Source organism: Lasioglossum baleicum, chromosome 13 (genome assembly GCF_051020765.1).
Source record: "Lasioglossum baleicum chromosome 13, iyLasBale1, whole genome shotgun sequence".
Classification (NCBI taxonomy): Eukaryota; Metazoa; Arthropoda; class Insecta; order Hymenoptera; family Halictidae; genus Lasioglossum; species Lasioglossum baleicum.
In genome coordinates, this window is record NC_134941.1 from 15857572 (window position 1) to 15908841 (window position 51270).

General features: G+C 43.7%; 6 protein-coding genes and 3 long non-coding RNA genes across 19 annotated transcripts; 6 read left to right on the plus strand and 3 right to left on the minus strand.

Moving 5' to 3' along the window:
- The first annotated feature begins 15523 nt into the window (after positions 1–15523).
- Positions 15524–18726, plus strand: LOC143215409 (dopaminechrome tautomerase). The gene has a single exon (XM_076437523.1). The coding sequence runs from the start codon at positions 15524–15526 to the stop codon at positions 16826–16828; it is 1305 nt and encodes a 434-aa protein (XP_076293638.1). The 3' UTR covers positions 16829–18726.
- LOC143215411 (uncharacterized) lies at positions 18422–23103 on the minus strand. Of its 3 annotated transcripts, XR_013010373.1 has the most exons (4): positions 20837–23103; positions 20455–20703; positions 20265–20385; positions 18422–20140 (listed from the first exon to the last, which is right to left on the minus strand). It is a non-coding gene; the product is annotated as an uncharacterized LOC143215411 (long non-coding RNA). The 3 variants fall into 3 exon arrangements; XR_013010374.1 differs by lacking the exon at positions 20455–20703 and having other exon boundaries at positions 20900–23103; XR_013010372.1 differs by having other exon boundaries at positions 18422–20385.
- Positions 18422–23103, minus strand: LOC143215412 (uncharacterized). 2 transcript variants are annotated; one of them, XR_013010375.1, is made up of 3 exons: positions 22698–23103; positions 22143–22324; positions 18422–21801 (listed from the first exon to the last, which is right to left on the minus strand). It is a non-coding gene; the product is annotated as an uncharacterized LOC143215412 (long non-coding RNA). The 2 variants fall into 2 exon arrangements; XR_013010376.1 differs by having other exon boundaries at positions 18422–21127; positions 21683–21801; positions 22143–23103.
- A 448-nt stretch (positions 23104–23551) lies between these two features.
- Not (ubiquitin carboxyl-terminal hydrolase nonstop) lies at positions 23552–29600 on the plus strand. Its single transcript, XM_076437521.1, has 6 exons — positions 23552–23687; positions 25370–25502; positions 25688–25903; positions 25988–26402; positions 27103–27696; positions 27806–29600. Exons 1-6 carry the CDS (start codon positions 23568–23570, stop codon positions 27861–27863), a joined length of 1536 nt encoding a protein of 511 aa, XP_076293636.1. The 5' UTR covers positions 23552–23567; the 3' UTR covers positions 27864–29600.
- A 448-nt stretch (positions 29601–30048) lies between these two features.
- LOC143215408 (hexosaminidase D) lies at positions 30049–34383 on the plus strand. The gene is made up of 9 exons (XM_076437522.1): positions 30049–30263; positions 30357–30411; positions 31511–31726; positions 31819–32167; positions 32249–32323; positions 32401–32596; positions 32660–32935; positions 33018–33104; positions 33193–34383. Exons 1-9 carry the CDS (start codon positions 30235–30237, stop codon positions 33365–33367), a joined length of 1458 nt encoding a protein of 485 aa, XP_076293637.1. The 5' UTR covers positions 30049–30234; the 3' UTR covers positions 33368–34383.
- A 150-nt stretch (positions 34384–34533) lies between these two features.
- On the plus strand, positions 34534–37073 carry LOC143215405 (uncharacterized). 5 transcript variants are annotated; one of them, XM_076437516.1, is made up of 7 exons: positions 34534–34857; positions 34939–35372; positions 35465–35660; positions 35721–35954; positions 36049–36264; positions 36352–36540; positions 36935–37073. In XM_076437516.1, exons 1-7 carry the CDS (start codon positions 34570–34572, stop codon positions 37055–37057), a joined length of 1680 nt encoding a protein of 559 aa, XP_076293631.1. In that variant the 5' UTR covers positions 34534–34569; the 3' UTR covers positions 37058–37073. The 5 variants fall into 5 exon arrangements, with proteins under 5 accessions (XP_076293631.1, XP_076293633.1, XP_076293634.1 ...); XM_076437518.1 differs by lacking the exon at positions 36935–37073 and adding an exon at positions 36625–36828; XM_076437520.1 differs by having other exon boundaries at positions 34725–34865.
- A 13-nt stretch (positions 37074–37086) lies between these two features.
- Positions 37087–38825, plus strand: LOC143215410 (putative dimethyladenosine transferase). The gene is made up of 5 exons (XM_076437524.1): positions 37087–37217; positions 37321–37690; positions 37805–38150; positions 38232–38338; positions 38415–38825. Exons 1-5 carry the CDS (start codon positions 37157–37159, stop codon positions 38455–38457), a joined length of 927 nt encoding a protein of 308 aa, XP_076293639.1. The 5' UTR covers positions 37087–37156; the 3' UTR covers positions 38458–38825.
- Positions 38388–43503, minus strand: LOC143215404 (uncharacterized). 3 transcript variants are annotated; one of them, XM_076437514.1, is made up of 7 exons: positions 43335–43503; positions 42113–42573; positions 41784–42029; positions 41439–41710; positions 41178–41339; positions 40830–41055; positions 38388–40741 (listed from the first exon to the last, which is right to left on the minus strand). In XM_076437514.1, exons 2-7 carry the CDS (start codon positions 42508–42510, stop codon positions 39637–39639), a joined length of 2409 nt encoding a protein of 802 aa, XP_076293629.1. In that variant the 5' UTR covers positions 42511–42573; positions 43335–43503; the 3' UTR covers positions 38388–39636. The 3 variants fall into 3 exon arrangements, with proteins under 3 accessions (XP_076293629.1, XP_076293628.1, XP_076293630.1); XM_076437513.1 differs by having other exon boundaries at positions 42113–42556; positions 43335–43491; XM_076437515.1 differs by lacking the exon at positions 43335–43503 and adding an exon at positions 43084–43306 and having other exon boundaries at positions 42113–42556.
- Positions 42711–44504, plus strand: LOC143215414 (uncharacterized). Of its 2 annotated transcripts, XR_013010378.1 has the most exons (3): positions 42711–43235; positions 43307–43527; positions 43688–44504. It is a non-coding gene; the product is annotated as an uncharacterized LOC143215414 (long non-coding RNA). The 2 variants fall into 2 exon arrangements; XR_013010377.1 differs by lacking the exon at positions 42711–43235 and having other exon boundaries at positions 43397–43527; positions 43593–44504.
- Positions 44505–51270: the final 6766 nt, after the last annotated feature.

Sequence of the window (51270 nt, forward strand, 5' to 3'; positions counted from 1 at the left end):
TTTAATTAATCCTGCTTTTAGAAATCGATCCGTGGTGGTCTGAAATTTAAAGTTTAGTCAAAAATATTGAACAGTGAGCGAAACCGGATGCAGAACAGCTAAACGCAATTTCGAGGTTAAAAATAAGCTCGAGTTAATACGCATATACTTCCTCTAAACTCACGATTTTGCGATCTACAGCGTATCGCTTCGGTGGTAATCACTTAAAATTTTAAATAGATGCAGGCTTTCGTAACGCGCGCTCTTCAAACGGAACGATCAAGTTGGTGATAATGGAAAACGAAAGTTCCTTTGCAGGTATCTGCGGTTTGTTCAACGTAAAAGCAAAGACAGCCTGCTGGATGAATTTCTCGAGAGCAATTAACCGATAAGTCGATCGGTTGCTCGTTCCGCACCTGTGTCCGCAAAAACGGTTGCTGAGATCGATGGAACGCATGATTGTCGGCGCTGAATCGGTACGATTAAAATGGATGGGATAGCGTAACGAATCATAAAGCGGGTATGAGTCGTGCCATTACCGCGCTCAACGCAGATACGTCGCTTTTGTCTTCAAGGTCCCGTGCGGCTACCCTGGTCTTCAGACCTTCCGTCGAGCCACAGATCCTAGAAACGATTCCAGCCGAGAACGCGTTCAAGAATTGCGTAAACGTTTGTTGTTTCCTTATACGTATGTACGAGCTTCTCCGATAAAAGCAGTTTCTCTCTCTCTCTCTCTCTCTCTCTCTCTCGTACAAGTACAAAGTGTTCTTTTTATATTGTAGACAGGATCGTCGGAGGATTTAATATTCATACGCGGTTTTTGTGTCGAGGACTTTGCGCGAAAACCCTCGTATACTCGTCTTCGTCGAGCGAACGGACAAAGTTACATAATTAATGAACTGTGGGACCCCTGTGCGCCTGCAGCTGACCCCGATTGCCTAAAACATGGCACAGAGTACAAAAGTTGCATGGAGTTTAATGAGATTTTGATCTGTGCGTTGATAGTGGCAGTTGAGTGGGGTGATTCTCACCTTTGGAACCTGATTTGTTCAGATTAATGTGTTCTTGCTCCATTAGGTGTGTGCAACGGACGACAGGATATTGAATTGAATTTGAATATTTGAAACTTGGTTGGAAACTGTACACAATAGTAGTGGAAATTGAAAAAACGGGGACACTCTCGATCAAGGTTTCCCGAACGCGGAAGGAATGATAAAAGCTCCGAGTCCTTCTGACTTGGATTAAACAGCGAGGAAACCTCCAGGTGGAAATCGACGATTGTTCTTGTTCTCCGTCGAATAGAATCTGTCGTTGAATTGTCGCGATAGAGAAAGCCCCCCAGAAAAAAAGAAAAAAGAAAAAAAACAGAACGGCATGGCATAGGGCATAGGGGTCGTGAATGGAGGGACGACTCGACCCGTAATCGCACGGAATAGAAAGGCCATGGGGTTTATACAGGGTTACCATGGCATAGTAGACAGGCCTATGGGGTGAGTAAATCATGAAGGGAGATGCCGTTGGTCGTTATGGTAACCGTCGTCGTCGTCGATCTAGGATTTCATCTGGCCGGCGTCAACGCTGACTAGAATAGGTGGTGGTGACCCACTGCTCCCGAGAAATTTCAGTTCTAAGCTCTGCGAGTATTTCAAATGTATTTCGATCTTCTGTTCCCGTTCGCGCGTGAATGTCGCCCAATGCTGATTACCCGTGTTTTTTTTTATCTAACATTTAAACACGCTCCCGAAGACATAGAAGAAACGTGTTATCCTGTTTGCGCGGATCATCGCATGCGGAAGCTAGCGTGTTCATTTAATCCTCGCTTGTCTGTCCTTTGCAGGTTCTCACGATCCTTGAAAGTGCAACGCGAATAATTATTTCAGTCTCTGATCTGCTAACCATCTTCGAAGAAGGTCTTGTAATTTTTATCATTTATCTTTCTTATTGTTGGATAGATTTTTGAACCGTTCGGTTTCGCTTCGAAAATAACTCGAATTCGGTGAATCTCTTCCGAGTTGCAGACAACGTTTTTTATTCAAAAGCGGAAGAGCTTTCGATTCCAACAGGCAGGGCCGCAGGTTTCCCAGGGGGATAAATAAAACAGATAGGAAAATTGTAGTTAGTCGAGAACGCGGTGGCAACTTCTAACAATAAACTAGCCAGCGCAGCGCAGCGATAATACAGGCACGTCCGTAAACGTTTAGCGTGTTAGCTCTCCGATTGGATCATTAGTACCGCTTCGGAGCCCAAAGTGACAGAGGATTCGAGGCTTCGAGCAGATTTTCACGCTCCGCCGGGGAACGCATTCTGTCTAATCAAATTGCACGACGTTTCACGGAACAGCAGCGTGTTCGTACGTGAAAAATATTCAGTGAACGCCCTGGCTTCTGAACCGAACCATCACCATCACCACCACCACGTTTCCTACGTACCCTTTTCCATTATACAGGGTGTCCCAAAATTCGTGAAAATCCCGAAAGGGGGTGGTTCCTGAGACCATTTCAAGCGACATTTTCCTTTGAAAAAATGTTATCCGCGGCTTTGTTTAGGAGTTATTAACGAAATACACGGACCAATCAGAGCTCGACCTAGACGCGAGTTGGCACAGTAGTTATGGCGCGCCAACTGTCTATTGGCCGACTGTGCCAACTCGCGTCTAGGTCGCGCTCTGATTGGTCCGTGTTTTTCGTTAATAACTCCTAAACAAAGCCGCGGATAACATTTTTTCAAAGGAAAATGTTGCTTGAAATGGTCTCAGGAACCACCCCCTTTCGGGATTTTCACGAATTTTGGGACACCCTGTATATCGATAACTGTGTGTAACCGGATTAAGTATCGTCCGGATTTCGACTGTCGCCGCTACGAAATCGAATAACGTTTTAATCTACCGTTCATCGATTCGGGCACCTCCCCGCGAGGAACTTTGCGGATCAAGTTCCGACATGGAAGCTGATGGAACCGTGTGATCGATGGGAGACGCGCTGCGCTGTAGTGTAGTATGTATCGTGCAATTATATCGAATCGCGTGTTAGAATCGGGACTCGTTACCTAGGTTATATGGCACGATAAATTAATGATACTTTCTCTGTTCTATGTACGAATCGTATAATATCGCAGACGTTTCTAATAAAGTCGATGTTATCGTTCTTAATAATGCAATTAATGCAATTTTGCACGTTGCACACAATCCGCAGTCTAGTCTCATTGCGTTTGCTAAGAGGTACAGAGGTCTGAAAAGGACGGAGGCACTTGAAATGTTTGCGGCTGTTTGATAATGGCTTTCGTTGAGGGAACAGAAATGTTTTGTGGAATACTGTAGCGGTGCCGCGAGGCATTTCTGCGCCTAGCTGTGCGTAATTGAGTGCGAAACGGACTCGATCGGCAAGCAGAAACGCGCGGTTCTAGCCGGAGGCATCGCATCGCGGCGCGGCTTTTGTCCCAGTTTCGCTGCGTTTTTCCCTTTTCTTCTCGTTTCGGTGCGGTGCGATGCGATGCGGCCATTATGGCACGCGGCGGCGGCGGCGGCACGAAAACGCCAATCGGTTATCGAGTGCCGCTAGAACTCCTTATCACGTGATGTTCCGTGCGCCAGGGTCGTGCAAACTCTCAAACACTACACTATACATGTATACCTGGCGCGGCGTTTTCGCCAACAGCGATTCTCCCTTTCTATGACTGGCGCGACGAAGCGACCTGAATTCGATTCCACGGGGTGCCTGGGATGCTCAACAAATTGTATCCCGGATAAACCTCGCACCTGAGGATCACATATAAGCTAACATTTCAAAGGGTAAGCTGCCTTTCAACATCTTTTTTACATTTTTCTACGCAAAAACTTGATTGATTTTTAAGTTTCTCCATCTAACATAAACTTCCCTATTGTATACTGTCCAACAAATTTTAACTTTTCCTTGCGCGTCTCGATTCCTTGAAACAGTGTGAACTTTTAATACCTCTATAACTTGACGAATTGTAAAAGAAAAAAAATTATTTCGCTAACTTGTACGTACACAGTGTATACTATACGTACAGTGTCTGTACTCGCACACATTATATCAGAGCTTATTTCGAGTTCGTCAATGGCCATGGATAATTGTATACACTTCCATAAAACCGCCGAAGATAGCGTGTTATCTCTCTCGTTATACTAATTATGGTAATTTTATCGTATGCTTGTTATCGGGAAAATTCCACGATGCTTACGTGGCCACGTGAGTCTTCGAAAATGGCGCCTGTATTCTCGCGGCAGCCTCTGAGGAAAGTAGAAGCAACATTAAATATACGATATTGTAATTACTTGAATTTTTCAAGAGAACTGTCAATATTATGGAAGTGGCTTTGCGTTTGTAACAAGGCGAGCTTGTTTGGCCTGTTGGTCGCGGAGGAGAACGGGTACGCGAGGACGTGGTTGACACAATTAAAAGAGTCTAGGATAAATATTTGACCGTGCGAATTTTCATTCCCCGGATGAGGTTCCTCGAGACAGATCTAGGGCTCTCGTAGATCGCGTGGCTCGCGTGATCCGCGGATTGTTTAGCGTCCGGTTCTGCTTTTATTACTTGAAACCCTGGTGCACCGCCGCCGGGCTCGCAGCGGCAACCCTCGCCTCGGCTCATCCCTTTGTACGTTGCGGTTCTCCTGGCGCGCGGTTTAATGAAATTACCAAGCACAGAGAGTAACGTTGACGCAGACACGAACCGGCCGTTCTCGCCTTGAGACGCGTTCAGGAAGTTCAGCGGCTCGATAAGCTGGAAGCGCAATTCCCTCGGGCCCGGTAAAAATCCCGGACGAAACTCACTGACCAATCTCATTTTCACGGTAACGGGATGCTTCGAAATCAAAGGTAATCTGGCGTGGCCGGGGTCAGGGCCGGGACCGGGCTGCGGAACTTCCAGATAGCCGGGGACTTTCCAAACCATCGCCACTTGTCGAATTTACCGGCGATACTGCTGCTCATCGAAATACAATTACAGTAGTGCTCGGTTGAAGGGTCTATCTTGCGCGCAGTCTACTATTAGTACAGGCCTCTTCCAACATCTCACAACCTGATGATGGATTCCTTGAGGTCTTCCTTGAGCGCCTACGCAGATTTACATCAATTGATATAGTTTAGCGCTCCACGCTTTTATTTATAGTGACTAATGCCTAAAAAAATTATTTTCTCTATTTAATTCATTTTAATATAAGCGTGGTTTTTAAAAAGTTTTTCTTTATATACGTATTGATAATAACAGTTTGATATATTCAGGGCATCCTGGCAATTAGTTTTTCGAATGTTTCTAATTTGATATTTTTATTTTTCCATGCTTCTTGTAGAAATTGCTAAGAACGAAAGATGTCCCTTTAGAAAAGTGCATTTCGAACATTGTCTTGCACTGGGTGTATAGTAGTGTATAGTAGTGTATAATAGTGTATAGTAGTGTATAGTGTATAGTGTGTAGTGTGTAGTGTGTAGTGTATAGTATAAACTATACGTACAAGAGCATCATGGGCATAAGAAAATGCTGAAATCTAGCGTTATTTATATGAATAAAATTTAGCGTTATGTTGGATTTTTATAAAAATCAGCAAGTCGATAAAAATCGGCAAACTTTTGGCCGGTAGTGTGTACGATGTAATCATCATATTTCAAATGCAACTGTGATTGCCTTCTGATCTGTAGTCGCTTGAACAATGTCGGATTATCCGAATCTTTCGAGTCGTCTAATTTTAAATCGATCGTTTTGGCCGGTAGGTGGGGCTTGAACGAAAGAGGAACAGGCCGTAAACTTCTCTGTCACGTCTCTCGATTAGGATCCGTGTAAATTAAGAAGAATCGTGACCGACGTTATTCTTTGACCGTGATAGTTCTGTCTGCGAGTTAGGGCACGCGATTCACCGCTCACCGCTACTACAATATCCATTAGCAGCGGATGCTTTTGGGATGATAAGCTGGCCGATGCAATTCGGGCTCATCCTATCGGCAAATGACGCTCGTTTCTTTCCTTGGCGGTGTTCTTGCGGGAGTGTTATCGTTCGTTTTGACCGGCTTCCTCCTTTCGTTTCTAATCCGCGAACCGCCCAGCCCTCTCTTCCTGCTTCGACGCGCGACGGTTCTATTTCCATCGACTGTGCCGGAGAGCAACGTGAATTTTAGTAGGCCACTGGGAAACGGCGAACCGAGACGCGACCCTCGACGTTCCACACACGGCGAATTCGCGCATTTATGCTCGTTAAATCAGGCTGTCTTATCCTCCACACGAGCCACATCCCATTTCTCCTGTTTATGGCTCGGCTCGGCCGGAACTCGCTCCAACACGCGCGCTGGAGCCGCTAGCCGCGGAAAATTATTCCGTTGACCTTCGACGCTGAATTCTATCGTTCGCCCAGTCGTGACAAGCGTACCGACGACGACGCGACGAGGAAAATTCGAACACCTGTTAAGGACACTCTGATGTTATCTAGAGCAAAGTCGCAGCCTTTTCCCTTGCGCCTGTCACCTGAATTTTAATCGTCGCACTCGATGAAAAGAAACGCTGTGTGAGAAAACAAGTACTTTGCCCGATTATTTTATTTAGAAACATACAGATTCATTTTATTCTGTTCCGTTGATCGTACCCATTGACGTACCCAAACAAACATTCCATAGCATTATGTAATTAGGTTAAAACTCTTTTTCTAAATAAAGAATGCGCTTCTTGCCGGTGATCGACACGATCCGAAAATAGTTTCCAGTTTAGCATACCGCCCGCCGGAAACTTAAGAGTCGAGGCTGGGAACGATTCGATGGAAATACCGTGTCAGGTCTAGCCATTAACTGATTGTTCCGAGTATTTTACTTCTTTTTCTTGGAGCTTGTTGCCTGCGCGAAGAAGCAATACCATGAGCTATTCTCTAGGACTGAAATCGAGTCAATCTTTTCCTTTTGCAAAAGCATTTTATATACTGACCAACTTGTAAATTAAAATGAGTCGCGTTGTTGAGATTTTTCCGATATCGGTTGATTATTCCAAGTTTCGCGACAAGTGTGCCTGCACGCCGCACAATCGATTGGCGTGCAGGTGTGCAAAATCAAACAGCAGAATTTGATCGTGTTTCAACGCGGTGTAGCCGATGGCGAATTGCCGGAATTCGAGCGGAGAGCTCTACCGAAACGCGACGAAAGTTTCCGTCGACGCGCGACGGACCAAAGAACAAATTGATAATTCGAGCGACACGCCCCTCCAGTTTTAACTGGGAAACTTGGTGGGCACGATTTACGAGCACACTTTCACGATACACCGAACGGATGGATCGATCGGATTCCGGGGCCATCGAACTTTCGTGCTTTAATACTTACGAGAAGCGAGAAAGTCGGAAGCGGGCTGGGTCGAGCGGATGTCGAGGAATCGACCGAACGGATGAACCGTAGGAGTAGCACTAGAGAAAGAAACGTCCGATATAAATGGACTCGCTGTCGAATTCTAACAGCAGGTTACACCGCACCGCCGCCCGCCCCGACAGATTCGAATAATTCCTGGCCCGATGTCACGAGCCGGCAATATTTATCTCCATCGTGCTCGATCGCCTGTAATTCTTCTTGCGAACCCGCGAGCCTAACTGCCATCCTGCATCCTGCTAGGACATTTGCGGTTTTACGCGACCCTGCCACCCTTCGTTTCACCAGCGCAGCGCGGCTTTATTTTCAACCTGTTCCCATTATTCAACTCCTAAGCTGACCCTGCCGCCGAACAACTGCCGCACGATTCTGTTTCTCCGATTTTCTTCAATCGTTTTTGATATTTTCATAAAGCAACTGCGAATTTATCGATCGTGAAAAATGTTTGCAGTAATCGTAAGCACACTCGTCGAGAACACTCGTTCAAGTATAAAACTTGAAAGATAAAAGTTCGTACAAGCGCAGAGTAAGCGTTCTCGAGGAAGCGTTCAATCATTTCCAGACGTGAAGGAAATTATTTGACAATCTTCATTATAGTCATCTTGATCGTTCGAAATGTTAAAATGTGCTCCGATGCTTTGTCATGCTACCTAAATGTATGTGTACGTATACAATTTTCACGTGTCACAGAACAGTACCATCCCGGACGTGTTAAAAAATTGACAAACAGAACTGTAAATGGCACATGTACCATAATGTACATACTAATCAAAGAACATGGTCAACGCTGAGATTACCAAGCACTAAAAGCTGATGATTTGCATTGCCTTGCGAGAACAACAACAACACTGCATTCACCACGGTTCGTGATCAATAATATACATATTCTACGACATCGTCTCCCATCTCCAGCGATTTCCAACTGCAAACTAAATGTCTGAAAACAATCGATCCAACTGTTGGTTCTACCGTTTAATATATTTGAATGATCCATTTCCAAGAAAGTTAAGACCGCGCTAAAAGTGGGACTTGGTCAATTTACGAATTAATCGAACTAACAAATAATGCTGTGTATAAACAGTTTTAACCCCTTGTCCTACGATTTATTTGTAGCTGGTATAATTTTCTAAAAAAGGGGAAACTTTATATGTATGTGTCCATTGTCCATTGTATGCTCATACATGCATATACGAGTATTCTCGAATAACTGTATACACTTAGCCTCTGTTCAGAGAAGGGGTTTAAATCTTTCAGAAAAGCAAACTGGAAAGCGCGTTTCGAGTGGAATCGAAAGCTTCGTCGAGCATAGTTTAAGAAGGCTACATCCCATTACGATTCGAGTTACGATTCGTCGCGTCGCGTCGCGTCGCGTCTTCATCGCGTTGCGAGAAGATGAGTAAAACGGATGTGAGCAACGAGTAAGTGGAATCGGCGAATTGCTCATTGTCCGTCGTGGTTCAATGGCGGAACCGAATGGCCCTCGAACCGAATTACCGCATCGCGAAATCCAAGGGAAAAATTGCGCCGTGACATAGAAATTACGCCGTGCTTCTCTTTTTATACAATTTATTCTGTACAGCCGCGCGCGGTATGTTTGTTCGCGGAGGATGTGGAACTGCGTCGACGTAAAAGCACGACAAGGCCGCCCGATCGTTTTAAAGCCTACGGACGCGCTCGACGCAATATTTATTCATGACTCTGGATACCCGCCGCCGGTTAATTAGTCAAGTCCATTTGCAATGTTGCGCAACGATTCCAAGTTATTAATATACATTGTTCGCGGTTATTTTCCAGGATATATCGGACATGACAGAAGTGTGATTGCCTTCGCATATGTAATTAATTCCCTTTTACCTCATTGTCAGCTAATTAAACTTTGTTACTCATTTTATAGACGGTTCGTCTTTCTACACGGCCTCGTCATCTCTGCTGATCATTTGCACATTATGAAGCTTTAAATTCAGAGAACTTTGTATAAATTGTTTTCTACATCTGTCAAACGCCATTTCTACGAGTTGTGTTCTGCGCTTTCGGGAGATGAATTCTGTGTGCAGTGATTAAAAGTTAATGAACGCGATTAGTATACCGCGCGCATTTTCCATGTTTATGGTTACGTTAATTTTGATTACACTTTCGAGTTACGCGTATTGGCTTAGGATTGGCTTTGGGAAACGAAGGGAATTGTCCCTTCTGGCTGGACAATTTAATGTGTACCAGAAGGATCTCTCCTGTTAAATATCTGCGGTTTAGTTACGCAACAATGTTTGTATGTAGTCGGACCTCTGAGGAGGTTGAAATCGCGAGTTCTTCTACGACCGACTGTATAGAACAACGATTTGTAATGTTTGCACGTGCCTGCAGGAATCCGTTGATGCACCTGCGCGTTGCCGCGAGGCAAACCGCGAGATCGTGACGGTTTCGCGAAGGATCCGTGTATGAAATTCACGGACGTATCCATTAGAGGACGTGGGTGTCACGGTGAAATCTCGAAAGGAGGATTTCTGCGACTGTGGTTTTCTGGATTTCTCGGAGGTTACGCCTGGTTACGCCGCGCCGCGCCGCGGAGGCACAATATTTGCCCTAACAAGTAGCAAGCCGTAGACTGACAATGAGAGAGGAACCTGTGAAACGACGAATCACGTCGTCGTTCTAGTATTCTACGGAAATCTTGAACAATTTTCGAGTTTCGTCGAGAAACCACCGAGTATAGACAAAGGTCTCCAACAGGACATAATAATACATAATATGTAATACCAAACTGAATGATTAGATTAATTATTTACTAGAATCATTGATCAAATTTCACAGCAATCTTGCGCAAGCTGTTCCGATTTCCAAACATTGCAACTAGTCGCGAAGCATATTGATTTTTGCAAACGACGCAGTAGCCGAAGCCGAAGCGATAACCCTTTAATTTTGTTTGCGATGCACATTGGAAGCAATACAGTCGTCGCAAGCACTCGTAAACGTTTCGTTAGCTTAGCAAATACACGTCGTGCATAATATCGATGCCAATAACGTCGTTCCGTTGCGCATAGAGGAACCGTACCGTTGCACCCGGATAAAACACAATGTAGTCGTACGGCTGCTTAATTAACAGCCTAGAACTTGGCCTAGCAGCTAGAGAGAGAGAGAGAGAGAGAGAGAGAGAGAGAGAGAGAGAGAGAGAGAGAGAGAGAGAGAGAGAGAGAGAGAGAGAGAGAGAGAGAGAGAGAGAGAGAGAGAGAGAGAGAGAGAGAGAGGAAGGGTGTCAATTAACCCAGCATTCTTGCACGTCTATCTTCGAAAATGGCGCAGCATCTAGCAGGGTAACTGCGAGCAATTCACGCCGGTAATATTAATCAGTCGTGTGATTAGCATAAATCTGTAATTCCGGCCCTAGCGTTGGTTCAGTTCTATGCATGGCAACGCTGGCTGGCCGCTCCTTAAAAAAACCGAATAACATTGGCCAGCATTAAAACGTTGTATCTCATAAATCCGCTTAGATTCCGACAATAAACGTTCGATCAGTTCCCCCCGATCGACGTGCACTCGTAAACAAGTCATTTCTTATTTATTAGATGCCTCTTAACAGTGTTCACAGAGAACTGATCGAGCGTGAATTTCCGCGTCGCGTCGGATAGTCGAACGCTTCTTGCATCGCCTTGACTCGCAAACTTGCGTTCAAGATTTGCGGAGTTGTCGTTCGAGAATCTCCTTCTCAAAGAGTTTCAAGAACACACAGTGGAAATGTCCGAGTGCAGTCATGCTTGTAATGTTTTAGTCTTTTCAGCGATCTAAATATCTTAAAAGGGCAACACGATGCGACGCGCGACGATGATCCAGAACAGAAAAGCTTGGTCGAGCGACTCGCGAATCGAGAGACCGGTATACGTAGCATAAATGTTGACTCACGATCACGTGTGTGACCTGTAACGTAATGTTATAACAGTAATAAAATACGTGTGCAACATCGCGCGGTGTCTGTATGATAGGTGACGGTGATTTCGTCGACATCACGGTCATCCAGATGCCTTACGAGTGTGTCCGGTCGGATCATTCTTATTCATCATTGTTTTCATCCATTATCGTCGTTTGTGCCGGTGATTCGCGTCGCTGGCAGTCCCGTCGCGTTCCTATAATTATGTAATATAAATATTTAAATATACATACCATTCCTGTGCTCGGGATTAATTAAAGAGGATTTAATCGCAGTGACGGTGTCGCATCGGTGAATCGTAGTATGTAGTTAATGTAGTACGTCTACCAACACCGAGCGTATGAAATTTTTCGAATCGCTCCACCGCGTGCTATGCACGCAGTACACTCCGACTCATAAGTGGTCTTAGGACACATCTGGTTTTCAGCAAAACTCGCACAGAAGCAAACGTTTTTCCCCAGATTCGATAGGTCTGAGGAATGGATGCTTCCTCGTCGACTGTTTGATCAGCGATTTTGAGCTGTGTACATATACGCAGACTTATTTACGGGACGGTCATCTAACGCAAAGCAAATAAACGTCCGCGAAAACTGGGCTAGTCCACGCTGGTATTATTGGTCGCCTCGTTATTTCAGCGACACCGTCACGCCCGACGGTTTTTATCAATTTATCGCCACCCTGATCTATCGAGCGAGACCCGAGACCGTTTTTTCGAATACTGGTACGCAATTACACCGCCTACTACATACTCCAACTACATCGCTCATGCTTCGATAGTGGACTGATAGAAATCACACCACTTTGAAAACCGCAATGCTTTTTGGCTGAAAAACTCCGTTGCGCTCGCTAACTTTCCTCGGATCTCCTACCCCCCACAATTTATTGTTGGACGCATTTATTTACTGAATATTTCAAGAAATAACTATCACGCGTGTCATGATTAGACTGCGAGGGTACATGCGAAATAACGATTATTTTTACGCATCCAGTACACAGAAAAACACGTAATAACACTCACTATTTACGTGCAACAGGATGATATTGTGCAACGAGAGATAACCATAATTTATGTTCATTACGTCAAGCAATGTTTCTTATTATCGTTATCAGCGAGTATATTGCAATAAATTAGAATATGTACAGAAACATTTCAGAACAAAGTGTATTGTATAGCATATTGTATAACTAACAGACATTTTTGTTTCGCATGAAACATTAAAACTGCGCATGATTCAAGATAAATGATATACTGTTTACTGTTTTTACATTCCATCAAAATCTTTGGGCTTCTCGTGGGATTCTGGCAGCGTCTTTATTCATTAGGATATAGCGATCGAGGAGCAAATTATTACGAGCGAGTCCGTCGAGCGAGAGAAGGTTGATGCACCTCGAGCGAGTGCCCACGGATTCTCTCTGCTCGGTGAATTTTTATAGATATTTGAACAATTTGAACCATTGCCAGGAAACGTTATTGTACTCGTTTCACGTGCGCATTCGAAGGTACGCACAGAGTCGATCAAATTCGACTCCCGGTCCCGGCTCCAGTGCCCGTCGAACAACCTGGTTGACTGCTGATTCGACTATTTTTGCGACAAAATCATGACGTACCCATTTATTTTAAACTGAAACACGTGACCGACCTTCGCGATATGCCACTAAATGACGAAGCAGCGGATAGCTCACCGTGTTTAGCTTACGTATTTTGATAAATAGCATACAGGATAGAAGCAAAACGTCGAAAGACAAGAAAGGCATTGTTCACGATGAGTTGCGCAAAAGCCGAGGAAGGTTCCACGGACTAACGCGAATTTTTCGTATAATTCTGTTGTGAAGGATATCGGTTGCAGGCACGATCCTGTGCATTCATTGATCCATTTCACTTGGTCGAGATCAATGGACCATGGGGCAAGAAAACCGATCAGCGTGTGGTTACTCGGGGCGGCGCGGCGCGGCGTCACGGCATCGGCGAAACATGGAAACGGGTAAACAGTAGTTCCGAAAGATCGTTTCGCTTGATCTAGACGATACGTCGTCTGCAGATCTTCCAAAAATCACTTTACATTCGACTGCATGACGTAAAGGATATTTCAGGAGCCCTTTGATATAGAAATCAAGAGCTGCTGGAAAAAGTTTTTGGAAAACTGTTTGTTTAGACTGCGGATCTTTATGCAAACTAAAACATTTCTACATCAATTGCAAGAAACAGGGGCCACCTAGACATTATTTTCTTCTTCTAAATATCTTATATACAGTTGAACCAAATGCCAAATACACTGATCGATGTCCTTAAATCTTTTTAATATGTTCACTGCTTTAAATTGTACGTACCTATTTTTCTCTCACGAATGCATAAAATCCGCAGTCTAGCGACAACTAGTAGAAATATCCCAGCGTTCGGCAAGTAGTTGACTTTTATTTCCCTTTTGTTCAGGTTCCGTGGAACGAAATTGTCTCGAAATTGTCTCGAAATTGGCTCGGAATTGTCCAGTGATTAGATTAATATTCCTCGTGGAATACAACGATTTTTTCCCGGTACGCGGTCATTGTTAGTCTAAAGTCTAAACAAAAGACGTTGGTGATTGATAGAGGAGGCGGTTGGACACCGGGGAACGGATAAAAGATATCTTGTAAGGCCGGATCCGTTTGAAAAGAGAACGTTGAAAGGGGTGAGGTGGTTACGGCTTAGAAAACAGAGCTCGGTTGTTGGTCCTTCAAATTTATCTTCCCCTCGTTGCGCGTCGCAGCGAGAAAGATGAGGCCCGAAAAATCGATTCAATGGCTGTTTCGTCGTCGTCGTATGTATTCCGTTGCGCGCGATTGCGATTGCGATTGCCACTGCCACGTCTGCCCGAGCTTGTCCTCTTTCTGCACGAACAGAGGCCGTGTCTAAAGTCATGCTGCTCATCCTTTGAGCGTTACCATTTACCATTCGCATTAGGCTCAATTCACGCTTCGAAGGCTGTTTCGCAACCGAGTTTGCCGCCGAGTTACCGGCCGATCGTCATTGACTCGTCCATCGCGCGCGGTACTTCTCGATGATCCTCCACCCGCTCCTCTCCTGATTTGTGATTTCACGCATGTACGTACACTACTGTGTGTACACTACCGTGCAAAAGAACAAAAGAAAGAAGCACCCGGTACAATTACATACATTGTATAAGGTATAATGGCAAACAATATCTTTATGTAGAAATTGTATTGTACAATGCTTGATTTATTGCATTTAATTAGATATTACTCGTATATGTACAATGTATAATCTGCAATAGCGCATGGCGCATAATATTAATATAATATGTATAGGTATTCTGAAAACTATTCGATTAAACAGCGGAATCCTTTTTCAAAAGTTATTGTGTTCTTAAATAGCCGGGTGCTTCTTCCTTCTGCACAGAGTAGTGTAATCCTAGAAATGTTACATTTCTGATTAAATTCTAGTAACAGATGCCAGATACCAGGGAGCGTCTGTAGAGCCGCGGAAAAATACCGGTGACGCGAAGAAACGCGAGGAATCTATCGAGACATTCGAGACTATACATATGTATAGATAACGATGAATCGTGGTGTCGCGCGCGATCGGTGATTCAGCGAAGAATGTTAATTCGCGCATTTCCACATGTATCAGCATCTAGGCTATACTATGAATCCACGTTTCGCGTGTGTATCATTCAGGGGCTAGAGAGAGGGGCGGAAGGGTGGAGGGGTTGTGTTGGGTGTTCCCTGTTGCACGTTCTATCCGCACGCCGCACGCAAGCCTGCGCACATACTTGTGCAGTGTGCAAAGATCGTGCACGTGCACGGGGAGATCGGTCGTGTGTAAATAGGCGGGCGATTCTGGTGGGGGTACAACGCCTCTCCGACTCTCCAAGCGCCAAGCAACGAAGCGACGCTCCGCCGGGCTCCGCGTCTTCGTCAGTCAAATTGCGATCGTCTCCGTGCAGCGATGGTCCGCTGTTAAAGAACGTCGCGAGTATCGAAGCCGAGGCCGCACGCTGCGCGTTGCGTACACAGACTACACAGAGATTAGTTTACTCTCGGGGAACAGTGTTGGAGAACGCATTTTGGCACGCATCAATATTCCGTGTGAAACACCCGGGACCAGAATAAACGCACTCGCGGAGAAGACCGTCTTCCGCGGATCCTCGGCTCGACGATAGTTGGTTGTCGCGTTGCTGTTCCGGATATCAGCTTTCAACCGGATAAACAAGACGCGGCGCGGCGGTTTGGTTTCTTTTCTAACTTTGAACAGAGTAGACCAGCAGCCAACTAGAATGAAGAGCTTGACCTTCCTCCTGACGATGATGGTCCTGGTCACCGTGACCGTGTGTCACGAGCCGTTCCAGGTGATCTTCCAGTGGAACACCATCGACGTGGTGTGGCCGACCGAGGAAGAAAAACAATACGCGAAAGATCACGGCGAGTACGTACCCGCCAACAACTTCATAGCAGGTATCAAGTTCTGGAACGGTAAGATGTACCTGACTATCCCTCGGTGGAAGGACGGAGTGCCGGTAACTCTCGGTGTTACATCCGCAACACCTGTCAACAGGGTAACGGCGCCAGCTCTGGAAGCGTTCCCGAGTTGGGAGATGCAGAAGGTCGGGGATTGCAGTGCCCTCCAGTTCGTGCAGAGCATGGAGATCGATCCGATCGGTCGTATGTGGGTGATCGACTCGGGACGAATGTCTCCGCTGTCGGTGGAGACCAAGACCACCTGTCCTCCTCGCCTGCTGATTCTCGACCTAGAAAAGAAAGGAGAGATCTTGAAGACGTACGAATTCCCTCAGCACGTGGCTCGCGCGGGAAACGCTTATTTGAACGACATCGTGATCGACAACGAAGACGGCGGCATGGCGTACATCTCGGACAGCGATCGGGACGATCCAGGCATAATCGTGTACTCGCTCCAGAACAACACTTCGTGGAAGGTCAGACACGACTCGATGAAGGCGAAGCCCGAGGCGGTCAGGTTCATGATTGCGAAAACGCTGATCAACATGCCGATGCCGGTGGACGGGATCGCGTTGTCCCCTGCCAGTGTGCCGAACAGACAGCTTTATTACTCGCCGTTGTCCTCTTTTCATCTGTACTCGATGCCGACATCCGTGCTCAAGAACAACATGACCAACATCGACGAGTACGTGAAGGAGTTGGGACGAAAGAACTCGCAGTCGGACGGCATGATCATGTCTTCCACCGGAGTGCTGTACTTTGGATTGTTGGCCGATGATGCCGTGGCGATGTGGGATACCAAGATGTCGAACTCGTTCACCACTGGACAAAGAGTAATCTCCAGGGATCACGAGAGGATGCAGTGGCCAGATACGTTCGCGTTCGATGATTCCGGCAGTTTCTACTGCGTGACCAACGGCCTGCAGAACATCCTGAACAACCGCGTCAACATCACCGCACCAAACTACAGGGTCGTCCGGTCGAAAACCGGGCTGAAGAGCTATCAGTATCTAGAGGACGGCAGCATGCCGGAGCAACCGGAGATACCCACTTCGGCCGCTAACAGGATTAGCTTCGGCGTGGCGATGGGATTAGCCATTCTGTTAGCCGTCGCCGTTCAGTAACGTCTTTCTTCGTATTGTCGTCGTTTCGCCTCTTCCTAGACAGAGTAGACTGTTATCACACACACGGGTATACCAAAGACGCTTGACCAATCCTCCATAGTCTGACAACGCGCGCCGATAAATATAATCCAGTGCTCCTCCGCCCTCCGATGACTCTATTCGTCCGGACCCTTCGCTTCGGTCCACGAATGACACACGCGCGTCAACTTATGGTTGTTTGGTGGATGGATCTGTATGTGTATGCATGTTGTACAAATGCTCAACGAGCGCCAGTTGGTCCCACGTGCCGCGGTGGTTCCGCGGCACGGCGCGCGGCGCGGCGGCCGAGCGTGACTCGCTCGCATGTGCACTAACTGTAATGTGTGGCGTCTTCGAATTACACGGTGGATCAAATAAGTATTAACGCGTACGAAAGACCGTAATCGAGTCAAAACTTGCTCGCATTGTCCAGTGTCTCCGTTGAACAAATGTTTCACCGTTTCCGGCTTCGCTGTTGTTCATCTTACTGTATATGATACTTGTGCACTTGCTTGTGCACTCGTAGTTAATACAGCAAAGTAGGAAACCGGTTAATGTAGTTTTAATATTACTTTGAGTATCGCGCCTCCCAGAAATGGGAGACAGGATTATTCGTTCAAAATTGAAAATGGATTTTTACGCTAATGTATTTGGTGTATCGCATTATCTTTGGATCTGCAAAATGCAGAAAGGTGGAAAAAACGCTTACTTATATCTGCACTGCACATCCCCAAAGATTGGGGATTTATGCCTTGTCAATGCCTGTTTGATCCATATAGTAGACGAATCCGTTCAAGCCTTGGTTAGTCGTCCTCGTCCTCGTCGCGAACGTTGTTTGCGAGGTTGTTTCGCCTGTAGTTTTTGGAACACCTGTGCCTGCAATTTCACGGTTTGTAGGATTCTTGGCTTTCCATCTGTCCTGTCAAGAGTGTGTTTGTGTGTGTGTGTGATAGAGTGAGAGACAGAGAGAGAGTGAGGAGAGAGAGAGAGAGAGAGAGAGAGAGAGAGAGAGAGAGAGAGAGGATATATTTATATATATATTTCGATAGTTATAGTTGCACAGGTGTGATACGATCGTATGTATACCCGTGTAGATCACGAACAGCACGTGTACAAGATCGAAGGCTCTAGTCTAGAGTACGTCTTGGACAGCGGGAACTGCGCAAACAAGACTACTTGTTACCATAATCTTTGAAGCTAATTGACCGTGTACCGGTCGCAGACTGGAAGAAACTGTCTCACGAACTGTAATCAAATTGAACGCGTCTCCCGTAAACGTTCCTTTTTATCATGGAACAACAGAAACACGCCCAGGATCGCCACGAGACTCTATCAGGAAACGCGTCTCTCAATGTCATTCTGTGATTGCCATCCTGGATTCCCGGACAAAAATTATCTCGAAGAGTTCATCGGTACAATTGCCGCTTACGATTTTTATCGCGGGAAACGGTAAAGCATCCGTCTCCCCGGGCAGCTAGTATAGTCCGTCTTTCGAACGGAACGAAATTTTCAATTGTTTCCGAAAAGTACCCAAGTTATTTAGCTGCACATCTACGCGCGTTCATAGCCCAAATCGTTTCAACTGTGAAATACACTTTTTCTGAATGTTCCCGCCCCGACAAATTGTATAGTACAATTGCCATTCATGGCAAAAATGAATAATTTCGTAAAATAAAAAGATGTTCTTCCCATGTTTCGCAATGAATGCAAACGATTATTGATTTTTGCAGTTTAACCAAGTATAATTACATTGTATATTGTACGTCGCGTAAAGCATTAATTACTGTACTATGGCGTTTTTATGCAATATGTTTTTATGTAAATGTATCATTTCACTGAATATTAATAAATCGAACGCAACGTTGTTCACATTCCACTCATTCAGCCAGCTTGACTACAATTGCATGAAATCCGCAGTCGAGTTTCCCAGTTCAATTTCGTTGATTATTGATTATGATTCAGAACTGTCTAGGATAATTGAACGTGTCTGCGAAAGCCTCGTGACCAAATGGGTCTGTAAGCGCGCGAAGCTTTCTCCCGAAAATACGGCCCAGAACAATACCAAAGAGTCTCGAATCGATTGGTTTCACAATTGGAAAGCGTGTCCCGCAAAAGAACCACCCGTGTTTCCGCAAGTTTCTGTGACTTTTTCTTCGTTATAATGAGAAAGGAAATCGCGATTTGTCGAACCTCTGACTGACAATGAGTGAGAGAGGAACGGCTACCCGGAGTCCGCCTGGGCCAAGCAGCCTCGCCCTCTGCGAACAAGAGAATAATTAATTCGACGATCCATCGCGATCCGCGTGAAAAGGAAACTTCCACTCTACTATGTATTAATATAATAAATCTATCAGTATTCCAGCCTAGTCTCCATTTAATCAGGCGACCAAATTGAATCGACACGCGTGCCCGCAGGAACAATCACGCTTTCAGTGCCGCGCCGAAACTTTCGCCGCGACACCGACGCATTCGCGCTTAATTGACCTCGAATTAACACCGCCCATGGGCGGTATTAAATCTGCCGGCCGACGTTAACGCATTCCCGAGCATTTACGACCGGGGACGTCAATCGGCGTCCCTCGTTTCTCGAACATCATTAACGCATTTGCAATATCTTCCTGTTGCCGCATCATAACGGACAGTGTTTTTGAAATTTAATTGAATAACTTCGTTTTCATAGTCACCCACACAGATTACTGTGACGACAACAATATGTAGACTAACTTCGCAATGTTTCGCAATATTATCTGACAATGAAAGAGCAACGCGTTTCGAACCATACGGGTAACAATGAGCAGAAGAATAATAAACGCGTTCCAAAAGAATGATACGCTAATTATGCAAATGGGTTAATATTATCACACACACACACACGATCGTGCGCGTTTCTGCGCGATTGCGAGCGAGAATTCGCCGGACGGAGATGGAAGAACGATCGACGATCAATGGAGCACGTTATTCTCATCGCCTCTCTCCGCTTGGAACGGTCAACACTGTGAACACTGACTGAGCACGGATGCACGAGTGTACGTATAATTAGTGTGTACACCACACATGTAACACGTACGAATAGCTTTAACGCATATGGCCTTATTTGCGACGATGAATTGAACCCGTATACCGGGAGCCGGGAGGTCGGTCGGAAAACGCGAGTTATGAGTCATTTGTCTAGGCCGGCTCGGTGAACGCAACTTTCCGCCATTTCGCGGCGTTTGTTTGTTGCGATTATTGTTGTTCCCTTTCTCGCAGCGGATCGACCTAGAATGTTCGCCTGGTTAACCGCTTCGGTGATGTCTGCAAAAATCCCCGTCAAGCTTGTCTTTTGTCGAACAGTTGCGAATTTTTGCGGATGAAACGGCCCCAGAAAATAAGAAAGCCATAGTCTCGTCAACACCGTAGAGTCGGAAAGTGAAAGTACCTTGCACTTCGCCGGGAGGCATTACAGCTTTGCATATCAATTCGGTGATTTTCTCGAAGCCCGAAGACACTTGACCATGGAACCGCGGAGATTACACAATGGCGTAAGTAGCCGGAAACAGCTGAAAGAAATGGAGAAAAAGGGTAGCCAAGCGAGCAGCGTGTCTCGAGAGATAAATGAGCGTTCATACGAGCGTTCGTCGGACGTGTCTCGAATCCGTGTCTCCAGGTGCATTTATTAATTGTTGGAAAAACGTGGACACGTCCATTATCGGCGCCGCGCCGCGCCGCGTCGCGTCGTTCAGAAAAGGGGAACTCGAAAGACGAGAGACGCGGGGCCGCGGGGAAGAGCCATCGCCGGCAATCGGCAATCTCGCTTTCAGCCTCTTCCCACAATTGTCTCCTCTTTCAGCCTCGCAGCGTCCCAGTTTTGCGGCGAACTGAGGTGCACGCACAGATCATTACGCGGCGCAAAACGGAGCTGGGGCCTAGCCCTGAACCGCGCGCGAGTCAACGAACGGCCAGGGAGAGGCTTGGCGGATTACAAAACTTGGCTGAGAAAACACCGTGCACCTGAGATCCCATCGGCGCGGCGGCGGCGCGGTGTACATCGAATCTACGCTTATGTTAGAGTACCAATACCCAGGGCCGGTACAGAGTCCCGCACTTTCGGAGAGTTGGGTCGAGTCATTTTTCCAAGTATGTAGGTAGGTATATCTTCCATTCGAGAGAAGGCCCCGCTTCATTACTTTGCACAAGTCCCTGCCAGTATCACCGGTCCAACACCGCATCTCGACTTTTCGATCACCGACATAGCCCTTCACCGATCATCTTGACCTTGTTCCGTTCTCGATCTGTCTTGCTCTGTTCGAGAAAAGAAGACCAGGATCAGAATGGAAAATATTGATTCCCGGACCAACGATCGTTTTTGTTTCAAAAAAAGAGGAAACCCAGAAAGGGTAGAAAATGGCGAAGCACAGCCTTCGCGTCAATCGCATCTGCATAAAAATAATGTCAGCCGCCTATGAAAAGAATATTAAACGTGTTTGTTTGACTCATAGGCAAAGTTCGGTGTTCAAGGAGATTTCTATATTCACTCGTCAAGTTCGAGCAGACTGTGGTCGATCGACCACAGTTTGTCTGGAATTAGTATTATACTTCTGGCTAGGATTGAATTAGTGCAACCATACCGGGACAGTTGACGAATGTCAATAGAACCCTGAATTAATACGAAGAGACTTCGGAATGGAAAGAGAAAATAAAGATCGCATTAATCCGGGGTATCGAACCGATCCGAGGCTTACATCGCGCGCGGTTACTTTTCTTTTTGTCGGGCTAATAATTCTAAGCATGTGTGCGCCAATTACATGCTCGGCCAATGTCGGTTTATGTTTATTGTATTGTGCAATATAACGATACCTGCAGCCTGCAAGTCTGTCGACCGCACCGGGAAAATTAATATATTTTCTATAGCCGTAAACATCGCGGCGCGGCGGGGTGTCGCATGTCGTCGCGCGTCATAAATAAGGATCATTTCACTGGGGGAAAACATGAATATTGTAATTGGCCTGAAAAATTGTTACATTCCAATTGAAAAGCGTATCTTTGAATTGTACTTGATTCTTCAAAAATAATTACGTGATTGTTACACCACCGTTTTTCGTACAAGACACCTGTGTAGTATGTATATGTATACATATATGTATAGTTTAGGGATACGCGTAAGGGTAGGATACAGGTTAGATGTATCAAATCGAGGCATCGAAGCTCTGTGTCGTTAACAATTGATTAAATCGTGTATTAGAGAGTAATATAACCATCGCGTAGTATTTCTGTAAATCGTGTCTTATTAATTATAAACAGATAGATGTTAGCAGACCTTGGATTTTCTCCTTTCATCGTCACGTCGCAGGCTCTTAATTGTCTCCGCGTTGCATAACTGCATGTTCTCACCTCGTTAGATATCTGCTCGGTGCATCTTCGCCACATATCTTATGAATAGAATTACATACCACTGTTTCTTCATCGGTTAATTGATGGAACTCGTGGCGGATCTCAGCTCTAGTTGTTAAAAAAGAAAGCGGTCGTAAATCAAAATTCTGTACAGGACAAAGACATTTTTTAAAATTATAATCCAAAACTAATCATCGACTAATCATCGAATGTATCATTTTCGTTAACGAACATACTCAACACAGTGACAGTGACTCCAAATGAGTAAAACTACATTTACATTTCAAATTCAGAAGGTTCTCGGACATTCTCGGAGATGGCGCCACAAGTAATAGAAAATTGCACTCCATCGGTACAGAACACGCTATAAATATTATCATCAAATGTTACATTCTCCGATTGCAGATTGACTAGCGACACCGACGAGATCTAGCGAGTCGCTAGTAGAATCATCGACAGATAGCATCTGATTCAAATTTACTGTTTAATATAAAAAATAGTGACGAGAGCATTATTCTCTTTATTTTCCCTTCCGGTGCGTAAATTCCAAACGATAACGTTCACACAGTGGTTCACACACAGCAGCCGTAAGTTTCGAAGAAATCCACTTCGGGGCGCATGCGTGTCAGCGATTCCCAAACAGCGCCATAGTTTCGACTCTGCAGTAAACTCGTGTGGCGGGGGGCAAAGAGTGGCTGGCTCGAACCGCTCGGCTCGAACCGGCGGCGCCTGCAGTGACCGACCGGCTGGTGTCCGCGAGCACCCGGGTAATATCTGAAAAACGTGGACACGAGCGATCGTACGAATCGAGACGGTGTTTCCCGTCGAAGAGGTAGTCGCCAAGAAGCGTTAGTGTCCTCGGTCGAGTCCTGTGGGTGTCGAAAAAGAATATCGGTCTGGTTGTCTATCTTGCTCGCGTGTCTGTCTCTCTCTCTCTCTCTCACTCTCACTCTGTCGAACGAGGACAGATCGGATAATTCGGATATATGGCGTGATAGCGATCGACTGGCGACGACACTACGACACTGCACGGACAACCCTTGCGCTCTTTTTTTTCCAAGGTTCACGCGGTTTTCCATGTCAACGACACGCGCGCTCCTGCCAAGGCCAGCGTGCTACGCCCCGCGCAGACCAGCCTCCGTCAAGAAAACGCTCCTCCGCGTATCAGCCGTGCCGCCCGTCACCGACGAGCCGTCGTTATCCACGTCGTCGTGCCCGTCGCTATTGTCTGATTGTCGTCGACAGCCCGTCGTCGTCGGTGTCGGTCGTCGAAAAACGCCGGCGAACAGCCGTTGCGTACGTTCAGGCTGACGAGGAGTGGACAGGACAGCGTCGCTCACGCCAACCTGAGATGAGCGACCATGGCTGCATACACTTGAATAATTTCAAAGCAGCCAAGGGTATCCAGCCGTACAAAGTGATACACTCTTATTTCGTGACCAGCACGTCGACCGAGGCACGCGTAAGAAAGGTGCGACTATCTTTTTCTCGCGTGATCCGTGGTCAAGGTTTCCGTCTTTGTCTCTTTCTCACTTTCACTTGCACGCCCCGTTCTCTCTCTCTCTCTCTCTCTCTCTCTCTCTCTCTCTCTCTCTAGATCAGGGTTTCCCAAATTTCTTTGCCTGATGGAGCTTTTGAATTTTGACGGAGCACACCTTAATCGTGTAACTCGAAGGATAATTAATGTGACTAGACTGCGGATGTTTATGCAATTTTCATTTTTCGCAAACCAACTTCGCAACGCTAAACCTACCACGAGGGGCCAAATGACCCATTTTAGATATTTTATTTGATGATTATTGAAATTGTAACGGTGTTTCGTCCAGGGGAATTTATTGAATATATTAGTTTTTGACTCCAGTATATATTATAGTGAAAATCTCAAATAATATATGATAAATTTAATAGAGTTATTTTTATAATACTGTACACATCAGTCACTCTTTTGATGGTCGGTAGGTTTGATGGTGTTAAGAAAGTGGGACCAAATGAAATCTTATTTTCATTGGCAATAGCATTTGTATTTGTTAGATCCAAAATCGAAATAAAAATCATACTAAATTCTGTCAAATTTGATACTCTAGTATTTTTTTAAAATTTATACAAGTCATAAATGCATAAAGATCTGCAGTGTGCATATATGTAGTAATGATACATAATCAATAAATCTTTTCAATAAAAATTTTTTCACGGAGCACAGTTTGGGAAACCCTGCTATAGATGTACATATGTCGTTACCTGACGATCAGAGAGTTACCTCCCGACTCTCGATCGTCTCTCCTGTTTCATTCTTCTACTGCCGCGTTATCAAAATGATTTCCAAACAAACAGACTTTTCGAAGAATCGAAAATTGTTGTCGTAACATCGTGAAATCTCCGTAGTATCAGAAATCGCGAGATCGTTTTCTTTCTTTGTCGTTCTATGTACGTGGTCCTATTCGCGGGACTCGGTCACGAGCCATGCAAATTATAGAAGGAATGACAATCCCGTCCGCAAATACGTGACCGTTGTTTACTGTTGCGAATGATTTGTATTCCGATGATTAGATTTTTGCCGACAGTCTTTTCCCTAATCTTTTGTTCGTTTCCGTAATTTGTTCCTGACAAATTTCGATCGCGTGGAATCGATCGATATTCTCTCTGTGAAATGTAATAATTTTTATGCCGCGCAGTCAATGAAAACACCGTGAACGGTGTAATTTATTAGTTTGATCTGTATGTAGTCCAGGTTACCAGTCGTTACTTTGATGGACGGTCGTGGTGCGTAAAGACTAGTAAAGACGGATTTAAAAATGGCCGCAGCAGATGGTTTTACTCGGCCGATAAGAAATTCTGGCAGATTTGTTGCTCGCGTAAAGTAACGGTATCGCAGATTTACGATTCTACTGGTACTACACTACTACCGCGCGCGTTGCTTTGATGAATGTTTTATTACGCTTTACAGAGTGCATTGAAACGATGAATTTGTACCGTACCATATTTGTACCATAGTACCATATGCTCCGCGCGTATCTTCTATGGACACAAGAATATCCCATAACTTAGCTCGAACACTATATATTTAGTTTCTTATCACATGTCGATGCAACATTAATTTATTTCTGTAATTTTTGCACGAATGATATTACATAAGCAATTCCTACGATTTTTTAGGCTGTAAGCTGTTTATGTCATACATGTAAAACATACAAGGACCGTCTTCATTCTTGTCTTCACTGCATATTCTTTGGCTGCTATGTAAAAGGTCACATACAGGAACATGCCAAGACGAAAAAGCATTTTCTAGGTAATTCCGTAACACTATATCAGGTCGCGTTAACTATATATGAAACTTGACAAATAGAATGCAAATTTCAAACACGTTTGTTTAGTTTCATACTTGTGAAACGACCTAAGATAGAATACGATATGTCCCATTCGATGAATTATTTTCTTAATTCTCATATACAATAAATGTGTAATGTCACACAGCGGTGGATCTTTGTTACGGAAATATCCTGTGCTTCCAATGCGGAGATTACGTATACGATAGAGAGTTATCAGCCGTTGCCAAGGCACAGTGGAGCGAATCCGCAAAATCGCTGAGCTTTGGAGAATTTTATCGAGCATGGGAACCGACGCAAATAGAGGCAGAGTTGTTGAGGAAACATCCGCGCAGAAGGCGTGTGGTAGAAAATTCCACTATAGGTAATCAATCTCATTTCGATAAATCAAAATCCGTAAAACCAAGATACTAGTTAACCAACAACACACCTACCAATAAACTTTCAGGTCTAAGAGGACTTATAAATCTTGGAAGTACATGCTTCATGAACTGCATCGTACAGGCCCTAATCCACACACCGCTGTTAAGAGATTATTTCCTTGCTGACCGTCATCACTGCCCGCAACCCAGCCGCTGCCTAGTCTGCGAAGTGTCCCATCTTTTTCAGGAATTTTATTCTGGTAGCAAAGCACCGTTGACTCTTCACAAGCTTCTCCATTTAATATGGACACACGCCAGACATTTAGCAGGTTACGAACAGCAGGATGCCCACGAGTTCTTTATAGCCACGCTCGACGTTTTGCATAGGCATTGCGAGGCAGCGCCGATTCTAGTGAAAGATAATCCGCATCATTGTAACTGTATCATCGATCAGATCTTCACCGGCGGGCTACAGAGCGACGTGGTTTGTCAGGCATGCAAGTACGGAAAAGAAAATTCAAAGCTCGCAGGGTGTAAGAGCCTCGTAGAGACTGTGTGTATTGATCGTCGAGACTGCAGATTTTTATGGATTTACGAACAAGTTATCTCTGTGGGGGTGAAATATGAAATGATAGTAAAATACGAGAAAAATTCCCACAATCAATGCAGAACATTTTTATTTTGCGAAAAAGATCCGCAGTCTAATTAGATTATTATCAGACTGCGTAGATGTTTATGCAATGTGAAATTTTTCTGAGCGAACTATAACAGAGTAAAATCAAATAAAATCGTATTTTCACAGTGGTATAGTAGCCTTTGTTGTAGATCTGAAATAAATAAAAATCGTACTAAATTCTGTCGAATTCTGTTGTTATACATTGTATATCTGTTGTTGTTGGTATCTCTTGTGAAAATATTCAAAATGCATAAAGATCCGCAGTCTACTAATTATTACAATAATCGTCTATTGTGTGTAGAACACCGGTCACAGTCTCATCAATTGACGGCGCACACTCTAAATAACTTTTTTGCAAAGTGTGCGCCATTAATTATGAGACTGTATGAGTATATGTATCAATAGGTACACAGTTGGTAATATCTCGAGATTCGATTCGGCTTTGCACCCTGAGAAATACTAGAGAGACAGAGTTGAATTGACCACGCACAAGAGAATTGTCCGCAAATGTAATCGTTTTTCTAGCGGCGTATCGACTACCATAGATCCGTTTTGGGATATATCGTTGGATCTGGGTCCAGCAGCTAGCGCTTCGGGTTCCGATTCGGGTTCTGGTCCTCCTACCTCATTGTTGGATTGCCTGGAGAGGTTCACGCGTGCAGAACATTTGGGATCTAGCGCTAAAATAAAATGTAGCAATTGTCAGACCTACCAAGAGAGCACCAAGCAACTGACGATGAAGCAGCTTCCTATCGTGGCCAGTTTTCACTTGAAACGATTCGAACACTCTAGCATACAGGACAAGAAGATCTCCACGTTCATCTCGTTCCCGGAACAATTGGACATGACGCCATTTATGTCTCACAGAAGGAACGGTAACAACAATAGCTCGACGACGACGATGATGATGATGGATGGCCTGCCAAAGAACGGAGGAGAAGACACGGCGGCGGCGTTCAGCGATAACAGATATTCGCTGTTCGCGGTGATAAATCACGAAGGTTCTTTGGAGACTGGCCACTACACTGCCTTTATACGGCAGCAAAGAGATCAATGGTTTAAATGCGATGATCATTTAATCACGAGAGCAAGACTAAAAGACGTCTTGACTAGTGAGGGGTGAGTCCGCGCGCGCGCGCAGCACTGGCCAATCAGTCCGCACAGTCCGCAGTTATGTAGTATGTATTATTATTACCAAGGATCCAGTGAAAAAACCTTTCCTTTTCAGGTATCTTCTTTTTTATCATAAACAAATTTTGGAGTACGGTCGAAACGCCAAGGTGTAAAAAACCCATTAGATCATGTAATTAATTTATTTCAATCACGATGAATCATGGGCGGTAGACTTATTATCAAGGAAGTCCCAATTGGAGCATCCTAAGAGAGATATACAGCTAAAACCTGTTCCGGAAACTGATGACAATATCTCGGAAATTTCGTCCGGTCTACACAGAAATTTGGTTTTATCGGTCGGACGCGCGTCAACTGCATGGCGGAAAAGTATATATATATATATATATATATTTTTTTTTTAAAAAAAGAAACTAAAGCAAGGGCCTCGGAACGAAAATCGATGAAAGAAAATATGGTAGACGAGGATATGATACATATACGAAATTCGAAGTGTAAATTAACGAACGACTCTACTATTACGCTTTGGTCATGGGATTGCGGAGATAAAACTAGTAATTAATCACGCTGTTACGAAAATACAAAATAAGAAAGAGTATATAGTGTCTAGATCAATGGAATGTGTCGTTATGTTAGTCTAAATATTTGTCGTGATTGTTCGAACTTTTAATTGTGAACATTCTGAAGAATGTTAATGATGTAAGGAGATGTAATTCGTGTTCGCTGTAACTTCTCGTTTCACTATTATTTCCCCCCCCCCCCCAGCCCCCCGTTATGTTTCGCGTTCGATGAAATGTTTACGCTGGCGCACACGGCGATCGATTTCCCTGTTCTCGTGTCCTAAAAAATAACGTAAGTGTAGTTTTTAAGATTAGCTCAATTTTTTTAAACAACCGATCGCATCATTGTATATCGCTAACTGTATTATCAATTCCTGCCCTCTGACACTTGTATCAACACGAGACACACCAAGGATGGTGGATCTCGCGCACAGTCATGATTCCTTTCTCTAATCGATTATTTTTCCACCTATTTCTATAAAATTTGTAGTATGTAGTTCTACCATTAAATTACGTACAAGTGATTATCTAAAATTATTCTTTGATCTAATTCGTCGTGTCAGCCATCCTTCGGTGAATGAAATTTTGTAAAAACGAAATAACGTGTGTGTGTGTGTATATATATATATGTGTGAATATATATATATTCTTAAATATACTAGGGGTGTGCGAGATCCCGGTCGGGACGGGAATTTCTCGCTGGATCGGGACGGAATCCCGAAAGTCTCGGAATTCCCGAAAATATCTGTGATTCCCGACATTTTCAAGTTTCTGCATACTTTTCCAATAATTACAAGAATCTGAAATTGCCATTGCGTGTTCTCGAAGATTACATATCTTATACGCAATTAGCCGGGAATGTTTATGTTGGTAATATTGTAGAAAGTAATTGCGAATAACGCAATACTTTCGGGAATCCCGAATCATCTCGGGAATCTCGCATACCCCTAATATATACACACATATATATATACATATATTTAAAAAAAAGGGATAATGATGTTATCCAAAAATAGAAAAAGGCGAATTATTTCGCGTGACTGTGTATAATAAAAAATCATTGTTTAACATATTTCTTTCTGGTTGCCCGTTTCACCTTTTTTCGATTCTCAATGATTCAGAATTGGTTTTTGCACACCAGAGTCTACGCAGAGAGTGCCAACCGCGATAGCACTTCTAAGTATACTAGTCGCCATTATATTGTTATTTGTGTTTGTAATGAGTAGACTGCGGATTTTTTTTTTATATGAATTTATGAGAAAAATGGATGGATGTAATTTGAAACAGGAAAAATATTAAGACAATTTAAGGAACGTCGGATACATATGCAAGTATATATATATTAATCTGAGAGAGAAAATTGAGATTTCCAGAAGCATAAAAAATTGTATAAACAGAAATATTGTGATCGTGCAACGTGCTCGTCGATCATACTTATTGCAATTTCGCAAGCTGCACTTGTGCGCCCATTCCACTCAAGATGTATCGTTTATCGAGACATGACCATATAATAATACCTGTATGTCTGAGAATTAATAATATTACGCGTACAGTTGTAACGCGTTTTATATAAGGCTGAAGTAAAAACTACATACAGAAATAAAGTTATATTTCGTGGAGAAACAGTTTCGCCGATTGACTCGTTATTTCTTACTGTTTTTTACCGCGGTACCCTTGTTTTTTTTTATTTAATCCTTATCAGACTGGATGTGTTTACCGTAGCGAAAAATTCAAATTTGAATGAAAACCCGCGTGTTTCGGTCGAGATGTAAAATGAAAATTTAACGAAACGAAAAATTGGGAATACTGTGCTATAAATAATATATATGGGATGAAAAAATGTGTTTGAATTTCGTAAGGAGAGAACCGTGTGTGTGTACGGCGTACGGTAATTTAATACCGTACGCTTTTTATCCAACGTTGTAGTAATCATGCAGTATCTGGTAATATTAGTAATGGAGGAAAGATGGACGACTTGACGTTTGGCTTGCACAGGTAAACGTGTGCGACTGGTTGACAGAAATTCGTCGAAAATCGTTTGACCAAGGGTATGTGACGCGACACAGAAAATTGTTCTTTCTGTTCCAGGCTGGTTCATTTAGATCTGAAAGGTGCTCCACCACGAGTCTGTTATTTCGAAAAGGTCTGTTACCGTGCCGAATTGTATTGTTTGTTTACACACTGTACTCCACTGTACTCTTCACCTGACAGCCGTATATATTTACTTATCGGTGTGAATCCTAACATTCCTAACTATACATATGACATATAATAATATCTTTTCTATTGTTCGTCGTGTGTGTGTTACGACTGCGTAACGTTTTCATTTACGAAAATCAACTGTTACATTTCATGTTCTGAAAAGGAATTCGTATGTGTGTCACAGAAAATTGTCTGTGATTGCAAGGAAAATGCCGCATATCATATAATTTCACGAAAATTCGAGTTTACGCACTCGAAGCTATTTCAACTCGGACTATGAAACATTTCCGTCCGACCTAGAATAATTCCATCTTTACGAACGTATACGAATATGGAATTGATATAGTACCACATGCAATACTTACTTAAATGTTTATAGTAACTGATTATTAGTAGGCTGCGGATGTTTATGCAATTTTTGAATTTTTCTGAAAGTGGAATAAAGTACAATTTTATTTCCAGTGGTAGAGAGTAGCCTTTGCAGATCTGAGAAAAATAATACTGTGCGTTGATTGTTTTATATTCCGCCCTTCTTTGAAAATTTTCAGAAGCTATAAATGCATAACGATCTGCAGTCTATTGATTACACATACCACAGCATGTAATAATAATGTAAATAATATTTTGAACAATGGTACAGCAATTTTTAGCGGTGACTCGTCGGTGAGTCACCATTCGAGCGCTAAGGGTTAATCGAGCTTTATAGTATAGGATTTACCAGATATTTACCAGATGAAGAAACTCGTGAAAACAAATTCGAAAGGCTCCCGAAAAATAATGGAATTTAACACTTGGAAGCATTAGCGATCAAAACTTTAAATGACAATATCCAGAAAGTGAAAGCATGCGACATGTTGCGTTCTTCTTGACAACCACACACAAAATTCTAATCTTGTCTACACACACAGTTGAACTGATATTATAAACTAAAGTTACATACTCCTGACATATTGTATATTCCACATGCGTACCGTGGCTTGATGTGCTCTATAGAAGAAGAACAAGCACGGTACAATCGTTTAATACAATCGTTTCCACAGTTATTTCCACTTTTGAGGACATGGGGTGCCACCGGCATTCTCATAGAATGGGAAGACACGTTTCCATACAATCGGGAGCTGTCTCTCATAGGGAGCAATGGGTTAGGCAATTTCACCAGTGGCTACACGGCCCAGGAGGCTAGACATATCTTACAGATAGCTGGAGATTGCGGTTTAGCAATCGTTCCTTTAGTACAAACGTTTGGTCATATGGAGGTAAGTGAGTGAGTGAGTGAAATCTCGGGGTTGTAATGCTCGCGAGTAACTGAAACATTGATTACTCTAATCCAATTGGGTATCGATTGCAGTTTGTCTTGAAACACAACGAATGGAAATCGTTGAGAGAAGTGGAGCACTTTCCGAGTTCAATTTGTCCATCCAACGCGAGAACCTTGCCTTTGATTAAATCCTTGATTCGGCAGATAGTTGGCTTTCATCCGGATATCCAATATTTGCATATAGGCGCGGACGAAGTTTGGCATCTAGGTCTGTGCACGGTGTGCGCGAGACGCGCTGCCTCTAGCAAATACGGAAAGCCGTCTCTGTACCTGGAACATATTCTGGCTGTTGCGCAATACGTGCAAGAAACATATCCCTACTTGAAGATTATCATTTGGGACGATATGTTGAGATCGATAGATTTACAGGTTTTGAATGGTATCTCAGTACATAATTTTTGTACATGTTGATCGGCGTCACACTTAATTGCTTCACGAAAGTTTCTTTTATCATTTGCAGACCACTATATCGGAAAATATGTGGAGCCCATGATTTGGCACTACAATCCAAGGGATAACTTTGCGTTACCTCACGGTAAGATACTTTCTCGGATAGCTTTATGTTCAAGATCAATCAATAAACAGAGAAAAATATGAAATTGTTTGTGGTAGGAATGTGGGATAAGTATACCGCGATCTTTCCACGTATGTGGGCAGCTACAGCGTTTAAGGGTGCTACCGGATCTTCGCAGCATATTCCGATTATAAGGCATCATATAAGTAATCATGAGAAGTGGCTGGAAGAATTGAGTATACACGTGAATAAAGTTCACGAATTCCGAGGAACAGCTTTCACCGGCTGGTCGAGGTAATGTTCCATTCGCGCGCGCGATTACCTTTGTAACTGTGTTCTACCGTATTCAAATTCTAGGTACGACCACTATGCCACACTGTGCGAATTATTGCCTACAGCGATACCATCGCTAGCGTTATGCTTGAAAGTTTGGCTCCACGGTTATTCCGAACAAATCCACAATCAAGTGGCTAAAAACTTAGGATACATAGATCATCCTTTGCACGTAACTCCGCAGCCAAGGCCTGCTCCGATACCTAGTAATTTGCTCTATCCCGGATGGCAGGTTGCAGTAGGTGTAGAATGGTTTTTAAATTTTAGAGCTAAATATCATAATATCGTTGCTAGCGAACAGTAAGTAAGAATTTATAGAATTTGCAGCTCCGACCTTGTTATTTTTCTTGTTGCAAGATGTGTTACGACGACGATGTTACAGGATATCGACGTGGATGAATCCATGGCAAGTGGCAAACAATTATACAAATCCCATGCAGTTAGAGAACTTGATTCCTGTTTTCACAGAGTATGTTCGTCATGATCGAAATTATTTCTAATAATCTGTGTGTATAGGCAAACAGCAGACAATAACGCGACGATTATATCTTTTGCAGATTATTATTGGAGTTATCCTCCTTAGAAGGCTACTTTAGGTTTCAAATGGAAAGTATATTTTTTTCGACGATGGTGGACGAGTGGATAGGTACAAATATTCATCCTATGAAGGGGAAGCTGGTAGAGTTAAAACAGACTGCAGAAAATCAAATTATGTTGAATAGTCGTATCTAATAGGGTTTTAGCGGCGAATATCTCTCAGAAATCTCTGCTTGCGCATCTCAATGACCAACTCTTATCGACACAGGTAACAAAAGTAAAAGAAACACAGAAAACGATAGGCTGATATGTGATGCAACAGAAAGTACGAAAGTACGAAGAATCTAGCGAATTGTACAATTTTACCGTTATAAGTATAGTGTCGCGTAGCGGAGCGAAAAAAGAATAGATTTTTAAGAGAAGTAACGAATCGTGTTTGAACACACGGGATATTGTATATAATTTTATAAAAGAATGGACGATTATTTTAATACTTGGCTTATGGGAGTATGAAACGAATTATCGTGATAAATGTCTTCATCATCGAGCTTTGTCACATTTTGCGAGCTGTTCTGTGATACTTGGCTACGAAGGGATTATTATAATATATAATATTGGGTTGAGTCATTGATAACTGCTGTTTCTTTTCTTCAGAAATTTATTTCGACTAGCAGCTGAACCAACTGTTTGCATTTATTCGACACTCGACATACAAGTCACGTAGCTTTCTCCCAAAATAGCAAACGTCACATTCATCCGTAACTGTGTCAGAAGTTGCTTATGATTCGACCCAATAATCAAGCTCAATAACCATACTTGTTGGCTCTATTGTGCTATGCTTGCTTCGAATTATCAGCGTTTCTTACACACACACGCGCGCGCGCCCACACACACACACACACAGCATGCAAGTATTTTTTCTACTAAGAAAACCTCTTCGCAGATCCTCTGAAAATGTTATCGATCAACAAAGATTGTACGCGGTAGATAATATATTTCATGGAATCTTTTTTTATCAGCATATTTATTAACTAATCTAATAGTTGTCTTCAATCTCTATTTATCGATGTAACGTGTTAAACATCTGTACAATATAATAGAAGAAAGATCTCGAACATACATCAGATAGATATATATATATAAGAGAGAGAGAGAGAGAGAGAGAGAGAGAGAGAGAGAGAGAGAGAGAGAGAGAGAGTATAATAATAAATGATAAATTTAAATATATTTACACGTTCTTTGCCACGATTCGGGACCGTCTTGAAATTATCGTTTCGACGCCAGAAACAAAAGCGACGATTCGTTGAAAGATGTGTGATAACTTTCTAAAAATGCCGTTTTTTATTCATCTCGATCTCGATCCTTCGTCACACCAATAAACGATAGGAATAAGGACCATGCAAAAAATTGAAAAGTACAATGACCAAGAAGTCGAAAAATTGGACGAAACTTATAAGGAGATTCTGTCGCATGTTAGACCCTACATATTGCAACTGACATCTGCCGAGAGTGTGCAATTATGTAGGGACTGGCTTGAGAAATTGCACGAGACCTCGCAACGTCGTCTGAGAAACGAGTATCTCCTGGAGTTATGCAGACAACTGAGAACAGGTCGTGTCGGAGGAATTTTCAGCAGACTTCCGCCCAATGGACTACTTTTGCCACTGCCCAAGTCATATCATATGGTATCTAAGTATGCTAGTATTCTACGATTCGTTTCTTTATGTAATCATGGTAATAAAACATAATCAATCTATATAATACAGATCTGTACCGGTTCGTCTATCAGCAGTGATCTATCAAACTACGTCGTAAGACCGTTTCATAGTACTTTAAACACCTACAAAATGTCTACCAAATGTACAACAAGACAACACCAATTGAGAAGCAAACTGTTAACGAAACACCGTCAAATGGACACTAGTAGTGGTATGGGACAATGTTTGGATTCTAATAACGCACCGCCAACTGTTGTCGGTTCTTACCATCATCGAAACGCAACGAGAAAGAGTCGGTTAAAAGTTTACGAACAACGTATCGATACGCTGAATACGATTATCGGAGAACTGCAGACACAAAACGAGTATTTGAGGAAACAATTGCTGCTAGAACAACCCGAGAAGTATAGTTTTCATTCGGATAAGCATTTATACTCGAGCGTTAGCCAGTTAACATCCGATATTGCTGCTTTGAAAACCAAGTTAGTACTTACTTTGCGTGGAAATGTAATAGAAAACCGGAGAGAAAAACAGCGCTGGAATTTATGTCTTTTATGTTGTTTAATTGTTAAAGGCTGTTGGATGTACAAACGATGAGAAAGTCGCTCGAGAAGAATTGTAAAGAAGTTATGGAGGAATATCATTCTACGGTTATAGAACAGTTCAACGAGTTGAAGGATCAGTTGGACGAAGCTCGATCGAAGAACGAAGCATTGGAGATTAGCGTATCTATGATAAATGAGAAATTGGAAGATATCATCCATGGTAAGGTAAGAAGAAAAGCTATTATTTTTCGAGTAGAAAATCTGACAGATATTTTCAATTGGCAGAACGAACAAGCTGGGGAAATGGAAAATCAATTGATGGAAAAAATTAAGACATTGTACGATCAGTTTGAACAATTTACACAGCAGAGAACCAAAGAATTAGAAATGAGAGAGTCATATCTTGAGAAGAAAGACTCTGAGTTGTCTCAGAGAGATGCGGAGAAAAAGAAAGATATAGAAATGCTGAATAATAAAATTTTTGTTCTGGAAATGAAATTGGAAACAAAGATAAAAGATGTATAATCATAAACACATCATGTGTGATTGATGTGCTTTAATTAATACGTTATTGTTTGTGCATATTATACTTAAATATTGTACTTACTTATAGGGAGAAGCATCGCAAACTACATTAGCTGAGCACTATAGTAGCCTGAGGGACGAGTTTACGAATTGGAAAAGTGAGATAGAATGCGAGACGCGGCAACAATACGAGAATCTGTTTTCCAAAGTTTCCGAAACGAAGAAAGCTATTGTAAAGCTTGACAAATCTAAAGCGGAGAAAGGTAGCTATGAAAACGAGAAGAAAATGTTGAAAGTAATCCAGGTAATTTGAAAAGTACTATACTATATTCAATATTCATTTTATATATTTTATATACATTTTACGTAATCCGTGTATTGCCTTGCACAGAACAAAGACTTGGAGATAAAAAGCTTGCAAATACAATTGCAAGAACAGAAGAACGAATTCTGTATGGTTCTAAATACTAAAAAGCAAAGCGAAGTGGATAATGTTGTGACATTTTTAGAAAAGAGGTACAAAATATTATTAGCAGAGACGGAAGCATCGAAAGAATCTCAGACACAGGAATATCTTAAGGTATTCAGAACGTCGTCTCATTGCGTTCAACAACTATGTTTTACGAATTCGAACACTAATCGACAACGTTCGAAATATTTCTAGAAAATAGCAGAATTAGAAGATCAAGTACTTAATCTCAAGAAACTTTGAATTAGGCTTATATATAGTATATAGTGAGCATAAACTATATAGCTTGTAACACCTTATAAATACTATAATTATATAAATTATACAATATATCTTTATCTTTATCTATATATATATAATACAATGTCTTTCTATAAATATATGCCATATTCTAACTTATCCAACGTTCACCAATACCGATCCGTTCGATGTAGTTCCGAAATTCTTCACTGTTCAACGAGAGAGCGTAACATCTGCTTCTATTTACATAATTTCGCTTGTTCAGCTTGTTTACACTGTTGTTTACCATCATCATCACGGTGGCATTTACCTGGATTTACCTGTTACCATTGTTACCACCATGTTGCCATGTGCCATGTGGACTGTTGTTGATGTGGTTGACACGTGATCAACTGTGTGATCAACTGTGATACGTTATTTTGGCATTATTTTATTTGCGGATTTTGTACATGTTCCAAGGCAAGTTGCCGAAAACAACACAAGCAAGATGCCGAAAGTTCGAGTACAGAAAAAGTTCCGCGTGCATAAGGATGTGGCGGCGAGGCAGGGTATGAAAAATCTTTCTCGCTAGAAAATGAGGTTACATTTACAAGGTAAAAATCGTAAAAATAACTATATAAATAAAAATGATTGTATTTGTTCGCGTATTAGGTATTATGTTTAACACGGACATCGGTCAACACATTTTGAAAAATCCATTGATCATTCAAAGCATGGTTGAGAAAGCTGCTGTTAAGTCGACGGATGTTGTACTGGAAATTGGTCCTGGTACCGGTAACATGACAGTGAAATTATTAGACAAGTCCAAGAAGGTAATAGCGTGCGAATTGGACACTAGAATGGTAGCAGAGTTACAAAAACGTGTGCAAGGTACGCCGTACCAAGCTAAACTGCAGATCATGATAGGAGACGTTCTCAAGACGGCGGAACTACCCTTTTTCGATTTGTGCGTAGCCAATATACCGTACAAGATATCGTCGCCTTTGGTATTTAAACTGCTGTTGCACAGACCACTGTTCAGGTAATTTTCCAAGAAATATATACTATATACAAAATATATCGGTATGTATACAAGAAGAAATTGTTAGGTTTGATCTTGATCGGCACACATTATATATATATGTTATCTACACAGATGCGCCGTACTTATGTTTCAAAGAGAATTCGCGGAACGTTTAGTGGCTAAACCAGGAGATAAATTATACTGTCGTTTAAGCGTAAATACTCAGCTATTAGCTAGAGTGGATATGCTGATGAAAGTAGGAAAAAATAATTTTAGACCACCGCCAAAAGTCGAGTCTAATGTAGTTAGAATAGAACCTCGCAACCCACCACCCCCTATTAATTATCAGGAATGGGATGGTTTAACGCGAATCGCGTTTGTTAGAAAAAACAAAACTCTTTCCGCAGCATTTAAGCAAACTATGGTACTAACGATGCTGGAGAAAAATTATAAGCTTCATTGTAGTCTTAATAACAAGGTAATCTGGATGCTGTAGAATTGATAAGAATCATTTAGGAACTATTTAAAATGATATCTCTTTTACGATGTGTGTATATAGACGGTACCAGAAGGATTCGATATTAAGGAAATGGTGAACGATATTTTGCTAAAGGCAGAGGCCGAAAATAAACGTGCCAGAACTATGGATATAGATGATTTCATCAGGTGAGATAACATTTCTCGCGTTTACACTGGTTCATAATCTCGTGTGCTCGATTTCATAATACAATTTTTATTTTAGCCTTTTACATGTATTCAACGCAGAGGGAGTGCATTTCACGTAATTCAGAGCCTGAATCGCGCGCGCGTGCAAACGCATTCTGTAAATTAAATATTAACAAGAATCGATCATGTACGAATAATGGAGGAATAAAGAAATTTCGTTAAGAAAACAAGAAAGAGGAAATGAGGAAAGGAAGAAAAAAGCTACGATCGAAACTCGCCGTCAACACGTAGAGTGAAAAACACGTAACAGCCTTGAAAAGAGGGGAAAAGAGTCAGCATTACCCGTTACAAACCAGTTATTTTATGTTATTTACGAGATAACATGTATAATATATACTACTATACATATAACATTTCTAGGTTTACCTACTTAACAAAAAATTTGATATTTGTGTAAACATTTTAATTAAATTATTTGTTTATAAGATACACGTATATATTTACAGAACATTCTTTGGGAATTAAGATCGTAATGAACGATATACCCAAGTTTATTGTACATTGATGAAGATAATGGTGAGAGATAATCATTTGTAATCTGTCAGACAATCTTCTTGTGTGTGTAGAATATGCGCTGTTCTATAACACACTATGTATATCCAGAACCGTGACACTGTACCTGGGTACTTTTATTTAACTATTTTTACTTCTCTTTTTTAATAAAAAACCAATCTCGCGATTTATACCGAAAAAAGCATGTATAAACTGGAGAAAGAACTATATATATATCAATGTCGCGGAATTTTTATACAGATTCTTCGTGTCTTCTTTTTGAATATTATCAAACAGAAATGGAAGCCATCCTCGTATCGTAAGGCAAAGGAATGAAATTAAATACGAATGCATGTTTTGTATAATGCGGTTACTTTTCTTGTCTTCTTGTAATAGTAAGAATGTATGTTGCCTCTAAACCGCAAATAACCGGTGCACCATGCTTCACATCATTGTTTATAGTTTATGCGCGCACGACTGCTTTATTAGAAAAAGGATCAGTATAAATCTGTTCAATTCTGAGGGTCGTTCCTCTGCTTACTGGAGTTTTCAATCAACGATTAAATGCATCTTCGCGATGTCATTGATTTTGATTTGGTGTTACCCTGAGATCTTCTATGGCTCTTAACATCTCTCTCGAAAGCTTCTTTATTCTTTATTTTTGCATCTGTCTGAAGTCTCTGAATCATTCATCGAATCGGAATGTTTCAATGGGCCGCGCGAACGTGTGTGTGTGTGTGAATCTTTTAAACAGGATGTCGTCGTGTTAATCGTGATCGCTTAGACGAGCTATACGTTCTACTGTTCGACCGTTTTCTTTTCTTGCTTTTGTGCTTGTCTTTGTGTTTCGATTTTTTCTTATGCGTGTACGATTTACTTGAATAATTGCTGCACTGGCTATGGGACCGGAAACGATCGTCGTCGTCAGACTGCTTCGAACTGCTCAAATTCAGCGGTTTCGATTTCTTCGATAAAATTAATTTCTTCCTTGAAACGTCTCTGCTGTTCGAATTGCTATCATCGTCACTCGGCGGATGATCTCGTTGAGATTCTCTTCGCCTGAAACTGACGACACATTTCTCTTTCTGGGACTCGTAAGCGGATGATGAGCTGCTACTTCTTGGCATGGATTGCCAATCATCCTTATACCTAGATTCCTTCCGATGAGAATCCTTCGTGTCCGTGGTTTGTCTGGCTTTCCCTCTGGTTCTGGTCACTCTATCGGTTCTACTAGTAGTTGTCTCAAAATCGCTCGAGCTAGTAGTGTATGCCGCCCTCTTGGATCTCTTCGGTGTACGAGATTTAGCGTTGCCAGTTTCCTCGTCCGATTCGCTGCTACTGTCGCTGCTGTACGTCTCGTCGTCGTCGTTCAAATACAGACTACTTTCCTTCTTGATCAAATCTTTCCGAACACGCGGCGCGGTACCTTTCGTAGAGAATTGCGAAGATCTTGATTTCTTGTCGTCCATTGTCGCCTTGATCTCGCTCTCGTGGGAACTGGAATCACTACTGCTGCTGCTTATCCGTTTCTTTATCGTACGCGAGGTTCTCTTCACCGCCACTCGTTTCCTCGCATCGCTCTCCGCTTCGGAACTCGACAAATTTCTCGTTCGATTACGAATCCTGGTTTCGCCTGAACGATTTCGTCTCTTGGTGGTGGTCGTGCTCCTCTTTGATTTTCTCGAACGACTTTGATACTTCCTGCTCCTTCTACAAATAACGTAACCGTCGTCCGCCGAGTCGGTGTCGCTTTCCGTAGACGATGAGTGGATAGAGCCTCTTTTCTTAACGGTATGGGATGTACCGGGTTGAGTCGAATTGTCTCCGTAATAAAATGTAGACGTGGAAGACCTGGGGAAATGTGATTCGCGGATTAGTGATTCGTTGCGAACGCAGGTTTGAACGCAGGCAATTGCCTGCAGCAGTTATATAAACTTACTGTGCATTATCGTTCGATGCTTGAGTAGAAACATTTACTTCTTCAGGATCCGAAGATACTAACTCTATGATTTCCGGTGTTCTCTCGTGGCGAGGTTTCACGTAACCGATAACTTCGCAATCATCGTTATCGGACGAAGAGAAGTCTGAAGAAATGGTCAGGACGTCCGGTACATTGTTGTAACGATGAATATCCAATTGGAGCATCTGTCCTACGGTACTCGGACCTGGTCAACGAAACGCGATTTTAAACCTAGCGTTCTAATTTCCGAAAAGATTATAAATTTGAATTATTCAACCTAAAAGAACCACATAAAGTTCGCGCAGAGATTCAACAAAATCTGTGTACCAGGTACGTTAAACGTATGGGGTCCTGTGCTGGGCGCTACAGTATTCATTCTGAGGTCTATCGCTTCATCCAGAACTCGGACGTCCGAATCGTCAGAACTAATACTGTTCTGGCTACTGGATGCTGGCGAATCAATATTTGGTACGTATTCCCTCGAAAGTCCTGCAACACAATTTCGAAATATTTTACCAACCTGTTTTGGCCGGCAAATAGGCTGCGTAATAAATCGAATCAAGAATCAACAAATCACCGCCGCTGTACCTTGACGCAAATAGATCACAGACTGATCGTATCCAAGTAGATCAAAGTTAGTCCGTGCATAATTAAGTAGTTCGTGTACAAAGTGATCGGTAAACGTTCCAAAATATGGGTGCACCAGATCTCGGAACTCGGGGCTCCTAATGTCGTACTGGCTAAGGGCTCCTAATATAATTCTCATCACGTACGCGCCGTGCGCTGCATTGTTGTTGAGTAACGCTTGTAGTTCTCTGTTTAACCAAGGAATCAGTCGGTTCAACTCTCTTGGTTCTCGCCTGCGAACCAAGTACGGTTATATACCATATGTGGTAGATTGACTGTTGGCACTTGAGCGGAGCAGATACTAACCGATAGTAATCTGCGCTGCATTCGCGGAAACGGCCAAACACATCGGGCAATGCTGTAGCCCAAATTCCATGCCTATAAATGGACCTACGATAAACAGCAGAGTTTGCTCGTGTACGTAGACGCTCTCTCATGGGAACTGGCGGCGGCGGAGCTATGCTTGGCAACGACAGTTCTCTTCTCGCCACTTGTTCCCGATCGATGAGCAGCGCTTCGTGTGGATTTCGACGATGGCCTGTCATAGTTGTTCTAGAAAAGAAATTCAAACGATTTATCGCATGGAATTGCCAATTTGAAATTCACCAGAATTACACAATTTTCACTCTATATACCTATAATGAAAACGATGTCCGACGACGTCCACCGCGTGTCCAAGATCAAAATTGATATCCAACGTAGTTGCCAGCTCTCTAGGTACATGGTATTGATCGTAGTCTTCCTCCGATCTAACATTGTGTATAATGGATTTAAAGGTCTGTTTGCACAGCGGACATTCCGTTTTTATTTTGGACCATTGAAGCAGACAAGTGAAACAAAACTGGTGAAGGCAACTGTCCGTAAACGATGTGTTCACCAGCTTGCCTAAACAAATACTGCAATTCGGCGGCGGTGAAACAGCGCCGTCGCTCCGGTCGCTACTATCAGGATTCTGCTGCACGGGTGCTTCGGACTTTATAGGCTCCTCTACTACTCCTGGAGTAGAATCTTTAATCTCTAACGGACCTTCCATCGTGATTCAACGTGTTTGCCCTTCCATTTAAAAAAGAATCTCTGTCCTGAAACGCAATACACACTGTGTTCCGTCGAAACGATGCTCTCCAACAATTCGTACTTTCGGTTGATATTAAACAAATTTCTGATTACAATAATTCTTAATGATGCATATGCGAAATAGTATGTTATTCGCTGAAATTTATACGAACACGATATTTCCGAGAATAGTGTACACGACTTTTTGCGCAAGAATGCGAAATATGGAAATTTCGCGTTGATAATGCGAAATAATAGTAAAGGAACGCGAGCTATTCGGTGTCTGTGTGTCAAGTAGCTCTGCATCACGGTAAAATCTTCAACGAGAGATCGAGATAAATCGTAATATGTACGTGGAGTAGAGCGCGATTAATCAACTAAATTCTCTGAATGGCACTATTCGAAAAAAGGGCATCCGCAGAACGCGACTCAAAATAGTGACGAACTCGTACACGGAGAACGAAATAGAAACGATGCTATTTACGTTTTCGTCGGGATCGATCTGTCACAAATATGTGACGAATAACACAGTTACTTTGACGAGAAGACAAACCTTTACTGCGCGCGTGATACCGTCTCGAACGAGGAGAAAACCGAGTTTTATGTTCCACGGTTTCTTTTCGTCGCGAAATCGAGAGAAAAAAAAGAATAAGATACGTCACGTAGACTGTGTACAGAAGGCGTCGTAAAGCTGTTTGATAATCGGTATGTTTCCATTTTATTCAACTTGTTATTGATTATCGATGTCACTCTATTTTTTCCCATAAATCATGCAGCTTGACGGGACGGGTATGATTATCTTACCTTCGAGGTAATAACTCGCGGAGAAGCCTAACAAACCAGCTTCGACAAGCCAAACAATTTTCAACGACGTCTCGCAACGAAGCTATCTTTTTCGAGAACGAGCAGTCTTATAAAAGTCCATGATCACAAAGCGGAAACTGGCGTAGCATAATATGTACCATGAATGAGACAGATACCGAACTACCTAACGAAGGTGAGAATGGGTGAGAATGATTGTGACAGTGATGCACCGCGTAAAAGTTCCTAAAATTTCCGCAGTGGTGGCAGATGGATTGCAGATGATTGCAGATGAGATGGATCCACGTGATTGGATCCACACGCCACGCAGATCCAAATGTTTTTTTCGATTACAGATGGAGCTGATAGACGCTGATAGACATTCAGGACACTGATATATATATATACTGATATATACTATGGATACGGTATTGCCATAAGCCGCAGCTGCACGGCTTTTTAGCCCAAATTGAACTAGTGATGGGCACCATCGACTAAATCGATAGTATTCAACTACTATTTTCAGTCGACTGATTTTTTAAACTATCGACTGAATTTAGTAGTGGTGGGGTTACTATTTTCAGTCGACTGTTTACACGTCGCCATCTTGAAATTTCAAATGTCAGTGTCAGACAGTGTCAGACGATGAAACGAAAAGGTTAAAAATACATAATTATCACAGGACGTGCAAATATGCAAGTAATGAAATATGTAATAGATATTTCAATACTTTAATTCATATTGGATGTTAAAATCTTATTGCTATTTATGCAATATAAACTATATATGTGATATAAATAAATTGTGTACATTTATATTTATAACGTAGTGTATGAATTTATTATTAAATAAAGACAAAATCATTCAATCACGAAATTTAATATCTCTGTACTGTCCCATAATGTCCTACTATTCATTTAACAAGCGAACATCGAGAATAAGAGTAAATACGAGAATAACCTGTAAACGACTGAAAACTATCGACTAAATTCAGTTACTGAATCAGTCGCTTAAACTATCGAGCTATTGGTTGAATTTTAACGGCGGATGTTTTGAATAAATTTTATAAGATTTACTATCAAATACATTCACTCATTAGCGATATCGAATTATTAAAAATTATTTTTATTATTATTAATTATTTAATTATTGTCTGGTATATTTACCCCAATTTACTCTTACTGTGTTTTCGCTCGACTAGCCTGCGGGATGCATCCTATCACACGTGTTTTTACTCGACTAGCCTGCGGGATGCATCCTCTCGCACGTGTTTTTACTCGACTAGCCTGCGGGATGCATCCTCTCGCACGTGTTTTTACTTGACTAGCCTGCGGGATGCATCCTCTCGCACGTGTTTTTACTTGACTAGCCTGCGGTATGCATCCTCTCGCACGTATTTTTGCTCGACTAGCCTGCGGTATGCATCCTCTCGCACGTGTTTTTACTCGACTAGCCTGCGGCAAACATCCTCTCGCACGTGTTTTTACTCGACTAGCCTGCGGGAAGCATCCTCTCGCACGTGTTTTTACTCGACTAGCCTGCGGGATGCATCCTCTCGCACGTGTTTTTACTCGACTAGCCTGCGGGATGCATCCTCTCGCACGTGTTTTTACTCGACTAGCCTGCGGGATGAATCCTCTCGCACGTGTTTTTACTCGACTAGCCTGCGGGAAACATCCTCTCGCACGTGTTTTTACTCGACTAGCCTGCGGGAAGCATCCTCTCGCACGTGTTTTTACTCGACTAGCCTGCGGGATGCATCCTCTCGCACGTGTTTTTACTCGACTAGCCTGCGGGATGCATCCTCTCGCACGTGTTTTTACTCGACTAGCTTGCGGGAAGCATCCTCTCGCACGTGTTTTTACTCGACTAGCCTGCGGGATGCATCCTCTCGCACGTGTTTTTACTCGACTAGCCTGCGGGATGCATCCTCTCGCACGTGTTTTTACTCGACTAGCCTGCGGGATGCATCCTCTCGCACGTGTTTTTACTCGACTAGCCTGCGGGATGCATCCTCTCGCACGTGTTTTTGCTCGACTAGCCTGCGGGATGCATCCTCTCGCACGTGTTTTTACTCGACTAGCCTGCGGGATGCATCCCCTAGCACGTGTTTTTAGTCGACTAGCCTGCGGGATGCATCCTCTCGCACGTGTTTTTACTCGACTAGCCTGCGGGGATGGGGAGGCTAGTCGAGTAAAAACACGTGCGTGAGGATGCATCCCGCAGGCTAGTCGAGTAAAAACACGTGTGAGAGGATGCATCCCGCAGGCTAGTCGAGTAAAAACACGTGCGAGAGGATGCATCCCGCAGGCTAGTCGAGTAAAAACACGTGCGTGAGGATGCATCCCGCAGGCTAGTCGAGTAAAAACACGTGCGAGAGGATGCATCCCGCAGGCTAGTCGAGTAAAAACACGTGCGAGAGGATGCATCCCGCAGGCTAGTCGAGTAAAAACACGTGCGAGAGGATGCATCCCGCAGGCTAGTCGAGTAAAAACACGTGCGAGAGGATGTTTGCCGCAGGCTAGTCGAGTAAAAACACGTGCGAGAGGATGCATCCCGCAGGCTAGTCGAGTAAAAACACGTGCGGGGGTATGCATCCCGCAGGCTAGTCGAGTACAAACACATGCGAGAGGATGCATCCCGCAAGCTAGTCGAGTAAAAACACGTGCGAGAGGATGCATCCCGCAGGCTAGTCGAGTAAAAACACGTGCGAGAGGATGCATCCCGCAGGCTAGTCGAGCAAAAACACGTGCGAGAGGATGCATCCCGCAGGCTAGTCGAGTAAAAACACGTGCGAGAGGATGCATCCCGCAGGCTAGTCGAGTAAAAACACGTGCGAGAGGATGCATCCCGCAGGCTAGTCGAGTAAAAACACGTGCGAGAGGATGTTTGCCGCAGGCTAGTCGAGTAAAAACACGTGCGAGAGGATGCTTCCCGCAAGCTAGTCGAGTAAAAACACGTGCGAGAGGATGCATCCCGCAGGCTAGTCGAGTACAAACACGTGCGAGAGGATGCATCCCGCAAGCTAGTCGAGTAAAAACACGTGCGAGAGGATGCATCCCGCAGGCTAGTCGAGTAAAAACACGTGCGAGAGGATGCATCCCGCAGGCTAGTCGAGTAAAAACACGTGCGAGAGGATGCTTCCCGCAGGCTAGTCGAGTAAAAACACGTGCGAGAGGATGTTTGCCGCAGGCTAGTCGAGTAAAAACACGTGCGAGAGGATGCTTGCCGCAGGCTAGTCGAGTAAAAACACGTGCGAGGGGATGCATCCCGCAGGCTAGTCGAGTAAAAACACGTGCGAGAGGATGCATCCCGCAGGCTAGTCGAGTAAAAACACGTGCGAGAGGATGTTTGCCGCAGGCTAGTCGAGTAAAAACACGTGCGAGGGGATGCATCCCGCAGGCTAGTCGAGTAAAAACACGTGCGAGAGGATGCATCCCGCAGGCTAGTCGAGTAAAAACACGTGCGAGAGGATGCATCCCGCAGGCTAGTCGAGTACAAACACGTGCGAGAGGATGCATCCCGCAAGCTAGTCGAGTAAAAACACGTGCGAGAGGATGTATCCCGCAGGCTAGTCGAGTAAAAACACGTGCGAGAGGATGTTTGCCGCAGGCTAGTCGAGTAAAAACACGTGCGAGAGGATGCTTCCCGCAGGCTAGTCGAGTAAAAACACGTGCGAGAGGATGTATCCCGCAGGCTAGTCGAGTAAAAACACGTGCGAGAGGATGTTTGCCGCAGGCTAGTCGAGTAAAAACACGTGCGAGAGGATGCTTCCCGCAGGCTAGTCGAGTAAAAACACGTGCGAGAGGATGTATCCCGCAGGCTAGTCGAGTAAAAACACGTGCGAGAGGATGTATCCCGCAGGCTAGTCGAGTAAAAACACGTGCGAGAGGATGTTTGCCGCAGGCTAGTTCGAGTAAAAACACGTGCGAGAGGATGCATCCCGCAGGCTAGTCGAGTAAAAACACGTGCGAGAGGATGTTTGCCACAGGCTAGTCGAGTAAAAACACGTGCGAGAGGATGCATCCCGCAGGCTAGTCGAGTAAAAACACGTGCGGGGGTATGCATCCCGCAGGCTAGTCGAGTACAAACACATGCGAGAGGATGCATCCCGCAAGCTAGTCGAGTAAAAACACGTGCGAGAGGATGCATCCCGCAGGCTAGTCGAGTAAAAACACGTGCGAGAGGATGTATCCCGCAGGCTAGTCGAGTAAAAACACGTGCGAGAGGATGCTTGCCGCAGGCTAGTCGAGTAAAAACACGTGCGAGAGGATGTTTGCCGCAGGCTAGTCGAGTAAAAACACGTGCGAGAGGATGCATCCCGCAGGCTAGTCGAGTAAAAACACGTGCGAGAGGATGCATCCCGCAGGCTAGTCGAGTAAAAACACGTGCGAGAGGATGCTTCCCGCAAGCTAGTCGAGTAAAAACACGTGCGAGAGGATGCATCCCGCAGGCTAGTCGAGTAAAAACACGTGCGAGAGGATGCATCCCGCAGGCTAGTCGAGTAAAAACACGTGCGAGAGGATGCATCCCGCAGGCTAGTCGAGTAAAAACACGTGCGAGAGGATGCTTCCCGCAGGCTAGTCGAGTAAAAACACGTGCGAGAGGATGCTTCCCGCAGGCTAGTCGAGTAAAAACACGTGCGAGAGGATGTTTGCCGCAGGCTAGTCGAGTAAAAACACGTGCGAGAGGATGCTTGCCGCAGGCTAGTCGAGTAAAAACACGTGCGAGAGGATGTTTGCCGCAGGCTAGTCGAGTAAAAACACGTGCGAGAGGATGCATCCCGCAGGCTAGTCGAGTAAAAACACGTGCGAGAGGATGCATCCCGCAGGCTAGTCGAGTAAAAACACGTGCGAGAGGATGTTTGCCGCAGGCTAGTCGAGTAAAAACACGTGCGAGAGGATGCTTCCCGCAGGCTAGTCGAGTAAAAACACGTGCGAGAGGATGCTTCCCGCAGGCTAGTCGAGTAAAAACACGTGCGAGAGGATGTTTGCCGCAGGCTAGTCGAGTAAAAACACGTGCGAGAGGATGCATCCCGCAGGCTAGTCGAGTAAAAACACGTGCGAGAGGATGCATCCCGCAGGCTAGTCGAGTAAAAACACGTGCGAGAGGATGTTTGCCGCAGGCTAGTCGAGTAAAAACACGTGCGAGAGGATGCTTCCCGCAGGCTAGTCGAGTAAAAACACGTGCGAGAGGATGCTTCCCGCAGGCTAGTCGAGTAAAAACACGTGCGAGAGGATGTTTGCCGCAGGCTAGTCGAGTAAAAACACGTGCGAGAGGATGCTTGCCGCAGGCTAGTCGAGTAAAAACACGTGCGATCCCAAAAAAACCTGCGCATGCGCATCCCAAAAAACCTGCGCATGCGCATTTCAAAAAACCTGCGCATGCGCATCACAAAAAACCTGCGCATGCGCATTTCAAGAAACCTGTGCATGCGCATCCCAAAAACCTGCGCATGCGCATCCCACAAAACCAGCGCATGCGCATCTCAAAAAACCTGCGCATGCGCATTCCAAAAAACCTGCGCATGCGTATCTAAAAAAACCTGCTCATGCGCATCCCAAAAACCTGCGCATGCGCATTCCAAACAACCTGCGCATGCGCATCCCAAAAACCTGCGCATGCGCATCCCAGAAAACCTGCGCATGCGCATCCCAAAAACCTGCGCATGCGCATCTTAAAAACCTGCGCATGCGCATCCCACAAAACCTGCGCATGCGCATTCCAAAAAACCTGCGCATGCGTATCCCAAAAAACCAGCGCATGCGCATTTCAAGAAACCAGCGCATGCGCATTTCAAGAAACCTGCGCATGCGCATTTCAAGAAACCTGCGCATGCGCTTCCCAAAAACCTGCGCATGCGCTTCCCAAAAAACCTGCGCATGCGCATCCCAAAAAACCTGCGCATGCGCATCCCACAAAACCTGCGCATGCGCATTCCAAAAAACCTGCGCATGCGTATCCCAAAAAACCAGCGCATGCGCATTTCAAGAAACCAGCGCATGCGCATTTCAAGAAACCTGCGCATGCGCATTTCAAGAAACCTGCGCATGCGCATCCCAAAAAACCTGCGCATGCGCATCTCAAAAATAAGCTTCTCAGCCTCACGGCTAGGATCAAAGTGCTGTAGTCAAAACACGTGTTAGGAGATGCATTCTATGGGTTAGGGTTGTCAAAACACGTGTTAGGAGATGCATTCTATGGGTTATATTAGTGAAAACACGTGTTTTCGCTCACCTAACCTGCGGAATGCATCCTCTCACTCGTGTTTTCGCTCACCTAACCTGCGGAATGCATCCTCTCATACGTGTTTTCGCACACCTAACCTGCGGAATGAATGCATTGTTTTAAACACAAACTGCTTGGGCGCATGCCAATAAACCTGCGCATGCGCATGCCTAAAAATCTGCGCATGCGCATCCTAAAAAAACCTGCGCATGCGCATCCCAAAAAAACCTGCGCATGCGCATCCTAAAAAAACCTGCGCATGCGCATCCCAAAAAACCTGCGCATGCGCATCCCAAAAAACCTGCGCATGCGCATCCTAAAAAAACCTGCGCATGCGCATCCCAAAAAACCTGCGCATGCGCATCCCAAAAAACCCTGCGCATGCGCATGCCGAAAAATCTGCGCATGCGCATCCCAAAAAACCTGCGCATGCGCATTCCAAAAAACCTGCGCATGCGCATCCCAAAAAACCTGCGCATGCGCATTCCAAAAAACCTGCGCATGCGCATGCCAAAATACCTGCGCATGCGCATCCCAAAAAACCTGCGCATGCGCATTCCAAAAAACCTGCGCATGCGCATCCCAAAAAACCTGCGTATGCGCATCCCAAAAAACCTGCGCATGCGCATTCCAAAAAACCTGTGTATGCGCATTCCAAAAAACCTGCGCATGTCAAAAAACCTGTGCAGGGGTTAGAGTTAGGGGTTAGTGTGCGCGGTAGTGTGTGTGAACAGTGTTTTTGAGAGGTTAGTTTAGCGTTAGTGTGTTGTGAGAGTGTTTTTGAGAGGTTAGTTTAGCGTTAGTGTGTTGTGAGAGTGTTTTTGAGAGGTTAGTTTAGCGTTAGTGTGTTGTGAGAGTGTTTTTGAGAGGTTAGTTTAGCGTTAGTGTGTTGTGAGAGTGTTTTTGAGAGGTTAGTTTAGCGTTAGTGTGTTGTGAGAGTGTTTTTGAGAGGTTAGTTTAGCGTTAGTGTGTTGTGAGAGTGTTTTTGAGAGGTTAGTTTAGCGTTAGTGTGTTGTGAGAGTGTTTTTGAGAGGTTAGTTTAGCGTTAGTGTGTTGTGAGAGTGTTTTTGAGAGGTTAGTTTAGCGTTAGTGTGTTGTGAGAGTGTTTTTGAGAGGTTAGTTTAGCGTTAGTGTGTTGTGAGAGTGTTTTTGAGAGGTTAGTTTAGCGTTAGTGTGTTGTGAGAGTGTTTTTGAGAGGTTAGGTTAGGTTAGGTTAGGTTAGGTTAGGTTAGGTTAGGTTAGGTTAGGTTAGGTTAGGTTAGGTTAGGTTAGGTTAGGTTAGGTTAGGTTAGGTTAGGTTAGGTTAGGTTAGGTTAGGTTAGGTTAGGTTAGGTTAGGTTAGGTTAGGTTAGGTTAGGTTAGGTTAGGTTAGGTTAGGTTAGGTTAGGTTAGGTTAGGTTAGGTTAGGTTAGGTTAGGTTAGGTTAGGTTAGGTTAGGTTAGGTTAGGTTAGGTTAGGTTAGGTTAGGTTAGGTTAGGTTAGGTTAGGTTAGGTTAGGTTAGGTTAGGTTAGGTTAGGTTAGGTTAGGTTAGGTTAGGTTAGGTTAGGTTAGGTTAGGTTAGGTTAGGTTAGGTTAGGTTAGGTTAGGTTAGGTTAGGTTAGGTTAGGTTAGGTTAGGTTAGGTTAGGTTAGGTTAGGTTAGGTTAGGTTAGGTTAGGTTAGGTTAGGTTAGGTTAGGTTAGGTTAGGTTAGGTTAGGTTAGGTTAGGTTA

Coding starts and splice junctions, on each gene's coding strand:
- LOC143215404 (XM_076437514.1), bottom strand. CDS start 42,510: ATGGAAGGTCCGTTAGAGATTAAAGATTCTACTCCAGGAGTAGTAGAG. Junction 41,340..41,438: donor TGTGATCTATTTGCGTCAAG/GTACAGCGGCGG, acceptor ATTGTGTTGCAG/GACTTTCGAGGGAATACGTA. Junction 40,742..40,829: donor GCATCGAACGATAATGCACA/GTAAGTTTATAT, acceptor ACATTTCCCCAG/GTCTTCCACGTCTACATTTT.
- LOC143215405 (XM_076437516.1), top strand. CDS start 34,570: ATGCAAAAAATTGAAAAGTACAATGACCAAGAAGTCGAAAAATTGGAC. Junction 35,373..35,464: donor ATTGCTGCTTTGAAAACCAA/GTTAGTACTTAC, acceptor TAATTGTTAAAG/GCTGTTGGATGTACAAACGA. Junction 35,661..35,720: donor AAGATATCATCCATGGTAAG/GTAAGAAGAAAA, acceptor TTCAATTGGCAG/AACGAACAAGCTGGGGAAAT.
- Not (XM_076437521.1), top strand. CDS start 23,568: ATGAGCGACCATGGCTGCATACACTTGAATAATTTCAAAGCAGCCAAG. Junction 25,503..25,687: donor GACGAAAAAGCATTTTCTAG/GTAATTCCGTAA, acceptor AATGTCACACAG/CGGTGGATCTTTGTTACGGA. Junction 25,904..25,987: donor GGTAGAAAATTCCACTATAG/GTAATCAATCTC, acceptor ATAAACTTTCAG/GTCTAAGAGGACTTATAAAT.
- LOC143215409 (XM_076437523.1), top strand. CDS start 15,524: ATGAAGAGCTTGACCTTCCTCCTGACGATGATGGTCCTGGTCACCGTG.
- LOC143215408 (XM_076437522.1), top strand. CDS start 30,235: ATGGACGACTTGACGTTTGGCTTGCACAG. Junction 31,727..31,818: donor AAACGTTTGGTCATATGGAG/GTAAGTGAGTGA, acceptor TATCGATTGCAG/TTTGTCTTGAAACACAACGA. Junction 32,936..33,017: donor AATATCGTTGCTAGCGAACA/GTAAGTAAGAAT, acceptor ACGATGTTACAG/GATATCGACGTGGATGAATC.
- LOC143215410 (XM_076437524.1), top strand. CDS start 37,157: ATGCCGAAAGTTCGAGTACAGAAAAAGTTCCGCGTGCATAAGGATGTG. Junction 37,218..37,320: donor GGATGTGGCGGCGAGGCAGG/GTATGAAAAATC, acceptor TTCGCGTATTAG/GTATTATGTTTAACACGGAC. Junction 37,691..37,804: donor TTGCACAGACCACTGTTCAG/GTAATTTTCCAA, acceptor TTATCTACACAG/ATGCGCCGTACTTATGTTTC.